Below are 55,236 nucleotides of genomic sequence, written 5' to 3'. Positions count from 1 at the left end.
GGTCTCCGTATCGGAGTCTGATGAGGATGTTAGGTCAGGGCTAACTAGCTGTTTGGTTGGCCCGATCTTTCGAACAGGCACCTTAGGGGGAACTTCCAATGGAATGGAGTTAAAAGGTAGCAACATGTTACGGTGCAAGGTACGACTCTTACCTCTTGACCCTTCATATGTCACCTTATACACAGGGATATCACTGTTGGGGATATTAATCACCACACAGGGTTCCTGCTCCCACCTGTCAGCTAGTTTGTTTTTCCCTTTCAGACCTACCTTCCTGACAAGGACTCGGTCTCCGACCTCTAACTTAGAATCTCGAACCTTCCGGTCATACCGTACTTTATTCTGTTGAGCATTCTTGTTAGCCTCATTCCGAGCAGCTTTATAAGCTACATCCATCCTATTCCGGAGTTTTCCGATATAGGAGCTCGGATTAACTGCACCCTGCTGACCAGGGTCAGTTCCTAAGAAAGCGTCCACCGATAACCTGGGGTGCCACCCAAACATAAGAAAGTGTGGAGAATACCCCGTGGCATCGTTTCGGGTTGCATTATAGGCCTGGACCATTGGTGCTACATAGGATCTCCAATCCTTTTTCTGGGACTCATCTAGGGTAGCTAGCATCCCTATGAGTGTTTTATTGAATCTCTCAGCTGAACCATTTCCCATGGGATGGTATGGAGTTGTTCTAGTTTTCTTAACCCCGGCCACTTTGCAAAGCTGCTTGATAACCTCGCTTTCAAAGTTACGGCCCTGATCACTATGGAGCCTTTCTGGGAAACTATAGTACACTATGAACTTCTCATAGAGTGCTTTAGCTGTGGTGTAGGCTTTCTGGTTTTTACAGGGTATGGCTAGAGCATACCTAGTAAAGTGATCAGTGATTACTAGAACACTTTCTGACCCATCCGATGACCGTTCAAGACTCAGGAAGTCAATACAGACTAACTCCATCGGTCTCGACGTCTGTATAGGCACCAGCTCAGCTGTAGGTTTAGTTGGAGTTTTCCTTCTAATGCAGCGACCACAGGTCTCTACTTTCTTGTTTACATCTTTCTCCATCCCTGGCCAGTAAAAGCGTTGTCTTGCTAACCAAAGTGTTTTTTCTTTCCCCTGATGACCTACATCATCATGAACACCTTTAAGGGCGAGGGAATGATACTGTTTTGGCAGCACCAACTGTTTGGAATCCTGACCGTCAAGAGAAATGGTGCGAAATAGAACACCGTTCTGTAAACTCAATTTGTTCCAAGTTCTGAGTAATTTCTGGACATATGGAGTTTCTTCACTCAGCCGTTTCCCCCTGGGATGAAAACCAGTTCTCTTAAGGGCCAAAACCCTAGCAATATCTGAGTCTAACTTTTGTTGTTTCTTCCAGTCAACTGTAGCAAGTTTATCTGGCAATGCTGTACCCTCATTGGCCAAATGTGGCACAGAAATGTCAGTTATACTTTCCATTAATGGAGCTACAGTGACGGCTGATTGGCATATAGCCTTAACAACATCAGCTCCAACCTGAGATATGCGAGAGAGACCGTCCGCATCGGCGTTATTCTTCCCAGCCCGATATGACAGAGTGAAATTGTAATTGGCTAGAGCGGCAACCCACCTATGACCGGTGGCATCAAGCTTAGCTTTTCCCAACACATAAGTAAGCGGGTTATTGTCCGTCACAACTTCAAATGAATTACCATAGAGATAATCATGAAACTTATCTGTGACCGCCCACTTCAGTGCCAAAAACTCAAGCTTGTGTGCCGGGTAATTCCGCTCACTAGGCCGTAAACCACGACTTGCGTACGCAATAACCCTTTCGCCATCCTCATGTTTCTGATATAGCACAGCACCTAAACCTAGGATGCTAGCATCAGTGTGGAGGATGAATGGCTTAGAGAAATCTGCGTAAGCCAGAACTGGGGGATTCATCAGTTTTTCTTTAAGGGTATCAAAGGCGACCTGCTGGGATTCTCCCCAGACCCATTCTGCCTTTTTCTTAGGCTTTGCCTTTGATTTGACCTTTGGTTTGACCTTGGGTTTGACCTTTGACTTCTTATGTAGGTCATGACCCTGTAAAAGTAAATTCAGTGGCTGTACTATGGCAGCAAAATCTTTAATAAACCGCCTGTAGTACCCACCAAACCCTAAAAACTGACGAAGCTCCTTTACGTTCTGAGGTCGAGGCCAATTTTTGACTGCAGACACCTTTTCAGGGTCTGTAGCTATGCCCTCCTTAGACACTACGTGTCCTAAATATGCCACAGATGTCTTAAAAAACTCACACTTGGAAGGTTTTAGTTTGAGGCCATGTTGTACAAGTCTGGCGAAAACAGATTCCAACCTTGTTAGATGTTCATCAAAGGTACGAGAGAATATGAGGATATCATCGAGAAAAATAAGACATTCTCTTAGATGCATATCCCCCATGCATTTTTCCATCATTCTTTGGAACGTAGCACCAGCACAACAGAGACCAAACCCCATTCTGTTGGTCTCCCAAAAACCAAGATTACCAACAGAAAAGGCAGTTTTCTCTTTATCACGCTCGTCCATCTCGATCTGCCAGTAGCCAGACCTTAAGTCTAACTTTGAGAAGTATTCTGAACCAATCAAAGTATCTACTGTGTCATCGAAACGTGGTAGCATGTATGCATCTTTGCGGGTACGCGAATTGAGCATACGGTAATCAATACAGAATCTTAATGAACCATCCTTCTTGCGTACCAGAACAACGTTAGAAGAATAGGGACTGGTAGACTCCCTGATTACCCCCGCTTCTAGCATTTCCTTAACGTGCTGTCTGACCTCCTCGTACATACCAGGTGGTATCTTACGATACGGCTGTTTGAAAGGCCGTTCATCTAAAAGCTCAATTTTGTGCTTTACGAGGTCAGTACAACCAATATCAAAAGCATTGGTTGAAAATGCATGTTTCCAATTCCCAAGTACCTGATGTGCCCTTTCTAGCTGCTCTGCACTAAGGTTCTCTGTATTTAACTGAATACCAAGCTCCTCCGGCACTGATTTTGTAGACTCAGCAGGTGACAGATTAGATGCTAAATTATCTACAACCTGTACCTGATTAGCAGAACAAATCAATGATTTTGGTTGGATAATGATAGGCTTAGCCGTAACATTACAAATTTTTACTGGGATCTTGGTACTCGACATTTGATGTTTAAGTTTGAGAACTCGTGGGCACACAGTATATTTAAGATTGGAAATGTCAAGGTTGGTTTCAGTGACTATGTTGTCTACTCCCGGATCTAAATCCCTTACCATACCGTTTACCACCGTAGACTCGTATGGGGCTACCCTTAGAGGTTTCTTGTTAAGGGACCTAACACCATATGAACATGAAATACTGTCTACGGCGGTTTTCCATTCAGTAGGGATTGTAAAGAAATCATCCGCTACAGAATCTTTAATAACCCTAATAACATTAGTACCTAACAATACAGGGCACTGCATGTTGTAATCAGTATCGGGTACTACCAAAGCCAAAATGTTAAATTTTGCATTCCGCATAAACGGTATCTGGACCTCGCACTCAATATACCCTAAATAATTCAGGGCGGAACCATTTGCAACAGTAATATCTAGACCTAGGGTACTTAAATCTCTAAGTTCAGGCTTAATCTTCAAACTGTTATAGAAGGTTTGTGATATTGTGGACACTTGGGAACCACTATCAATCAGACATTTGATCTTCTTACCTTCTAAAACTACAGAACCCGTATTGGATACACCTAACAGTCTATCCAATATCCCTGTTTGGCCATTTATGCTACATTCAGCCTCTGATTGGCCTACAGCAGAGACTGTAACTAGTTTGGGTTCTTCTTCTCACCTGACTTTTGACCAGAATTCTTTAAAAACTTTTTTTTCCGACCTTGACCCTGACCTTGACCTTGACCTTGATTAGGACCTTGACCTGACTTTTGACTGTTATGCGGTCTATGGCTATCAAGTTTTTTTAGGATCTCATCAAATTTGGTATCCATTTTATCCTCAAGAAGTTTCAATTTCTTTTCAAACTCTTTGGATAAATCAGCTGTACTTGTCTGCTGTTGATCGGCCTCTACAGAGACAGCATGACTTTGACCTTTTCTCTTATCTTTATGCTGTGAAGTACTATTATCCGAACTACCAGCATTTGAAACCAAATTTAGTTCTTTTTCTACAGTCCTAATCTCTCTTAAGAGCTCCTCATAGCTGGTAACTATGTCATACTTATGACGCGTTTGGCTCTTAAGTTTATCTGAGTGCAGTGAGGTCCAGAACTTATGCCTCAGTAAGTCATTTTTTGCAGCCTTGTGTAATGACCCGTTATCTATAGCAGTCTGTAGTAGACTTTCAAGTCTGCACCCAAAGTTGGTGACCGACTCGTCTGGCTTTTGCTTAGAATTAAAAACTCTTGCATGATCATGCCATGCGTCGACACATCACCGAACAGTGCATCTAATCTGGCTAAAATTTCCCTAGGAGAAGCCTTATCCCCCATGGTCACCAATACTCGGTGGGCTACACCTCTGAGTGACCGCCTTAGGGCTTGAACTAAGGAACTGGATGTAACCTCAGAATCGCTCATTAAGCAGCGAATCTCGTACCTCCAGTCCATATATAAAACATCCCCCTTCATGGGAGGATCCTCCCCTGAGAAAGAGGGTAATTTGGGTACCTGATGAGGACGAGTATAAAAACTAGCCTCATTGAAGGTGTGGTCACCAGGAGCAAGGGAACTTGTCCTTGACCTGGACTGTTTTATAGGTAGGTGTGGATTCACGTCGTCGGGTTTATCTGCAACAGGGACGACCACATAGTTGCCCATCCTCTGAAGCAGTACTATCATCTGCTCCTCTGAGAGATTAATCTCAGCAGACTCTTCAAACTTCACATGCTCACCACCCTTAGCCCTTACAGCTTGATCATCTTTCAAAGGTGGAGGTAAGTTCAATCCCTTGTCTGGCAAATCTGGCTTCTCTGCCATTGTTTACAATAAATGGGAAAATATATAATTAATGTTATAACTACTAAAGCTCACTGGCAATCCTCAAAGATCTTTAAGGTTAGACGCTTCATCCAATACCTAGCCAAAAGCTCGGTTGGATGGACACCGTCCTTGAACAATTCAAAGGCGACGGAACGCTTGCGCCCACGGCATGTATACCTAATGACGTCAAGGTGAAATCTTATAGAAGTGACGCCAACAGCCGCATTAACCTGATTAAGGTAAGTATTTAAAATACCTATCCGTCCCTCCAAAATCTTGTCCTGTCCTACGAACTGGTTTGGATCAGGATGACCCCTGGATTTATTCCATTGCACTATACTATATGGTGGAATTTCGAAAAAAATCAAGGTAACTTGGGGATACAAACTTGCCAAGTTCCTGACCAGGTCTACATTTGTCTGTACATACTTAGTACATTCCTCATCAGATGAGTGCGACAAACATATGAAGTTTCCTGATTTTGTGGTCAAATCACAGGTACCCAACCAGATATACAACACGACCTGTGCATGTTTCCGTACCAAATTTGGCAGTTTCTGTCTCAGACAGTAATGCGCAAAGCTGAACTTACCTCCAGCTTGACACCAGAATTCTAGGTCATGCCCTAAATTCTTTATATATTGACGATACCTACTTAAGTAGAACCCCTTACTGCTAGACAAAAGGACTGGAAACTTGGACAATGCTACTGGAGGGTCAACAGCTTTATCTAAAAACTTGACTAACTTACCTTCACTCATCTGTAATACCAGAAGCCAAGGTATGAATATACACACGTACACTTACCTTACTCACCGGTGATGACAGTTAAGTATGAGGATGCTCTTATGCCAAGTTACGGTCATGATGAAGCACATGAAATGTAGGTGATAAAATCTCTAGATGATGATGATGATAATGATGATAATGACCCCTGGTAAGCTGCAATAATAACACGAAATAAATCAAATGAAAAAACAACGAACAGTGTCCAAAAACATAGCTAAACCACCAAACCTAACCGCACATCTTACACTATATTAGAACAGTCAGTTTATGATTCGGAATGTTTCTCTGGAACGTCCGTAGATTGAGACAGCTGCATATTACACACAAACACATACATCATTAACACGGCTCTTCTATGTCAATCGTCTCCCTAGAGCTACGTGAAACGACAGTCTCCTATTTTCGGATTCCCACAGGGTTGATTCTGTGGTTATTCTGCTCCACCGGAAGTACACAACCACGGCCTTGACCTTCTAACGTGGAACGGAAGTGGAACATCCTATTGTCAGGATTTCTGGTTTCTCCTGGACCGGACTCGTACCGCCAGCTCCGTTAGAGTCTAGCCTTTTAGCTTGTTTGCCCTGGTCTTCAAACGTTGGGCGCCATTTGTAACCGTTGGTGAGGAATTCAAGGAAACACCAGGTTCAGTATATTGGTTCTTTATTATGCATAAAGACCTACAAAACATATAACATGGACGTAGTACATTGACCGGAACAATTACAATATATTTAAGCGACAATAGTACACAACGCGACCACGGTTACAATTATGCAATAGAAATTTACATTTATATAAAATATACATGAAGACAGACTTACCAGGGCTAGCTACAATGTTGTCTGCTCTGTCCAATGGCATGATGGAGAATGAACAGGGAGCGGGGAACAGGAATGATATGTGCAGGGAATAGGACGAAAAGTCCGTGCAACACTCTCATCCAATCGAACCTCTCTCATACGATGACGTTTGAGAAGAGTCCTTGCACGCACGGGACATACATGTAGTTGACACATGCATGTCCCGAGCGCCCAAGGGCTACAGAACAAAGGAACGAAACATTTGCAAATGAAATCATGATGTAGACCATAAAACTGAGAACAGAGAACAGAAAGTGTCTGCGTTTACTTCTTTACCTGAATAGAATCTAAACATGAATTGCATAGAAATGGCAAACAATATGCTTTTACATTAGTATGGTTACCGGCGCTTTCCTGTCGAAGATACAGACTTCGGACGGTTTTTCGTTACAGTTAGACGTGTATTGTACGACTGCAAATCTGCAATCATGATAGAAACAGTTTAGAAGTTAAGGCAGTGATTATTTCCATATTTTTTTAGCATGACCCTAAAAACAAATTTATGTGAACGGTTAAGAAACAAGTGATTTTCAGATATCCGACGCATTATAGTTATAATTTTATAAAGGTAAACGGTTTTAATCCGCACCTACATGTATCTTTTAACATTGCAAAGATATTCAAAATAGAGCTCAAATACACTAACCTTTGGGGTCGGTGATATACATTGTTTATATACATCAAGATAAAAATCATACGTAATTGTGTGTCTCGTTTGTCCCGTTTTTGTCAGTGTAATAAGATTTAAGTAACCTTTAAGCCCCCATGCTTATAAAGAGAGGTATTTCTAGGTAGGCTATTTGGTGCCGTAGATCGTGAGTTCGATGCCCCGTCAGGGCACGAGTCATAAAGTTGTCTTCCTTCGTCAGTTTTGTTACAATGTTATATATATATATATATATTCAATTTCAAATCTATTTAATACATATAACGCACTTTTCATAACGTTTTCAAAATTGATATTCAGATAACATATATTCGCAAAGATTTTTGATATTTCGACTCCATATACTTTAAGGATTGTCACATGTCGGCGTTAAAACAGTGACTTTATGTTGACAAAATATTGCAGATAAATCACTGAACACTATAACAAAGCCTATGCTTGCAAGTAAAACCACGCCTAAAGTACCAATGTACTTAGATGAAGTACGCTCGTCTGATACTGATATCAGTTTCCGGGTAGAACGAGATACCTTAGATGCGTCTATTTTTAAGGAAGATACCAGGTCCTTAATCTTTGATTCAATGGTTATGTATTCCAGGTGGCAGACACAGGTACACACATCTCCAAGAAAGAAGGTTATATTCTGGTTTGTGACTGACTGGTAAGGGCTGAGTGTTGTAGAAGGAATAAAATTTAATGTGTTTATGCTTTCGGCATAGGCACTAGAACTATGGATAGGCGATGTGGAATAAAAAGAACTTTCAATACAGCTTTCGGCTGATGTCACAGTGTAGTTTTCTATCAATGACGTCGCTGTATCATACAAACTAAGAAGTTCAGTGCTAAAATGTGTAGAATAGCTATCAACTGTGCTTTCTATCGACGGCATCAGCATGACGAGATCCTCGGATGACGTAACAGTTGGAATAGGATTCAGTTGTGTTGATTCAAATTGCGTGACGTAGTTTGAAGTCGTTATGTCTGCCGCAGGTGATGGTGATACTGATCCATCTAATGTAGAATAAGTCGACTGGGTTGTGTAATCTATAAAAAAGATAGTTTAGTACGTTACAGAGATATATCAAGTCTATAACTACCAACACATATCCGACACGATAATCTTATCAAACAAAGACCATATTCTTTGTCGTCTCTTATCACTGACGAGTGCTAGAAAGATGAAGGGAACAGTCGTATGGCGCTATCTGATTCAGTTTAGTTCTACTTTATATAACTCTGAATTTGTTGTGAAAATTGTCAATTTCTTGCGTGTCTGTACATCCTTTGATATATAACAAAAAACATATATTCAGCCGTAGATGTGATTTGGACATGGAACAAATACATTAAATGCTGATGGTTTTATATTATATGAAAAGTATATCATTTATTATGATATACAAATAAATAAAGACAAGATAGTCTTTATGGTGGCATGTTCCAACCACTAGTTAAAGAACTGTATGAAAGACACTCTTTTCAATATTGGGACGTAGATACACATGGTCAAGAATGAACTGGGGTTGATAGAAGGAACAAAAATAAGTCAACTATGACTTCACTAACTGTTTTGGGTAGTGAACTGATATAAGCGGTCAGAACACCGACAAAAGCTCGCAAATTAAGTTTTTAATTTCTGTTCATGTACAAAACAAACTTAATGAAATAAAAACGACACACAGGAATTTCAAAAAGCTTGCAAAAACAGCAACTGAAAACAACATTATTACTACAGAAATCCCAAAAAGCTTGCCGAAAGCAACACAAACAAAACAGAAAACTATACAAATGAGTAACACAACAAGACTGAAAAAAAGAAATGGAAAAGATAGAAGACAGGAACAAAATATAACGAGAAAAAAAGAATGCGACAACATATAGAATAATAAATGTATCAGTAAAAATTAAATAAAATAGATAGAAAAACCGAAAAACCAACAGAACTGAGATAGAACACAAACAAAAAATATAAATAGTACAAAGTTAATACCATTCTTAAAACATGAACCTAAAAACCATTGACGAACTATACCTACTCCTAAATATGTATGCTCTTTATAATGACTCCTCACCCTACATTTTGGCAGGAGATCAATGCAGTGGAATATTTTCATAAAACATGCGTTATTTTGTCGTCAATTTTCTATCCGTTTTCAGGGGAAAAAAATCTCTTTTTTCATTTTTGTTAAAACAAAGAAGAAAAAAAAAGAAACACGTGTTTCTTTAAGTTTATGATAAAAATGTATCCTCTTACCCGAACTGTTGCTGCAGACTTTAAGGAATGATGAACCGTTAATGTATGTCGACTGGGATGTTGGCAAGCATGAATATCTCCAGCATTCAAGCCTCTGCGTGTTTAATGTCACACCAAGACAGTGTGTGTATGAAGTGCATGATGATATGCATTCATAGTCTGACCGTACTTGTATCACTTCAAATGAACTACAATTTCCAGCAGTCTGTATCCCTTGATCTTCATAAAATGTTACATCTACAAAATAGTTGTTCCATAACAAGTTAAATCTTTAAGTTTAATTTACTCATCAAAACATAAATTGTCAAGTAATTCATTCAATAACATTATCACGTAAAGAATTATTTCGCAAAGCATCCATCATGTATCAACTGTAGTTATTTTGAATGTTAACATAATATTAAAACAAAATCAGCTTTACCCTCACAGGAGTTGGAGTAGAATGAAGTGGATTCTGGTATGTGTTGCCTATATCTGTATTCACTACAAATCGACAGTCGACATTGTGTCTTTGAGGTATCGTACTGTAAACCTTTACAAGCAGTGTTTTGGGAACACGTGTCCTGACACTGTGGAAGTGAGGATGATGATGACGACAGATAAGCGCAGTCTAGACCTGTCTTTGGACCCTTCGATATATATGTGCAGTTTCTCACCACTGTCAGAAAAAATGTAGTCACAAATGAGAAATATGTACAAAATTTACTCCAGTATCAAAGCATCAAATAGAACTCTCACACAACAAAAGAAAGCTCGTCGTAAACACAAACCACAGACGACTGCTCGCTAATCAGAAGCAGGAGGCTGTGTACAAACCTTCAAATTTACAAACATACAGTATTAACACAACATACCGAATGGAACTCATGATGAACACAAAAAGAAATACACAAAAACATTTACATACAAAGCACACATTCATCAACATTAAATTTCAGATAAAATTCCTAGATCAGTAACAGGGAAATGATATTCTTGTTTCAATATGAGAACCGCATGATGATGGAAACATCACCTCCTCGCGTATGACAAAATGTAACGAGCAACGAAAATGTAAACCACCATATATTTTACAAGGAAATAGTCTCTGGACTCTCTCCATGCTTCCCCTTATCCATCAACTCATACTTTGAATTTAGTAACTTAAACACTTAAAACGTGACATTACTTTTGATGAACTTTCAGTTAAATTTTCTGTCGTCTTCTCGTTGTCAATACTGTATGCCCCTATCATCAATGACGAGTCATAAAAACACGGACGATACAGCTGAAAGGTGCAGTTTAATTAAGTTTTGATTCTACTGTATCTAATACTTGTTTCTTTTGCAAGGGGGTGATATCATGTGTGCATTTTGAATAATCCCTGAATGTTTAGGAAGTAAATTATTAATTGGGAACTATTCCGTATCTAATGAACATCAACTGCTAATATTTATATCCATATTCAACTTTTAATAGCTGCTTACCTTGTTTTGAAGAAAAACGAAGGTTGGTATTAGGTGTATATACAGATTGCTCACAAAAATGCAGGTAACATGTCATACCAGCACTGCGCAAAGTCACCCCTTGGCAGTCCGAGGTGTTTTCACATAAGTGGAAACATTCGTTTTCCTCAAACACCCCCACCATTTCTTCATCAATTGGCGAACACGTCTCACTTAAACTCGTTGTCGGTAGGAAGTCGCATGTAACATCTGTTAATAGAACATTCTGCCGTTAAAGACTATTGCATGAAAACTCTTTACTGGACTACTTTGTAGAAAGACTTTTAAGGATTCGCATTTTTTCAAAAGAAGTCTAATTGTGCATTCCTTGATGGTTACCGATAATATTATTTTCAGGAATTTTAATGACTTTGAAAACGTCGCGTGAGCGTTTTGTTGTGAACAACTAATTGAATTAACCGAGAATACCGTCGTAATAATGCAACAATAATTCAAACGAACGATTGATAAAACGCAAGCAAAATATAAACAAAATATAAATTTGCGTGACGACTCATGAAAAGTAGACCAGGAGAATAAGAATGGGCTCTCATGAAAAAAAGTAATCAACGATACCCAACATAAAAATCAAGGTCAAATCTGGGTTAAGTCACATTTTCAAAATGATAGTTAAGGTAGGGACAACGGAATCACTATCTATATCAATAAGCCTCGAATTCGACTGCCCTCATATCAAAATAGAATATTTCGAAATGTGAACGTGATGTCGACTATGTGTTTTATGTTATTTTTGTGTTTTTTTCCCCCTATGAATTACTAAACTAGCAACCAATATTGCTTATCGTCGTATAAATAGTCCTTAAACAAACAACAGTGTGTTTTTTCCCTAAATCATAAGTATAAATGCTGACGGAAGTACAACTAACGGCAATGTTAACAAAAAGGAAAACATAAAGGTAATACAAGAATTAAATACAAAATATGAAAGCGCAGTTTCAAATTGACAGAAAAATCAAATTATGTAGTACAGACTTGTATAGACTCGTGATAGATATGTTATATACATGAATGGCAGAATTAACATAATTTTATCATTCTTGTTTCTTTGAGATCGTATGAACAGGTACAGCAAAGGGTAGGGATACTCAGAAGTTGGCAATTCGGATACTTTCGTTTCTGCCTTCTTCTTAATATATGTCATGAGTTATAGATAAGCCAATAAGGAAAGTCTATTTAAATGACATCATGAGTGGAAACTTTAATAGGCGTTACGATAGAATCGAAATACTAACCACCCAAAATATTATTTTCGAACAATAGATGCCACACAAACAACCGATTGTACTTAAATATACATGCTATTTGTAAGTAAATCCTAATATGACAACCCAACAAGCGTCATCAGAATACTTAAATCCCATTTTCTTTTATTGGCAGGAGACAGAACTGCCCTTAACATCTCGAGAGGAAGCTCACAAAACCGATGTTAAATCAATATGACCAAGTGAGACATTTGAAAATAAAAGAATATGTGATAAAGAAATGAAAAAAAGGAATAATAACCAAAATGTAGCTGACTTGTTTTTGGTCTTCCTTGTTTCTCGAAAATATAGGAAACAAAATACTATACCTCATTTTGCAGGGCAATATCACATTAGTTGTAACTGTGAGATAAAGTAATTGTATTTGTCACCAATTTGTAAGAAAATTCCCTCTAAAAAAGAAATGTGTATTTAAGTAGTCACAAGGTGAAAAGGATTACTCATATGGGAGACGACAGTTTATATAGAAATATGATACTTACTGTACTGGGTATAGTCTATTTCTGAAAATAATGAATGTCATAATAAGGTACATAAGCATATATATCGGTGTACATGATAAGTATAGGTTATTTCTGAAAACAAAGAATGGTATGATAAGGTACATAAGCATATATATCGGTGTAAATGATAAGTATAGGTTATTTCTGAAAACAAAAAATGGCATGATAAGGTACATAAACATATACCCCATTTTAAATGATTGTCGGTTCCCATGGTATTATTTGATTAATTAAATAGAACCCGTTACTCCTTACTTTAAAAGGTCAGAATTGAAATCTGACTTGTTTAATAAATCATCAAGACGTTATAAAGCACTCACTTTGATAAAAAATGGAAAAACCTACCAAGAATAGAAGTCTCGTTCGGAAGTGTTGGATCTGAAACCATTTAGCAATTAATTTAGATAGGGCAAGTATATATATGTTTCCAATCATCAATGCTGGTATAGCCGTGGTAATATATGAGTGATATTGATACTTACATTGATATGACCACTTAACGGTTAGAAACACGAGTAAAATGTTTTCAACATAAAATCTTCATATATAAAATAAGATTTATTATTGCAGAAATAATGTCATAGTTAGCCATAAGTTGAAGCTTCCAATATTTTTTTCTATATGAAGTAGAGACTATTTCGTCATAGAAATATGTTTACACGGCACATTGAGATTCTCCTTTAAGTGCTTTATACCTATTGAAACCCGAAATTATAAATCAATACGTTAAAGTGTACGACTACTACTACTATGGTTTTTAACAGTACAGATATGAATTTGAATTATACCACATATTGATTGTAACAGGGCATCATTGTCAAAATATTAAAACCATTCCGAAAGGTTTCTTTTACCGATATTTGATAGACAATTTTTCGTTAATCGTGATCTAACATGCTAATTATATTTGAGAAAATAAATCAATAACTGATAAAGGAAAACTATAGGTTGGTTAAGACTTAGTTTAAATATTTTGAATGTAGAGGGGGGATCTTGAAAAAGTCAGAGGGATAAAGAAAATGTCTTCTTTGCAACTCAGATGACATTGAAGACGAATTCATTTTAATATAAAGTTTTATCGCGATCTAAGATGCCAATAAATTAAACCATTATATCATTATGAAAGATCAAGTGTTTTCAAGTTGATTAAGCTCCTTACTTCCTTACTACAAAAAAAAAAAAAAAAAAAATCAAGAAAATTAATGATTTAGGAAAATGTTTGACTCTTAATTAAAAAACATCGTAATTGAATTCTTGAATGTACATTTCAGTATATCATATTAATTAGATGAAAAATTGGTTCTCTTATGTCGGCCTTATTTTCGCACTGAACGGGTAGTGGATATCAATTATGTTATATTGTACGAATCCATATACAATGTACCTTTTCTCTCATCCCTACCGGTATCATACTGGTCTGTCCAGGTAAATACACCCATGCTTGCTGTGTGTGTATTACCTCGCTTCCGGTGTAGGATAGCCACACGCGCGCAATGATACAAAAGTAGGTCGCCGAACCGAAAGTAGATCTATCTATAGAACATTTCAACAATACATTGAATTAAGATATGTAATCAGATAATATTTTTTGTTTTATTTATGATATAAATTATGTAAAAAAAACACGTTCTTTTATTGTTTTTTATTAATAAAATATGGAACTATATTTTCACGCGAAAGGACACACTAGCTTGGCCGACATCAAGTGATTTGGCTTCGCTTGCAATGACAGGGCTGCTGAAACAACGTTAGACTGTGGAAATGAATGGTTTCCTTCGTTTTTAGAACAGCAAACAGAGTTTGCATATATGGGGTATGGTAAATCGATTGGCGCTGTTCTTTTTTTATTATATGCAGTAGAAAAAAAGTTTGGATTGAGAAAAAATGGCGTCTATCTGAGAAAGCTATCGACAGATAGTGCCTATTTTTGCATATTTTTAGGTTGGGGATTGAGAGAAAAATACTCAATCATATGTGGTTCATGTAGGATAGGGAAATTTCACCCTCTGGGTCACAAAATGTGGTAAAACCCTCGGCAGAGCCTCTGGTTTTACCACATTTTGTGACCCCTCGGGTGGAATATCCCTATCCTACATGACCACATATGATAGAGTCTTATAATACTGTATAATACGTAGCATGTACTATATATATTTTGTATGACCACTGTTGAACGCATGCGTAATTGTAGATTTGCAGTATATTGTATGCATGTCAACTCTCCGATGTATTTTGCAGAAGGAATCAATAAACTGATCATATTGTCAGCTGGTCGATTTAGGGACAAGAGCCTCACTTTGAAAATGACATTTCTTATTTTTATACTGACGTTTTCTATATACTTTCCTACCTTTTGATGAGGAAATGGCAGTTGAATTCGATGTCCTCGAATAAAACGTATGTTTGCCATAGCCGGTCATATTCATATAGCTTCCACAAGAGTGAAAATCACATGATAGCCTCTGTCCTACGGAGGAAAATCCTTGGCATTCCACCGTATTTAAACATTCTGCAGCACACTCATTTATATCGAGCCCCAAAACTTCAGAGTTCAAAGGTCTACACTTGCCAACTCTGGACGAGCCGTGACCTGTAAAGCCAGTACCTTTACAGAAAGGAACACCGGTAAGGAAAGAAAAAGAAAATGGGATCATTAAAAAGATCACATCTGTATTTAAGATCAACCATTTTTATAAATATATTCGGTTGTTTGGTACACAAGATCTCGTTTCTGGTAATTGCACTTAGTCTTTACCTACGTAGTCACGTTACCGGTAAGGGGTCAACATTAAGACTTGGTCAATAAATCTGCCCAGGGACCCGATTATCGCATTTTACTGTGTAAATAACAACGATACAAAAGTGCCGTCTGATCGCAAATACGAAAAGATTGTAAACTTTTATACGGTGTACAAAGGTAGCAGTGTACAGTAAAAATGCCAAATTCTGAAAAATATGGCACATGCTTTAGATATGTAAACATTGCCAGTTAACCTTACATATAACCTCTAATAAAGTATATATATTTGAAATCTGTACAACATTTGCAATTTTCATAGAGCTCTGAAGGATAAGTAAACTGATATTTTCTGTGATTTTTAGAGCTGTGAATACCATGGTAACAGCTTAAAAAATTCTCAAAAATTGCAAAATATTATGATATTTGACCCAAAATGGCACAATTCTCTACACAATTTTTTTTCTGAAACCTATTTAAAATTAAATATCTCTATCCCAAAGACAGAATTAATCTTGTTTGGACATATGTTGTAAATTAAGTTTTTCCGCTATCTTACCTTTTCTGTGGGCTTCCATTTTGCGCTGTAGGCGAAACTAAATTTCCTGTGTAAACACACGTTCGGAAAATCCGGATATTTAAAATTCGGAACCAATTTATTGATTTTTGTTTTAATAAATGTGAAGCCTGTATGTACTACTTCATACTGGATATACCAATTATAGTGTACATTTATTTTTTCATTTTTTATACATATCATAATACAGGAGTTATTTGCTTAACAAAAAAATTGCCCATGGCCAGGCTGTCTTACTGTGGTGTGCTACCAAAAGAGGTCCTTATTGCGAATGAACAGTTTTTGACGAATTCAGGCATTTTAACAAAATTGGCAGTTTTTATTATTTTCATCTAAAAATCTTTGTTTTTACACTTGCTTCAACAGCAATGAGTTTGAGTAATGGGGTTAATTAGGGTGATTTTCAGAGTACGTGTTTATGTTGATGCTTCGATTTGGAACGCTTTCGTGATTTCAGTATCGAAAACGCCATAGAAATGGATCTTAACTAAATAAATACATAATCTGCAGATAATTTCCAAAAGCATACAAGTTATCGTGTACACATGTTATCGGTTATGGTTGTTGGTGGATTAATGTCTCGTAATCAACATTCATACATGATATTAGATGATTTTGTTTTGTCTCATATCTCATCATTTTAAACTAGTAAAAACACAAAATGGAGTCTTTGGGTAAAGTAGCAAACACACTACGCGAGACCCGCAAACAATGTGACATCACCGAAATGCAAAGTTGCAATACTGTTCAATAATGTATATTTTACATGAATACACTGATGGACAACAAGAAGGGGCGTAACTTTAACCCAATGCATAGCTCACACATCAACCATACTCCACAAACATCTTTCCGCTATATATACTCGTACCTGTATAGTTTTTGGAGTAGAAAGACATGTCGGCGTCATCAAAATAAGTGGATTCGTTGCATGCTTGTAAAAAGCAATTCCATTTCCGTGAAGGCCTGACAGTGACTCCATGGCAATTGCTGAATCGGAAGCACGCAATCTGACAGTCAAGATGGGTAGAAACTTGAAACATGTCAATCATCGGCCAGTGTAAGCAGGTCGCTCTTGTTCTTGTTCCAGCAGTGAAAAATTGGTTGTAAGGCTCTATTGGAATACATGTGAAATTAAACATCTTATAATAAGTATAATACGTTGTCATTCATAAGAAGCTAAATGAATACTTAAGAGAAATTAATTTGTTTATTTTTATTTAATACATTTCTATTAACTGAGTTCTTTATCAACCTTTACAAGGTTGAGAGAAGATAGTTATTTACTGTTTATGTTTTGATACTACATTCATCATAAGATTTAGATTTCATACCACAGCGCCTTGCATAAAAGGAGGTCAGACTATTGTTAGCTATCATGTATCCGTCAGAACACACATGGAGTTGGCAGATCCGAAGATCCTCTTGAAATGTCATTCCTTGACAGCCTGGTGTGGAATCGCAGATACTCTGACATTTAAGTAAGGTTGAGTTCTGATATACGTCCCCGTTCACGTCATCACTGCAGGACCCTCTCGTGCCGAGGCCAAGATCGTCATAGTAACAATCCGGAGTGAAACGTCTGACTGAATGTAATTTAGACTTGAGAAGATTAAGGTACATTTCAATATTTAATCGCTGCTCTATATAGAATTTGGCTCATGGCAAGTTAACTATACTCAATTAGATATCTGACACAGTATTAAGATATTTTATTTATGATATATCTCATTAACAATGCATTGTACAAAATCAATACAATATTTCATAAATTAAGTAAGATTTATTCTATGACATGATTCCATCCTCATCGATATTGCTCCTTCAACAAATGGCCACTCAAAACTTAGCTAAGTGACTTTGCAGCAATGTTACAAATTTTAGAAGGGACAACAATAGCGATATCCCCCTTTAATTGGGAAGGCTGGAAACCATGCATTTGCAATGGCATTAAACAAATAAATCTTTGATGCTAGATTTGTTTTTATATTATGTGAATCTGTGCTAAATTAAACATAAGATATCTTTAATAAAATATGTATCACACTACTTACTGTATAATGGGGGTTACATTTCATGGGAGTAAAACTCGCGATTGTCCAATCTGAGTTCAGTTTCAGTTATCAAATTTCGTGCAACCACACCACGTAAAAATTCTGCAGTTAACACTTCTATACATTTGCCTGTTTGCTGAATTAAATATATAACTAATGTGGATAACGATACATACCTTTCATATAAGAAAAACGCAACATCCAGTTATCTGAAATATAAGTCTGAGTACATATTAGCGTAACATCACCATGTATGATACATGTATGCAACAAACATTTATTTCAAGGGAGTCTACGCTGTCAGCCCGAACAATCCCCTACATACAAACTAACGTACTCGTTTTCCTGCTATGCTGTTTAGGTAGCACACCACAGAAAGACTGGGTGGCCGTGGGTGTTTTTTTTTTGTTAAGCAAATAACTATATTATGTCATACATAGAAAAGAAAAAAACAATAAATAAATGAATACAAAATTACACTATAATTGGTATATTCATTATGAAGTAGTACATGCAGGCTTCAAATTTGTTAAAATTAAAATAAATAAATTGGTTCCGGATTTTAAATTTCCGGATTTTTCTAAAGTGAGTTTACACAAGAAACTTAGTTTTGCCTACAGCGAAAAATGGAGGCTCATAATCAAAGTAAGATCGCGGAACAACTTAATGTACAACATATGTCAAATCAAGATTAATTCTGTCTTTGGGATAGAGATATTTAATTTCAAATAAGTAGGTTTTAAAAAAACATTGTATAGAGAATTGTGTCTTTTGGGGTCAAATATCATCATTTTTTGCAATTAATTTTTTTTAAGTTGTTACCATGGCATTCACATGTCTGAAAAGATATAGAACAAATTACTTATCCTTCAGAGCTGTATTAAAACTGCAAATAATGTATAGATTGCAATTATATTTACTTTATTATTAGAGGTAATATGTAGGGTTAACTGCCAATGTTTACATATCTAACACATGTGCCATATTTTTCAGAATTGGGTAATTTTACTGTACACTGCTACCTAAATACAATTAACTACATACTTGAGTATTCGTAGTCGTGGAAACCAAATTTTGTTGATGATTTTATTATTCAAAATCGAAAATGTTATAAGGCAAACATTCAACATTCGTATATTGTGTGTATTATATAGGAATGCGAAATATATATATTGTATAAAATATACCGCAAATGTTGTACTGATTGTTTCAATATAAAATGATATAATGGCGAGTAGCTTACCAAAGCATTCACTAATGTAGAATATGTTTGTGCTGTCGGCCTTTGTAGATGTGGTACAGTTAAACATGAAACATGATGCCGCTTTTCCCAGCGTCAAAGCTAAACAGGTATTTCTCTGTGCACATGCTTGGAGGCATTCATCGCTTGACATGTTCAGAATCACAGGTGATGACGTGCAGTTAGCATCCAGACCTTTACCTTCGGCCTCCACGTTGCAGGAATTTCCTTTAACGACAAACTGTGTCATCAGAGTTCGAATCTCCTTGACGCTAGTGTTATTGAAACGGGCCGTGTTTACAGGGTGCATTCACGTGACAAACCCGTCTTTGTAATACATGTACATCATGTAGTGATGGGGAGCCTGAAGCTGGTTCCGAATTCCGAGTTCCTAGTTCCGTTTAAGTAAAACGCAACTCAGAACCTATTCTGAGTTCCGTTTAAGTAAACGGAACTAGGAACCAGTTCCGAGTTCCGTATAAGAAAAAACGGAACTACTATGTATAAGCTTTACGGGACTTTATCCCAGTTCCGAGTTCCGTAAGTAAAACGGAACTACTATGTAGAAGCTTTACGGGTTTTTGTCCCAGTTCCGAGTTCCGTTTAAGAAAAACGGAACTACCATGTAGAAGATTTACGGGACTCGGTCCCAGTTCCGTTTATGTAAAACGAAACTAGGAACCAGTTCCGAGTTTCGTTTAAGAAAAACGGAACTTGGAACTAGTTCGAGTTCCATTAAAAATACTCTATCTATGAACAAGTTCCGAAGTCCGTTTACGATTCTATTATGAAATGAAAGATAATGTCTTGTCATTAGTCGAGGCCTTTCAACAGTTATGAGATAATGCTTATCAAACTATCGGCAGGTGGGTGCTTCCTACATACCAATTTTTCGACCTCTCAGGATTGATATCAATACGAATTGTTGATATAATTTATTCATTAAATGATATCATAAATTAGAATTCATGATATCGTTAAATCATTTAATGATACCATCAATTCGAATAAGTGATATCACAAATTGTACATTAATAATAAAACGGTACTGGGGGAACAGTCTAATCATTGACAGCGAATAACAAAGAAGGCCTTTGTCAACAGCTCCGTATAAATTTCCTGCTACCCTGCGTATTTCTATGTTACCAAATGCCAATGAAACAACTGTTCAATATTATTCAATGAAATTGTAATGTTTTTATTTGTGTTGAATAAAACATCAGTAATACCAATTAAAGATTCGTCATATAGGCATTTCATTTTTTTTTTTTTTCGTTTTTACAAGCTACTTTACGAAGGGGTAACACTAAAGAAATGTACCATAAACGAAAACTGCGCTGTACCATTCTCTCTAAGAGGTTACAACAGTTTTCCGTAATTTTACAACACCAGTCGCGTTGTCATCCTTTTTTCCCAGAAGTTTCATCGCATGCAATTTTACGTGTACGTGTACGTGTAGTTACCCGTACCCGTACACGTATACGTAAGCTATCTTAACCTCTCTATTTTCTTAAACGAAACTCGGAACTGCTTCCAAATTCAGTTTATCTTAAACGGCACTCGAAACTGGTCACAGGTTCCGTTTAACTTAAACGGAACTCGGAACTGAAAACTAAGGACCAAGTCCCTTAAAATGTATACGTGACTGATAACTGCCTTTGCACCCAATGACGCATATAGTTTTTCTTCTTCAAATTCGGGTCTCATATTGAGATAAAATACATAGAATATTTCCTTAAACGGAACTCGGAACTCGGAACCAACTTCAGGCTCCTGTATATGATTTAAAATCGACCTTATCGTGAAACATATAACTAATTTTATCGTCATTTCATATTCATTTCTCTTTAATTTGCTTTTTGTAGAAAAAGAAAAAACAGCAAATAATAGGTCAGTAATAATTAGATGAATATGATAAACATTTTGCGTATATGAAATATAAAGTGAGATATAACTGTATGCTAAACGACAATAACAATATTAAGTACATTATAGTACTAGGTTCAAGGTATACATTATAACCATACCTGAGCAAATTTTCCGGAAATATGTAGAGTGCAACTCATTTGAAGTCTGGAAATAAGGACACTCGTGTAGAGAGCAAATGATATGATCCATTTCCATTGTGAAGCTTTGGCAGTCGGAAGTGGCTTCGCACATTTTGAAACAATTGTGTATGTATCCCGTCAATAAAACGGTGCCGTTTTCAATTATAGGAGGACAGTTCCCTGTTCTCTCACGACTTGGTATAGAATCACAAACACCTTGGAAAAGATCAAACATAACACGATCTCATGTGATGGCAGCTAACTGGAAAATGACCAAGAATAGAACAGTTCGAGAAAAATTTGCTATGTAACCCTACCTGGTCTTGACTACCAAAAACAAACATTGAAGTAATAACATTGATGTTCGATCTAAGCAAACTATTGTTAGTTCATGTAACTGATTGATTTTCATCTGAGTTATATTTCAAGGAACATTTTTACAGGGACATTTTAAGGAATAGTAACAGAGGTGTTTTTTAAGCGAAAAGTAACGCTGGTGGCTTAAAAAAAGAAAACATTTTTACGACGACATCTAAGAAAAAAAATACATAACTCAAGGAAAATAACAGAGATTAAAAAAAAAAAATACAGCATTTGAGGAAAAAGAGCAAAATAAGTCGTATGTAAGGGTATTTTTTTAATGGAAAAGTAGTGGAAGTCAATTGAAGGAGAAAAGTAACAGAGTTGAGATTAAAGAAACATACAGAGGCGTTTTTAATTTGTTTTTAGGATACGTAACAGTAGTGTTATAAGACAATGTAACAATTTAAAGGATAGGTCACATTACTGTATAAAGGAAACGTAGCAGAAACGAAATAAAGAAAATATCAGCGTTGTTTAACGATAAGTAAAAAGAGGCACCACGATGCAAATTTACAGGGTGTTTAAGATATCAGATACATTAATGATATCGGAATACTGTAGCTTGACGGGACTATTATTAGAAACAGAAAGAGAGAAACTAACAAGATCAGACACACTTGATAGACCAGGACATTATACGGAAAACACTTTAAGAAACATTCTGTTCAATCAGTTTTGATATTCACAGTCACCCTTAACCCCGATGTTAATATCGGCTGCACATGACGTGATTGCTACGCTATTTTGATTAACGCCACATAAATGCTTCGCAGTGCATTACGGATGAATCAAACGCAGCGAGGGTTTATTTGACTGAGAATAATTGCATTAGTGTGATGTTGTTTTGGTGTTACGTTGATCATTGTCACGACAAGGCTTTGTACTGTAAATCAATTAGGTTGTGAATCAATCACAGAAATGAATTTGATTTAAAGATGACATTCTTTTTAATGAACATACAGAGAAGATTATGAACATAAAATATTCATTACGAGAAGACAAAGTTAAACATACCTGACAATTAAATGCTTGTTATATTGCATTTATTGTCAACGTGAATGATCTCTGGTTATAGACCAACAGAAGGACCCCCTAGTCGTTTTTAAATCGAGAGAAATAGCTACCATATCCAACAACTCCTCGTTATGTAAGCTCTGTGTGTCACATTACGGTTTACCATATCTCCTTAAGATTTCCTTGGACAATATACCCCTTTATTAAGTGTTCTCACGCGTATGTAGAGCCAAAGAGACGTTCTATGTATTTGTTATTTTATCGGAGTGAAATGATGATTATAGTATAATATAGATAATTGTAGGATGGCAATGCTGTCACTTTCGATTTCTATACATTACTGCTATTTAAACATCTACCTGTTTCAGCCGGTGTATTCCCAACAGCAAATACAAATGTAACCTGAAATAGGAAAGTAGCAACATATTAACAAGTACCCTTATGAAGATCTTTACCACGGTGGACAAACATCATTTATGTGATGAAAAACAATAGCGACATGATACCTGATAACGAAACCGTAATTATAACTAAAAATATTTAAATCGGGACCCCCCGAAAACGTGCAAGCATAATCAGACCAGGTGATCAGAAAGGGTAAGAGTCTACTACTTCACCGACGGCACACGAATACAACTCTAGGTCAAATCCGGGTTAAGTCACACTTTTAATATGATAACTATGATGGCGATTTCGGAACCACTAGACGTATGTAAATAATCCATATTTCAAACAAATTGCAGGACCTCAATGATAAAAAGAAATATTAATTCGTAATTATCTGATAAGAATAAAACAAAGATTGCGTTAATCACCCGAGTTTAATCAAACACATACAATTGTAGTATGTTTCCTGTCATTATGATTTAATGTATCGCATGGACATTCAACACGTATTGTTATACATCTGTCAGAATATGTTCTTGCAGGTAGTAAGAGCAATTTTGAAAATTATCTGCATCTGAGAAATGCTTGACATATATACAAATAATAATATATTAATCCATCGATAGAGAATCTCAAGTAAATGATTAATTTAATGTTACGTTTTCTTATTACCAAACTTAAAATTCATATGAACACGAATATATTGAACACCTAGTGTATCATATCATAAATTCAAATGTACAGATCCTGATGAACTTATCACAATGACCTTTATGGAGCGCTTTTCCATCGTGAAAATACAATATACAACACTACAAGCATACTTTAACTGTATCAAACACCGCGTACCAAGTCAATTCTGTCCACAGGTACAACATCAATATTCAATATTTATTTTATTTGCATAAGTGTGTGTCAGAAAGAATCGAAGACAAAATATTGCTCTCAAATTCTGTATATACTTACCACGAACGCTGTCATCCAATTTGAACGCATCGTGCAGATGTCCAGCTTCAAGCTAAAGGAATCGCGTACCTGGATACAGCTAACAGCACATTTATTCATGAATTATTCCTTTGTAGTGGCATGCGACTTTGGTTCTAGCATTTTAAAGCGTTTTGCACCTTCGAGTGAGATATATTGATTTCTAGTAGAAATACCTCTTAATTTAATGATGTGAAAGAAACATATGTGAGCCTTTCATGTTCTAACAATTAGCTAGACTATAGCCGGATTTGTACTAACACATTAATAGCAACCTCTTTGAGTAGTATTGACCTAATTATCGATAAGAAACGTGTCGCTATTCAGTAACTTATATGCCGTTTAATAAGCAGAGAAAAGACTTCCTAAAATGAATGAGCAGTGGGCTGGTAAACAGTGATACGTCTTACTGAACGTTTATGTTTATGGAATTCTGGAAGGAACATTTTGTATGCTGATATTTTCACCTGCTGTTTCATTATATCATTCCATTGATGTTGGCGTCTGCTTGGTGTTTCCTTGTGTTGCCATTACTTTGAGCTGTGGTGTCATATGCGATCTGAAATATTGTTCTGACTTTGATAATACGATATATGTTTAAAGACTTCCAATTCAGCATCCACTGAGCTGAACTCCAACTTTGATCATTGATAGCAATACTAATTCATAGTTTGATATACCGCTATATTATAGCAACATGGCCGTCTCAACGCAGTTCACAAACTATTATCCGTGTTTTTTGGGCCACTATCTCATCAATCAGTCCATGTCTTTCTTGACGATCCTTAGGGAGCATACGGCCGAATCTGCCATTTCGGCGCTTGCAGCTAACATACGACCTTTCACGCACAGCCCTTCAAACAACTACGTTGACTGGAAGGGAGTAACGCATCTTGTTAAAGGATACAACACAATAAATAAGTAATAAGGCTCTGTTTGTCATTGGACCGAAGAAGACTGTGTGCGGTGTCGAGCTTAAAGAATTTTTTACATGCACATTACTTACCCATATAAAGTGCAGGGAATTATCCGGCTCTGAAAACGTACACGATCAACGTCGCTTTCTCATACTGAACATTCTGCGGAAAATGCTGAACACTAATTTCTTCCATGAAAAACTTGACATCAAACAAGTTACCCACATATTGCAACCATAGTATAACAAAAGTGCTGCCTATAATTACATCGCCACAAAACCCAACAACCCAAGGATAGGTTAACAGTGACAGCGTTTTGATATCAGTATTAGTAATAATATAACAATTTGAAGTTCTTTTATACCGCCATATCACAGAAATATAGTCTCAAAGCAGTTCACAAATGATTATCCTAACTGAGCGTTTAGTAAGAGTAAGCTGCCAATGTCTTTTTTCAGCTCTATTGGGAACATACCGCTGGAGCTGCCATTTCGGCCCTAACAGCTTACGGACAACTTTTCTGGCATTGCCCTACCATGTACTTCTTTACAACTGAGTCGACTGGAACAAAATGGAATAAAGCATCTTATTCAAGGATACATAGTGCCCGTGCCGGGACTCGAACTAGACCACTTTAGCTCTGCTTTTACTCTTGTCTCGAAAAGTACATGATTCGTAACAATTAGGGATTTATTTAGGGAATTATTGTTGTAAACTTAACATTTCTAGATACTGACATCCCTGCTTTTCTGCACTGTGATGTCGTCAAAATGACCACGTGGGTTTTCTTCGCCAAAAAGGGGGATTGATATAAGTTGATATACCTTGTTGCGCAATTGTTGTAAAACAAATAAAGTTACATATATTTGTAGATACATAATTACATTTACTTTCAGGATATACCAGTCGAGGACATTTAGTTTGGTTTCAGGGTTCATTTTATGATTATTGTGGGATATATTCTATTTTCGTGTTTGATACGAGTCTAGGCATTCTAGTATTGCTGATGGTCTTGTTGTCACTCTATACCGGTTCAAATATTGGTACTGGTATGTATTGGAACACACAATATGTTTTATATTTTATTAAATATTCAAACTTTTAAAGATATTTCATTGAAACCCATATGCGATTACTTTTATTTTTCTGGATTTTATCGAATCATAATACGACTACAAATCTGATTTGATAATACAAAGAAGTTTGATAAAGGCTTGGATTAACAACTGGCTAGGTGAGCGAAATAACGCAAGAGTTTTGAAATACTAAAGCAAGATAAGCTAGTATTTCTTTTTTGGAAACAATGCAAAATGTATATAAAGTAATAGTAATCCGACTTGATATGTCAATTCAATGAATGCTTACCTTCCTAACATTTCAGTATAATATGGTAGTTACCCTTGTTGACTAAATGTTTGTGGTGTACAACAGTCCACTACACTGTTGTACTGTTTATATGTCTGTTGACGGTAACGGGTAACAGTTTTTTAATAACTGTTGGTATCAACTCATTATTCTTGAAGAACGTAAACATAACTCACATGCACTGAATCATTGAAAATGTTTAATATTATAATAGTATCAATAAATATACTTTCGATTCATTCAAAACATGAATTCAAAAGAGAAAGTCAATTTCTATTCCAGAGGATTTGGATCCAACACTGACACGATCCTTTGCAGGCCCAAGCTGCCATCATCTGAAGGAAGCCGCCAGGTATGATTTTCCCACTGCTGGGAATGCCGTCGGGAGTCCGCCAGTGTAGATATCGTCCTGATATAACATGGTATCCTGTCGCCCGTACTGAGACCCAGGTTGTGCAATGTCCATGTAGTTCCCGCTATAACCTCCCATTGATAGGTGGCTGGCTACAGCTGTAAAATACAGGCTGATTTGGTCAACAGCACAGTATACAATCTCTATCACATACAATGATTGGTAAATATGGCATGATGTCTTTAGATTGTTTTCATTATAAATAATGCTAAATTAATTGGATCAATTAAGTTGACATAATGGATTTTGAACAACCTAAAGCACAAGCATATACTTTCGTAAAAGTCAATAATCTAAAACAAAGTTTAACCAATACCATCTTACATACATAAACAAATTGTGATAGTGAACATGAGGTGAAAATTCTCAAAATTCTACTATAAGACACTATGAGATAAGCGAAATTCAACCACGACAGAACAGACACGTATTTATGAAGTAGTAGCATGACATATAACTTTTGTTTTAATCTAAAGACTACTTAACACTATTAAAGATAAATTATCATCATAATACAAACCCTGTAAGTTATCATGAGTTGGCCGATAGTGGTAGCTTCGAGAGGATTCGAACCGTGACCTGCTGAAGGCGTCCTGATAGGTTCCACTGGGTATAAATGAGCTTTTATTATAGGTATCATAGGTTGAAGGGAACTTATTATAGCTGTAGGGATAAGTGTCATGAATAGCCGCATGCGTCCGTCCATCAGTCCAGTACGAGCTCATTGGCTGTTGCACATTATTGTTAAACGGTACTGATGCAAAAGCTTGTCCATGTGTATCGCTGAAGGTTGCAATCCTGCTGGTTGCTAGAGACGACGCGCCATTGACGTAATCTCCATAGGAGCCATGGATGCCGTACTGTGGTAGATAGGTGGGTCTGTCGTAAGGCCCCGTGTTAATGGACGGGTAGGGCTTCAGGGGTGATAGTGGCAGGGTGGCATGTGGAACATTGGACCGACAACTGTCCTCCGTTATAGAGAAATGAGACGGTTCCCGGGAATTGGGTATAGGTCTACTGAATGCTGTCATGTTTGAAGGCGTGTAAGCTTCTGGAACATCCGGTTGATTTTCGTCAGCTGCCGTAGTTGTCTCTGCTTCCTCTGAGAAATGTAGAAAATTGAGATTTTGTTCAAGCCAAGTATTGTTAAAAAGGAAAATAATTGGTGGCCTTATCGAAAGTAAATATTTTGTAAATGAGAACGCATCGTACCAACAGCCGAATAGCTGTTAAAATGGAAGATGTATAAAACGTTAACCCGTATTCTGTGATATCTGGATTTAAAAAAGATCATAGCCTGATATTTAGAAATGAAAATCCATTAAGATCAAATACCTGTTGCTTCAAAGTGATCTTCATGAAGTTTTTCCTTTCTGTTGTGGCGATTGTGTTGAGATTTTGTTGATGGTGTTCTAACTTTGGCATTCATGTTTATTTCCTCTGTAAGATACAGATAAATGACAATCTATTAATAATTTCATCAATTAACTTGGCATCAACAGTGGACAACGCATATTACTGATCTGAATCAATATGTATTAAATGTACGTTGACATCAGGCTATGTATAATGAAACATTCTACAATAAATATAAGCATTAGCTTGCTTTGTAACTTTAACTAAGTATTATAAAAAAACGTTTGATTCACATTTGTGTTAAATCTATAATGAACGATATTGTTCGGAAAAAGCAAGATTGTATTGGAAATATAATGGTTTCTATTTATATATAACCTACTTCCAAACCATTTATATCAACATCAATTCGTTAATTAATATATGTGTCTATAATGTGATATAAAGGGCGGAGGCGCTTCCATTGTCAAACAAAATAGGCAATGGTTATTTGTGATGTCATGCGGTAAACCACTTGTCTTACATGTGTATTGGAAAATGATAATTGTTGTTACGGCATTAATTATAATTGATATGATAACTGCCTAGGTCCTCTGGGAGTCTGTGTTTATAACCTATAATTTGCCTTTGTCCAGTTTGCATTCACCAGCCTATAACTTCCAACTAAAAGCAGTTCAATGCTTATATTTACATTTGACAACGATTTTTAAAGACTTTATTCAGCGATTTTGCCCTTAGGATGAATGAACAAATTATTATCGTCAAAGACGGAAAGGCCTTTTCAGCCATCTTTCGTTACCGCCTACGTGACAATTATGAGGTCAAAATAAAGGTTTGGAAATTTTGCACTCGTAGCCTTCAAGTGAGTTTTTTAAAGTTATATATAGGGTCCGCAGTACAAATGTAAATATATGAATATGAACATTACCTGCATTTTTCATATGTCGTTGTACATTTCGTTGAAGTAGATCTTCCTTTGACTGGTCTTGTTGTGTCTCCATCACAAGGAAAACATACTCGTCGAACATCATGTGAACTAGGTGAAAAGCTCCTGTAAGATTTAATTGGTCTGTGTGTGAGATTGCATCCACGAAAAATGAGCCTACCAGTTCTTCTATTGGTTTTATGTACGCTTTACTAGTTTGCACCGTAGCATCAACTTTGCGCAACATTTCTATTTTTATAGAAATAATGGCATACATACAAAGATATAAGCGGACACTACATATAAGTCATCTCAACCCATGTTACAACTGTGATGCATATATACCATTTAAAAATATTTTCAGACACTGGTGTAAATTCTGTCTGATATTGGAAAAAAATCACTTTTGGGGCAAGACATATGTGAATCTTAATTTCTAATAAAAAATCTCACCGAAGCTAGCAGCACTTCTAAGTGTGAGATCACGCATGAACAGAGAACCGAATATTGCCCATTGTAGAAGGAATTTTGACGCCCTCTCACGGAACTTTGTTCCGTTATCCTTTTTAGGCTGAAATAATGAAACAAAACAAAAACCTTTATTAAGATTGTGAGATAAATTGCCTGCAGGGCTCGCTTAATTAAATGTTAAAATCACAGCATGAAGCTAGGCAATATGAAATCTTACAGATATGATTTTCGTGAACATTATGAAATAATGCTGACGTACCTGTAGAACACATTTATCTACTATAGTGTCCATCCACTCTGTGTAGGCCTCTATCGGAGCTTGTTTACTCAGCAAGGCTTGGAATTCCTCATAAACTAAAAACAAACAACCGAATTAAAAAATCATCCAATGATATTACTTATAAATGTAACCCAATGCCGATTACCCTACTTCATGTCGTATATACTAATTAATGTATGATTCACCATAACTATTCCACAAACACACTGCTCTAGATTTAAGCTCGTTCTTTTTAACAGGATAAGAAAGGTAACTTGTGATACACGTTTTAGGAACAGGGGAAGTAACAGACCTTAAACTATTTTATAGAAATGTGTCGGTTCAGGGTAGCTTCCGCTATTATTAACAAGATGTTATAAGTGGTATACAAATATGTACGATTTAATCTGACGGGATATAATGTGATAGAATAGATCTGGTAACTTCTAATATCGTTTAGGTTATCGATTTCTTTCTGGTGTTTCAGAGGGTGTAAAGTTATACGACTATCGTGCAAATAATTTGAAACAGATAGCTGTGTCATGTCTATAGATTCTTTATACGCTAACTTTATTTATAAAGAGAGCTGAAAATTTAAAAGTGCAACAGCCCATCGTTTATTGTGACAGGTAGATATTATAAGAAGACAAAAGCACATACAAGTTTACAAAAAGAAGTCAACCACTTACACTCCATGATGTCATCTTTGAACTGCGATGCGGTCGATGGCTCTATGAAGCCAGCTCTGCAGCAGATCTCTGGGAAGTTGATGTTGGTAACATCATCGATGATCTGATTCACTACATCATGATTGAGAAGAGCCGTCCTCGCCGTCTACAAAAGGCCATTGTTATGTATATATGTTTGTACTTACATAAATCATTCCAAAAATAATAATACAGAGAAAAATAGAACCACTGTGAAGTACTATAAATTGTTAAAAACAAAATAATTAAAATATCTGAACAATGTTCAACATTCACCATTAACAGTGGAAAATTTAAAGTCAACTGGAAAATATCACTCTTGGCATATTTATACAAATAATTTTGTAGCTAATTATGTGGTCGTAAGTACAAACAACAAGAACAGTAGCAACGGTTAAAGCAAAAAGATTGATATTGATGCTTTAGTATCATGTAAATAATCTTTAATTAAGGCACATATTAACGTGGTAATATATGTTACTCACCTGTGCCAGGTGTACAAATGAAGTTTGGCGGGTGATGCTCTGGATAAATCCTTTTACCACTAAAGAATAAATTAGAAAATAGCTTTCAAATAATGTTGAGAAATTGCAAGGGTTAAACGCTATCCTCAAATGTGTAGATATAAAGACAATATACATATTATATTGATCATAGCATAGATAAAGTTAGTATGTTGTTAAATCAGAATATCAAAATTTTCTTTGATTTATAGTGGCATTTACATTACTTTCCTTTCCAAACATTTTGAGTTAAAATACTATCAAAAATGGTTTATAATATTTTTGTTGGTGAAAATGTATCAATTAGATAATTAAAAGGTTATTTTGATTTTTTAATTGTTAAACCTCTGCTGTTGAGTTTATTTAAGATGTTGACATAATTTTGGTAGATTAATTGTTTGTATTAAAGTCATTTCATTGTGAATTATGACCTACATGTATCTATACAGAGGAGTGAAATTATTCAGGACATCCCACTCACCTTCAAGTTTCTTTTGCTTCAGACTTTCCGGAATGTTGTCCAGGGCATTTTCTAGCCAGTGAGGAAGTCGTTTTACAAACATCTTTATCTCTGTCCCCAAGCTGTAAACAAAAATCATATGATATAATTCTGTATCATAATCTTTCTCTAAGTATAAACCTATTATGGTACATGATCAACAGTGGAAATTGCTACGTCATTCAACCCCCCCGTCCCCCACGAATTTAACGATTATTCAATCTAGTACTCTCATTATTGTAACGAACGTTTAAACTCTGTCTTTGTTATATGTCATTACAGTACAGATCGTTAGCGTACATCCGTTATATTAGCAATCACTGGTACTTACCTATCCGGGAGGTCTTGTATTGTAGACGGAATCAATACATCTACCAGGACCTAAGCACAAACAAACACGTTGTTTCATACAAATGATCGTCACTAATTAGATTATATCCCAATACTTTACAAGCAATCTATACACTCGTATCGGTTTGTCCAAACAATAGCTTGTTATGAATGAAGATTAATATCACATGACAGGAAGCACGTGTTTACGATATAATTTTAACATATATGGCGGCTAGTCACAGGGATGGAAACACAGCATATTGATATACCATGTTATAAGATTATATATTTCTAAATAAGAAAGTCTGATTGTTTACAGATTTTTTCTGATCAGTGTTAATATCATCAATTCTAGAGTATCCTTCATTATTCAGTAAAACATCATTAATCATATTGGATGCAAACAGAGTATGTTTCCCTTTGAAATGTTACAGACCAAGATGTGAAATATACATGAATAAAACGACAACTGGCACTATTTAATAGCTATCGTTATTGAAATTATGATCACTAAGCCTCTCTTACATCAATATATAAGAATAACAATATAATAACGACATTATAATTCAAAATTGGAATCAATTAAACGAAGACAAAACTTAAACAGAGACATTAATTTCCATGGAGACTCCAGAAAAAGTACAAAGACCATGTGTTCCTGAAGAGCAAGCGTCTTGTGCTTTACAATACCTACCATTGAATCTAGGTCAAATATGACAACGAAACAATGACATTCTTTGTATTCCTTTACTCCATGTAATACTTAATATAAGACCATGTTACAGCTGTGAGTTGCATGTGCTTTAGAATATGCGGTACGGAAATTTATAATATCAGAAGCATACATTGTCATTGAGCGACATAGTCCAGTTTATTATCGGTGTTCTAAGTATACCTTATATAATATAGAATCACAAAGGCCAACGATATCCACAATCATCTCCGCCTCCAGCAGATGTACGAGGTGCTCAGGCATTCCTTGCCAGAAGTGGAGTAGGAAATTCTGTACCTAAAACACATATGATATAAGGGGTAACATACTGTACCGAAAGGACTTGGAATATAGAAGTACCTTCACGTCAGACCTAATGGCAAGGTATTGGAAACATTAAGTACTTATATACTACATTTATTTGGATTTTGGATATCTTTCAAAAAAAATGTGTTGTTGTTGATCTAACAAATACGAAAATGAAACCCATTTAAGATGCAATATACATTTTTGTCAAATTATCATGAAGACCCCATCCTCATCAAGCAGATTATGTATAATTATTGTTGTTCAATCTGCATTTAACACTGTCAACTTACTTCGTCAAAGTTAGCACTTATCACTGTATCCAGGATCCTTTGACAATGGGTTCGATACATCATTATAAACGTTTGCATCTGTGAAAAGATTATACTAATCAGTGGTGTTAGATAGTTTGAAATAAGTATTTAACAAAACATAAGTCAATGATGAAGATGTTAACTACTATGAAATATTTTAGATATGAAAACAATAGAATAACATAATATAAACTTTATCTGATTTATAGCAATTGCAAATTAAGCCATACTAGCAAATGTCTCACTGCAATGGAGAGAGAAACCTTTGAATTACCCTCATGCATTTGCATGCCAGATTTGAGAATGGAAACCCGGTTGCTAACGAGACAAACAAGTGTCATACCACTACCGCAACTTACCACTCAAAGTAAATGATTCAATTAAAATCAAATTGAATAATAAGTACGTGGATATCTACATAACCCTAATAATGCGACAAGAAATCATTACAATAAATGAAATAAATTAAGTGTGATCGATACCAAACTTGCCATGATAAACTGCTATATAATTACCTTTTCGCGTGTAATATTTTCAGGTAAAATCAAATTGTTTGCATCAGGAAATTCTGGAAGCAGAGTCCCTGTCTTGGAACTCAGTGAATACTTCCGGTTGGAACCCTGTGATACAAATTTCAGCACGATTACATTTCTACGACTTTCATATTTACATAACACTTATGGACGACCTCGAACTAGCTATATGTATTTGACTATCTAATACAATATGGATATTGTCTAGCCTCTATACATGCGAGAATTATACATCAAAATATTCATAAGATATAGATGTCATATTTTAAAGAACGTTTTATGAATGCTTCCATTTATTAAGTATTCCGGATAACTAAAATAAATCAGTGTCGAAAATTTAAAGATTGATAACAGGCAAAATAAAGTAATACAATTAAGGCAAATTCACATTACAATACCACATTTATTGTATAAAAGAAAGAAAAAATAGAAAAATGTTTGAATTTAAAACTTTTTTGCATGCGTTGGGATTTGAACGATTAAAGTTAATATATTGTATCCAAAATGTAAGCATAAACAAATGCAAAACTATATAGAAATATTAAAGATGTTTTCGTTTGAAGCGAAATCACATTGTTTCCAAAGTCTTTATATACGCATGTATTATAGCAAACACAAACAACTTACTAGAATTATAAATATATAATCTGTGTATAGGCCACGGTTTACTTTAACACCATCGAACTCCTTACAGAGATTATACACACTATTTTCTGACTCCTTGTGGTAATATTTTTAGCGGATGAATATTGAGAAGGTTTGACACTTTCGAGCTGAAACGTACACAGCATTCCTCAGTGACTCCGCTGTCACTCCTGTCATAGCTATGTCCATTGCACCCGGCGATCTAGGTCACTTAGATACGATCGTGGCGTTAGTTATAGAATCAGGACAAAGGCGTCCGAAATATTTTGAAGTAATGACAAATAGGTACGTTATTACACCTAGGGGATGATTAAATGCTGCATCGACTATATTGTACTAAGGCTCATGATAAACTTTATAATACCATTGTTCCAATATTTTAAGGCATGCGATATTTAGGATGTTTACTATATCTCTATATTAAATTTTTTTTATTTTATTATCATTATAACATTGCAACTGTCTTTCTGATAGGTTTATCCTATTATAATACGAATGATCATAGTTTTATTATAATTAAGTAAAACCCGCCGTATTTGACCATCAAAGGGATGCAGTAAAAAGTCATATATGACAGGTTTAGGTAACCAATATAGTAAACAGTTTTGGAAGAGAAAAATACGGTTACACATGAGAGGGAGTGGCTTACTGCATATGGTCACCAAGGCATGTTTGATTGTATTTTCTCACTAAAACTTTAGAGGGGTAGCCAATATCTACTGCATTCATGACGCAATGAGAAGACTTCAGCATTGCAAAAATGGCAAACTGACAAAAATTAAGGTATATCGATAAAGCTGCCTTTCGAAATCATGATGATACATGTTCTTGTGTGTATGTAGTGCAATCCCTCTGATTACATCAGCAGGGGTATTTATATGAATGTGTCTTCATTTCGATAGAGTAGATGCGATAAAGACAATAGATTACGTATGCAGGAAATATGTGGTATTTTAGTATGTCTAGAATACCTAAACTAACAATGCCTTCTTGAACAGCAACGCCCCGGCCACTGAACGGGATGCGTCATCTTGATCAATGGCCCCAGCTGGGCCGAATACTCGGGTGCCTCAGTAGTGAATCAACTTCAAACACAGCTGACAACTATGATTTTAAAGTACCCTTGGCCGTCCCTCTTTAATTGTCACACTTAGTGGAAAAACAAGAGGATGTTCACAAGCGATAAAAGTAAAAGAGGTCATCAACGATCACCTTGTTTACGACGGTGGAAAATGTACATGGGAATGTTTCCGTTACTGACTTAGACAAAGATAAGGGGTTTGATAAACTAGATAGGAATACATTGTATTTATACAGAGATTAAAAGAAAGTTGACAATCATAAATTTATTTCACATTTGATATGCGACACTACGATTTATGTATACACCAGCATTAATCGTATTGTGACCTTAATATAATTTTATGGTGACACACCCGTCGCAATTACAATGCGAGAATTCAACCAAAATATTATTTCTTGAAATAAAAGGTTGGTTTATGAAAATAACTATAAATACAACATGCTATCGGTTATTGTATAAAACTGCTGTTTCATTTTAAGGTGAGCGGCATATTTAAAAGTATTTACATTTTACATAAGAATTACACATTCAGATCAAAACCCTGTTTCATATACAACGAGCCTGTGTGATTAATAAGTTTGTATGAAAAATAATGTAATTTTTTCTTCATCACTGACGTCATCAATCTATTAATAACTTAAAATATTACGTTAACGTATATTTGGTAGAATGGCCCTACAGTGTTCAACATTTACGTTTAAACAGCTACGCTAGATATACATATTTGTCTATGTATGCTTAACAAATTATCATATAAAATTGCTATAAATTAACAATTGACCATATTGAAACGTAGATGAATCCCAGGGTTTTATTTTTAAAAATAATCACGTGTGTTAATTATGCGCCTTTACGCTCAATCGTAAATATGTGAATGACGCCACATTTTACTCTTGAACCGACTAAAAAGTGCTGACAAATTATACACCTTTTCCACGCCTAATGAAATTTTAAGTAAATGTATCACGTTTGAAACAAGTTAAAAGTGTATGATTGAAACACATTTACGAATAAACATTTTAACTGTTACATATACCTTTGTTTCGCGTGAAAAGATACCATTACATAAACCTAACATTTAAAGTTTGAATAGGTTCAAATAAATTCAAAAGGCTAGTAAAGTATACATTGTTGCTATGAATGATTAATTAGTGTATAAACCCTACACATTTGCGTTTGAAAATATAGTGTATAATTATTACACTTTGACGTAATAACAATTTTATATACAGATTAAATAGGGTAAAATTGATAAAATTTATGTATACTGTGATGTTTGAACATATAACGTTAAACGGCTTTTCTTCCACACTTGAGTATATAAAAAGGTGAATAATTGCTATTGAAAAAAAATTGCATAATTACTACACATTCACGCTCGAACAGATTAAATAGTATGTTGATATAAATGTATAGTCAGACATCTCTACAACGTTACACCTTTACGTTTGAACAGATTAAACGCACGGCAGCGAATACTCCATGATCGATATCTACCCGGGTTTCCGAGCTATGCCCCCACTCCGGCTCTCTGTTCCGCGCGTTATGTTTGCCTAACTGCTATATCCGTTCCACCAATTTATCATATTCATCGACATAAGGGGCCTTATTTAAACAGAAAAATAGTTGTTTCTCTTAGGGATGCTACAATGACCAAGCGTTGGACGCGTTTGTCTAAGCCTCTAATACAGAAGATAGATGAATCCTTTTAAAAAGTGAAAACCACAATACCTCTGTCTTTATCTTGATCCCAGAAAATCTGCAAAACGTAGGAAAATAGAGATCAAATAAGATACGAGTTTATAAAGCATTTATCATGTCATAAACGGCAAGGATTCACACGGTAGGATGGAAAATAAATTATCTCATTGCCTTTATATATATATACATTTCTTAGATAAATATTTGCAAATGTAGTTTGATATCTTTCTTAAGTGGTATAGGTATAATTAATTATAATCACAGGTAAGTTTGTACTCTATTATTAATATTTTTGTGATTAAGTACAGCAACGCCAGGGGAATAAATATCACGGAATAAACAAACAGATTCATATAAATTATCAGAATATATTGAGAGTCTAGAGAAAACAGTTCGAAGCAAATGCATTTATAAAGGTGATACATGTTTATAGCGATAACATATTTTGACAAGAACCAAATTAAAGGGAAATCAAAGACACAAGATATATTTGTAATCAATGAAACACTGTCTGATATAATACAAATGTGTCTCCTTACCGAGTCAGTTTATTGATTTTAAAAAGATTTTAAAATATTTATAAAGGTATCGAAAAATCTGTTATCATATATTCTATTTTGATATCGCCTGATACCTTTGACGTCGGAACAAAATTAGGATATGTCTATTAAATGTACAGGGAGGAAATCTAATGAAGGGTAGTATTGACAAGTGGAGCCCACACACCGAGTCTTACTTGTCACCTATTACTCTAATAAACAGGCCTCATGAGAGGTTTGTAAATTAATACACACATCTGCCTGATCTTCAAATCCAGAAACGATATAGGCGTATGTTGTGTTTGCCAATATCTTAACACGTTTGGTATCGATTTTACGGTAATTACGAAATTTGTTTTCCATGTATCATCCTTGTTTTGGACAATCTGTCACTATTCATTGACGTGATATCAGCCCACCGTGAGACCTTAAGCGGACGGTTTTGCCAGAATTTGTCGAAAGCTTTTAACCCTGTTTCATGCATGCACACACTGAGATTGCCGATATCCAAACCAAATACGCTCGAAACATCACAGGTAGACGGACAAACAAAGAGAGATTAGGTTCGTCCTAGCACCACAGCACGGACATGTCCACATCATTTTGGCGATACATGGAGTACTTTATATGAACACACATTAAAATTTCGAATAAGATGTGAAGTATACAATTCACAAAGTCAATCTGTAGCAATTTCTTTGATTTGCGGACTTGCATATTTATTTGCGATAACTATATTTTTCATGATTAAAACAAGAAGAAGAAGAAGAAGAAGAAGAAGAAGAAGAAGAAGAAGAAGAAGAAGAAAAAGAAGAAGAAGAAGAAAAAAAAGAAGATGAAGAAGAAGAAGCTACTTTTCTTTCTGCCTTATATGTGTTATGTACATATTTCCAAATTAATATATAGCATCATAAATGTTATATATATGCTTTTCCCTTTAAGACGGTGTTGGTATTAATTACCATTACAACATATCAGATTGTTATATACATAGCTAAGCCATCAATCTAATACATCAGTCTGTTGAGTGTAAATACACTTAAGATGGTAGCAAGTGCTAGAAAGTGTTTATATCAGGGTTCAACTCACTTCGAACGGTTTATGGAAGTATTGCAGTGGCCACATTCTCAGACATTATAGCATTAACTAGGGAGAGCGGTGTTTTAGCACTAAACTTGTACACATAATATACTGAGTGTTACTGGATAACTTGCTGGGGTGTTAGTTACCTTGTGAGACCTTTGCCCGAGTAGACTGAATGGTAGTAGATCGAGCTTTCCTTGATTCCGATACCATAGTAGTGATACCTAGATCGAAGAATATACACAAGCTGTGTTAGGACGTGCTATTGGAAGGCTCCCATTGACAACCAAACATATCAGGGTTGTATATTTTATAACACAGTCCGCACACTAATTGTACATTAATCTACTCATGTTGCCAAGAATGAAACCCGTTATATATATAAGCCAGAGTTATGGATATACTTCTATGTTCGTCATTAGGTATTTCTATTTATTATAATTCTTACAACGATGGATACAATTCCTTTAGATTCCAAACTTTTTTACTTAACATTTTCCTTTTTTTTATCAGTTGTATTTTGAGCAATGTTTAACTATTTTATCATTAAGAAACCATCCGATTGAAACAATCTGAATAGTACATTAATTCATGTATGTATCTATTAAGTATAATTGATGTAGTGAAGTTGAGTGCTGAAGAATGCCGATACACATCAGAATAGTATAAGATAATCCTATTTTCCTGATATCATTGTCATTCCTAGGCCGAAAACCGTACGGATACAATATAAACCTTCACCTACACCAATAAACAGAGGAACTTACAATGAATGACTTCGTCATTTTTCAACACTCAACTCCACAACTACAACATTTACAACATCAATTATAAACTATATATACAATAAATACTTACATTAGCAAATGATGACATATAATAAGAAATTTTGTATAAATTCAGTATCATTCAGTATCAAGAATAACGGACATATTACTTTATGACAAACTTACTTTGATTGGCCACGGGTCCCTAGCCTTCTCGTTGTTAGTTTAGGAAATTTCTGACGGATTATCTGTAATAAACAAAAGAGTATTCTGGTAATTGTCAATGTTGTCCAATAAGAAATAACGCATATGAAGTATAATTTACATAGCTGACTATATTGAGGTACCCCAAATCAAATGGCTAAGCTTCTCATTTTCTTTTGTAATTACCCGGTAGTCATTCCATGACATAAGTGTGTTCAATTAATGCTATATTACTAATTAACAATAAACACATGATAGCAGATTTCTGGAGAATTAAATACATGAAGAAGCCCATACAAATAGTTTGGAGGATAAGAACAAGTGGAAATTAAAAAAAAAGACATGAAAGATGGTGAAATAAATAAAAGATGTATTGTTACCTTGCCAAATGTGGCCGCTCCGGCTGGTGTGAATTTCATCTTTTTGCAAAAGTCCAAATAATGTGTATATAGAACACATCTTGGTAAACATACTCCTTCTGCTCTCTCGTAGTTCTCCGTCAACCTGTATATCAGTTATCACATTATTAAACATATCCATGCTTATTCAGTTAAACATTTGTGTAATTGTTATTGTATAATACCCTTTTTCAGTTTTCAGTTTTTCGTGGTGAGCTTGACCAGGAAAAAAGTGTGCGATATTGTAGCAAAATTGCAAATTATATTGATATAACATATATACAAAAAGATGTACTAAGTACTATTACTATCAACATATGTTCACTTTATGAATACGCAAAAACAATACACAGATTTTAAATGTTAGGTATTGACAAGGTACCGCAATGAATTCTGGGAGATTTAACTGCCTTGATATATTCAGCTATATAATGTAATAAACAGAATATTTAACAGTATCTGCAGTAATACCAACTATGTTTCAGTCGTGTGGCTGATATTTTGATATTTTTCACTCGGGTTACGCACTCGTGAAAAATAACAATATATTTACCACACTCATGAAATATATTTGGTATTACTGAAGACATTGTTATATATCCTCTATCAATTATTATTTTGTGGTTAAATTGTTGTTAGATACGTAGAAATAACTACGTTTCCTGCATCACTAAGTCAGTCCACCATCTCCCTCCGACATGTTACATTTCATTTTTATTTTCTTGACTTCCCTTCTAAAATACCGTCCCATATATGTAATTAGAATTTCGTAGAAGGACGGAACAGCTACATAATGTACAGTATCGAATTGCCTAATTAATATTTCGAAGTAATACTAACTTAATATTTCCATGTTTATAAGTTATAAATATATATTTATATATATATATAAACACAGAGACGTGCCTTTATTTATAAATATATGTTTCCCGCACGACTCGGTATGTTGGATATTCATTCGAATCAGTAAATTTCATTTTATTCTTATTTTTACTGAAAGCTTTTGCCAGATTTTTCTTTATCATTTCAAATTATAATTTAAATAAAACAACATTCAAGACACGAACATAAATATGATATTTCAGATCAAAATGACAGTTAGATAAAATATTTAAAAGCAAAAAATATAGTTTTGCTTAAACGTGTATTTACATTAAATAAATATAAAATCAATTTTGATGACAAGTGTCTTATGGAAACGTTTGAGGAATTACAAGCATTCTTTATTCATATACACAACAGGAACATGATGATTAAAATTCTCAATAAACGCATTGTTTTTCGTGCCGCAAAGATAAATTTGCGATTAAAATACTTATTACATTAGCGATCACCGTATCCTTATATAACATTTTATCGTTACGAATGCACCATGTACGCAGCTATATATATTAGCGCACGTTCCACATTAAAATAGATAGTTATCAATAAGTTATCTTTAGCTATGTAAGTATTACTGGATATAGCTACTTAATTATATCTTCCTCGTAACCGTTTCTGCTTGTGTTGCTTCATAATCAAATATTGTATGTTGAGAAGAGTGAACAGTAGGATTAACAAAAGACAAAAAGTAAATTACACCTTTCCAAATCAATAAGTAATATATACAATATATATAGCAATTAAACCCGCATAACGAATACAAATTTAAATCATCTTTCACTCAAATAATTGTTTTATCAAGTATCTAAGAGTTTAAGCTACCTAAAATTCCACCTTTTTATTCTTGTTTGATACCATGTATCAAAGGACACCAAAGATATAAGCACTTTTCAAAACAAACTTATAATTAGATTCAGTAGACTGCATAATACAGCTGTTTCGTCCTTCTAGAACATTTAAGTGATATCAAGGGCCTAACTACTTGATACCTACGACGTACAATAGAAATAAATGCCAACATCTAGATGTGTAAAGTCTCCATAATTCAATTTTCATTATTTCTAGTATAGCATTGTAAAAGAACAACAAGTACATGTTTATAATTCTGAGTCGTGAACACACAGAAAGTCACTTTGAATGCGAAAATAAAGTATATATATTTTTTTCCAGAAAATAACACAAAACCAGAAACGTAATGCCACTTTCCCTTAATAAATGAAATGGTCAAAATGATTATTTCAACTGACTAAATAAATGTCATGATATTAAGCGTTAATCAGACATAAATGACCATTTTGTAAGAATATGAAACTGATATTAGTATGATATCAAATATTCATATGATTTAATTTGATAATCAAATATCTAGTTTCACTATATTTTGCGTGGATTTATTTTTTAATGTATATTTATGGTTATTACCACAATAGCCCCCTTTACTAATATATAACATGCCAAAGGAAATAACCCACGGCAGTTAACTCTGCAATGATTTAAATAAATAGTCCTTTAATCATATATGCTGGCATGTTATATGGCAAATTTTGTGTTCTTTTTTACAATTTATTTTCTTGTTTGATACATTATTGTGTTTTGAGCATTTCAAAGTAAACATTTGTATCAAATTAGCTATTGTCTAAAATATCACGTAACAAGTGATTGCGCCATTTTCACACTGGCAAATAATATATACACACTTTGTAGTTTGCGTTTTAATAATAAATATTTATTTATTTTGTTTTTAATTTCGAATAAAAATTTGATCATTGGACTGTTAACAATTTGATCGTGTGTCATATAATGCTCACGTACTTAGTATTGCATTTATCATGAAACACCTGCATAATTAAACGACAAAGTGATTTTAATATACAAATTGCTGACACGAACTGAGAGTAGCGGCCAATGTGACGCACGTTTCAACTATAAGAAGGATTACGAAAACTTGGGGAAGTGACAGATTTGCCTCTTGAGATTGGACGAGGCCAAGCAATATCTCAAAAGGAGATGATATTTGACAAACGCAATGTGTAAATACCACCCTCCATCTGTCAATATATTACAAACTTCAACGGATGTGTACAAATGAATTCCATTGTCATTTGAAGTTTGTTTTAAAATTATAATAACAAAATATTTCTGCATTCATAAATTAGACATTTCTTTTAAAAATAAGAGGCAAGTTTACCTTAGCATAATACAGGCAAAGTAATTAAAAATACCGTATCAATACAAATGTAATTTTGAAGGGCAATTGAACAGAAAAATAGGGGAGAAGCATCAGTGTATATTTTTCAAATTGATATCCATTAAGGACAAAATGCACACGTCTATCAATTTAAATAGATTGATTCAATCAAATGCATTGACTACTCAATATTTATGTTTGTATGTAGTTCACGATTTCAAAACACGTCTTTTATAAAAAAAAAATAAATAAATAAATATTATAACATGAAAACCGATTATCGTGCCTAAAATAATGCAAAATATAAAAGAAATACTTTAAATTGTGTTAAGCAACCATTTATTTCATTATCACGCACACAGCCGTATCTGTCAGTCTATAACGATAATGATAGCTTACCATTTTAATGTCGACGCTACTTGCGATTGTTTCTGAGAATTTTGCTCACTTGATGGTTTCTCGAACTCTTTTCCATCCCGTGAATCTTCTATCCAATCTTCAATATAAAACAAAATATTTAATTTATCGTAAACAAACTGAAATGGTTTTCTCAACATAAAACAAAAAGTAAAGCTACAAAATAAGTCAAATTCAACAAAAACTATTTATATTTCGACATCAAAAACTAAAATGAACATAAATCGTATTGATTAGTTAAATGCAATGAATAATGCTTGCATGAAAGATGCTTCTACCCACACAGGAGATTGCAATAACGATTTATTTACCAATACAAAGTCAACTGATAGAAAAAAGAGAGACTGTTGATTTCTTCGCCATCAACAACAAAATACAATTTTCCTTCTCATTAAACAATGTTTGAAATATTAAATAGCTCTATACAATTCCTCTTCCTGATCACGTAGATTATTATTTGATGTTATGACGACGCCCTAGATTATCACTTTATGTTTTGACGGCATCCTAAATTATTACTTTTATGTTATGGCGGCACCCTAAATGATCATTTGTATGTTATTTGGACACCCTGAATTATCATTTTTATGTAATAAAGACACTCTGAATTATCATTGTTATGTTATAACGACACCACGAAATAATATTAGATGCTGTGACGACACCCTGAATTATTATTTGATGTTATGATGACACACTGAATTATTATTATTATGTTATGACGACACCCTGAATTGATATTTTTTATGTTATGACGACACCCTGAATTGATATTTTTTATGTTATGATGACACACTGAATTATTATTATTATGTTATGATGACACCCTGAATTTTTTTTTGATATTAAGTCGACCCTCGGTTTATAATAGGTTGTTATAGTGACAACCTTAATAATCATTTGATATTATGACGACCCCGAGTCTATTATATGTTGTTATGACGACACCCCGAATTATATTAGATGCTACGCCGACATCCTGAATTATTATTTTTATGTTATGACGACACCCTGAAGTATTATTTTTATTTATGTTATGACAACACCCTGAATTATTATTTGATGTTATGACGACCCCCCCAGTTGATCATATGATGTTATGGCGACCCCTTGGATTATAATTTGATGGTATGACCACCTCCTGAATTATTATCCGATGGCATGCCGACCCCAGTGTTTTTATAACAATATATAGCGACACCATGAATACTTAATTGATATTATGACGACCCCTAAATTATCATTCGATGTTATTGCGACCACCTGAATAATTATGACGTTATGACGTGTTATGGTAGCCTCCTTAATTATTATTTATTGTGGTGACGACCATTTGGATTTTAATGTAATGCTTTGATGATTCCCTGGATTGGTACATGTATTTGGTGTGATCACGACCCCCTGGATTATTATCTATTGTTATGACGACCACCTGAATTTTCATTCAATAGAGTGACGACCCCCTGACGTACTATTTGACGTTACGACGACCCCTCCCTTTGATAATCATTGGATGTTATAACGAACATCTGAATTATTCAATTTGATTATATCTATTTGTATTTGATATCATAACGACGACCTAGATTATTATTCACGCTAATGTATTTGCTGTAACGAGGGATTCAGGGTCTATTATTCACTCTCGTTTATTCACTGTAACGAGGGATCTAGAGTTCATTATTCAATCTAGCGTGCTTACTGTAACGAGGGATCTAGAGTCTATTATTAACAGGTGGATCCGGAGTTTATTATTCACTCTCGTATATTCACTGTTACGAGGGATCTAGAGTCTATTATTCACTCTCGATTTCTCGTTGTAAAGAGGGATCCAGAGACTATTATTAACAGGGGGATCTAGAGTCTACTATTCAATCTCGTATATTCACTGTAACGTGGGATCCAGAGACTATTATTAACAGGGGGATTTGGAGTCTATTTCGCTATTTCGCTGTTCGCTGTGACGAGGGATACAGTCTATTATTCACTCTCGTGTACTCACGGTAAAGAGTGATCCGGGGTATATTTATGACTTTAGTGTAAAAATCATTATAAGGAAGCGTTCATCTAGTCTTTTTCCCCCTTTAATTTTTAAACCCGAATGATCGATGGAATAATTTGATAATTTTCTGTCGATAAACTAATCTTTTTTAATTTAAAAATAAGTCTATCGGACTAGTCCCTTGCATTTATTTTGCGTGTCATTTTCTGCTGATATCTTATATTGTGTTTCAGGCTTAGGCTTGTCATTACTCGATTAGTGTATCGTTCAATATCCGCATTTTATATTGATAATACAATTGATCGCTAGTCAAACAAAGGAGTCAATTGGAAAACCTATAACGTTACAAACGGCCCAAGCATTGATCCGTTGTTAAGGAATGGTTGATTTTGCTCTCTAAAAGATAAACCGTTGTCCTTGGATACATTTACTTTTGTAGCCATATTGTAGCTATCATTGTCAGTAGATTTAACATTTGTAAAATATTTTCGTGATAAAAATGTACCTATCATGCACAATACACTGGTAGAGGGACGTGACTATTTGAAAGCAAAGTAATGTTAGACAGGTATTTCTTAATCAATGGTAATCAACAGTAGTAATTTTAATTTTAAATTAATTTGAATTTGAAGTTATTGTAAAATATTGAAAGTCACAAGCATATTCTGAGAACACTGACGTCATTGATCTAAATATTGTCAAAATACGGTCATACCTTGTACAGAGGTATATAATGTGCATCTAAATATGGTCATATCATGTACTGAGGGATATACCATCTATCTAAATATGGTGATATCATGTACTGAGGAATACACTATCAATCTAAATATGGTTTTACCATGTACTGAGGAATATACTATCTATCTAATAATGGTCATACCATGAACTGAGGAATATACTCTCGATCTAAATATGATTTTACTATGTACTGAGGAATATACTATCTATCTAAATATGGTCATACCATGTACTGAGGAATATACTATCTATCTAAATATGGTCAAACCATGTACTGAGGGATATACCATATATTTAAATATGATTTTACCATGTACTGAGGAATATACTATCTATCTAAATATGGTCATACCATGTACTGAGGGATATACTATCTATCTAAATATGGTCATACCATGTACTGAGGAATACACTATCAATCTAAATATGGTTTTACCATGTACTGAGGAATATACTATCTATCTAATAATGGTCATACCATGAACTGAGGACTATACTCTCGATCTAAATATGATTTTACCATGTACTGAGGAATATACTATCTATCTAAATATGGTCATACCATGTACTGAGGAATATAATATCTATCTAAATATGGTCAAACCATGTACTGAGGGATATACCATATATTTAATTATGATTTTACCATGTTCTGAGGAATATACTATCTATCTAAATATGGTCATACCATGTACTGAGGGATATACTATCTATCTAAATATGGTCATACCATGTACTGAGGGATATACTATCTATCTAAATATGGTCATACCATGTACTGAGGGATATACTATCTATCTAAATATGGTCATACCATGTACTGAGGGATATACTATCTATATGAATATGGTCTTACCATGTACTGCGGAATATACGATCTATCTAAATATGGTTTTAACATGTACTGAGGAATATATTATCTATCTAATAATGATCATACCATATACTGAGGAATACACTATCTATCTTAATGTGGTCATATCATGTACTGATTGGTATTCCATCGAGAGCTAGAAGCGGTAAAAGTGTATTTTAAATGTATTACACAGATGTGTGATGTTGAAAATAATTATGAAGATTAGTGCATGGATACGAATAAACCAACTGAATTCAGATTTAACATATGTATATATAAGTGTACGTATTTTATAATGCACTGCTTTATACAAATAATTATATATTGTTTTTTAAAGGTTAATTCCGTGTAATATTTGTATTAACAAAACAAATAAATAGATGAATACATAATTTATATAAATTTCTTTGTTTTTGTCATGACAAAGACATTCTCATTGTCACAAAAATGATAAAGCGCCAAATTTTCGACTTTAAATTAATATGTTATAAAATTCATATTTCAAAGGTGCTGCGTGGATTAGCTTGAAGAAATGCGATTAGAGCATAGTATAACAGTTTGAAATAAAACTTAATACGCATGCGCAATTGTCACTCTGACAACATTAACGTATCAATGTATGTACGTTGATAGATGCAAAGGTGTATGGAGGCGTTATTGGTAGTTCAGATGAATATTTTCTTACTTCAACGTCGTCGTATACAATACACATACATTATAACGTTGATGTTTATGTGTTGTTATTTGTAACTCACAATTTTACATACAGTTTATAATATGATAATAATTATAATGTCTACTATGACATACATTTTCATTGAATCATATCATTCATTTGGTATCGCTTTCAGTCTAACAACATCAATCTGTCAAGGCGGGAACAGACAAACAACAATGGAAAATGTCAAATAAAATACAGTTAACATAAATTTTGGAGAATTATTCCAGTTGAGGAGAGTGTGATGGAGACTTCCCTCCCGTTGGCTGATACAGACGTCATATGGTGTCCTAGTCAACAGGAGAACGAGGACGACTCACGGCACTAACGGTGCGCATCTTATCGGCGGATACCTACCCAAATATTTCCTTTACTCCGCTGATAATGTTAAAATTAACGGCTTTCCCTCCGATATCATATATAATGATGGTTCGCGGACAAACTATCTCTTTAATATTGGACGGCAGCTATCGTCGATCTCACCTAGTTTACATAACGAGCCCATTGTTAACACACAGAAGCCTGCCGAGTTGTTTGACTTTAGGGAACTGTGTGGACAAAGCGGAGGGGGTGATTAGATAGACAGATTTACATACATTACAATCACTATACCTTATTGTAGCCAGGGTGGTAAATGGTGTCAATCATAAACCGCTGATAAGAAGATGTAATTAAAACAGATTAGACGCTTACACATGTCTTCTTCACAATATCCCATTCAAGTTAAAGTTCTTACGGAGCTAGAATATACATACAAACCGTTAAAAATCAAACTATGTTCATTCGTCCCTTCCTAGGTATCAATATCAACACTGTATAACCTTAGCATCACTGTGGAAGCATAGGTGAACGAAAGAGCTTTACGGTGTTGTTTGATCCATGTTTTCGCTCTTACTGTATTCCGTATTGTATTGAAAATTTGTTATGTTGTATTGGTCTTTTAACAATCCTCCTTAATATACAATAGATATTGAGTTCATGGACTTAAAAAAATAGTCAAGCATATAGAAAAAGTTTAGATGCCCCAGATTAAGATAGTGTTTATCTATTTAGATGTTTTAAATGAAAAAAATATACATCTATCTTAGGACCGTACAACCCACTTTAATATACAATAAATAATATGTTCATGGACTTAACTAATAGTCAAGCATATATACAGAGTTTAACTTCTCAAGATTAAGATGGTTTTTTTTTTTAAAAGCAAAACACCCACTACACATTTATCTAAGGATTGTATAAGATGCACAGGTGACAAGCCCTTTAAACTGATTTAGTGATAGATACATTAAATTCCGGATAATAATTATAAAACTGCATCGTCATTATCTAAACAATATCCCCACCCTACCCCCTGTAGATCGTGGATTTGGTAAATAATAAACACATTGTCACTACAACATGATTCATAGAAGATTCGTAATGTCTGGAAACCGCTGTAGAATTGTGTATGCACGAATTTTTAGGGAAACAATGACAATGATATCACTTTATGTATTACATCAGAATGATATTCTAATTTGTCAAAAGGTCAAGAACAATTTGTTTTCCCCTTGTATTTAGGATTACCTCTGTATTAGTTGTCTGTGGGTAGAGCTTTCCTATTACATTTTACCTATAGATCAGGAAAATAGATATTCACAAATAAAATGTCATATTATACATGTATATGCCAAATATACAAAGTATTCGATACAGTCGATACTATTAAAACTGAATCATCACATGAATGAAAACGATTACTAACACAAATGACGAAGTAAGACAATGGCTCGTGCCCTGACTGGGTGTCGAACTCACGATCTACGGCATCTAATCTCTAACTAGAAATACCCACAGCTTATACCACTGCGTCACATCCACGGTCTTAATCAAGAATAGGGATGTGACGCAGTGGTATAAGCTGCGTGTATTTTATTATCATACTTATATACTTTTGCTTCTTGTATATAGAAAAAAATATGTAAATAACGTGATGCCATTACTTTATTTCGTGTGAATCGGAATTTGTATTTGATTTGTTTTATTTAAGTATTAAGGACAAATCCCACATGGACTCTGTCTGGTCCGAATTTGTTTTTATTTCTAATTAATAATTTGAAATAGAATAATAAAATAGTTGTAACATTGACAGTTCATAAACGTGATGCATAAATCGCTCAAGATTTCCTTTATTCGATATTTTTTGTGTTTTTTTTTCTGGGTTTTTTTTCATGTTCTACGGTATCGTTGCAACAAAGATTATAAAAGTGTCACTCTAGGTACACACATAAAAAGTATTATTACAACCATAAGTAAGGACAAAACACGACAATAGGAGCAGTTGATAAATTATGATTACTTGTAAATATGACACACAGACACTACCCCTGATTCATTGAGTGGCAAATATCTCACCTGATACTCACAACAAGTACAGATTTCTTGCAATAAGGAGTAGTAAGTATATACAACGGTTATAGACGTGTAGATATGGATCTTAAGTTGTTATTTTCTACCTAATATTGTCAATACCGTGTTGACACTTCTGATGTGTGACGAATTAGTTAATGTAACAGCAATGCTTTAGAACACTAAGAATAAAACATTACTTGCTATGAACTATTATTTAAACCTATTGAGTTAATATCTTTTTCCTCTGGTAATGATATAAACTATTATTTTAACCTGTGATGTTACACTGCATGAAAACCCGCGTTTAATGAAATAGTTATTATCAGTAAACTTCATTAAACTTTTTAAGTTTGAGTTTAATATCGGGTTAATGAAAATTAAACTCTGAATTTACGAAAAGCTTTATATTTTTGCAAACTCCAGATTTAAGCACCAGTAAATGCCAAGTAAACTTCATTCATGGTACAATCCTAAGTTTATGAACATGTTTTCACACAAGACACAACACGTCAACATATTTTCACCAAATGACTAAACACGTCGTTAAAGAACAACATATTTTCACAAGGTGACAAAACACATTAACATATTTTCTTCGTGTGACAAAACACGTCTTTCAACAAAGGATACTGTGCACTATGTCTGCAAGAATATATGACACATAATTATAAAGTAATAGATACTTTCAACGACCTTATGCTTTAAATGACTTTAATACAACCTAAATATTTAAAACTCTTATATTAATTAATATCTCATTCCTCTGGTAATGATATAAACTATTATTTTAACTCGTGAAGTTAATATATTATTCCTCTGGTAATGATATTAACTGCTATTTTAACTCGTGAAGTTAATATCTTATTCCTCTGGTAATGATATTAACTGTTATTTTAACCTGTGGTGTTCATATCTTATTTCTATGGTAATGTTATAAACTGTTATTTTAACCTGTGATGCTAATATATTATTTCTCTGACAGGTTTGGATTATACGTGAATTGCTGGGAAGATTCAACTTAGGATATCCAAAGATTATGAAGACTTGTGTTATTAACTGTACCATAGTTTTGTCAATCGCGTTTAAGGTAAAATATTGGCAATTGGCATCAGGAACAACGCAATTTAGCTATAGGTCAAAATCTTTGATGAAAAGTTCGTTTTGCTTGAAAGGTAATCCATTGATCTCTGCGAGCATTTCCCAATTTAATCAATTATGAAATTTAAAAGACCACTATTTTTTCAATTCTTGTATATGTACTTTAAAATGTTACCGAGAACACCGACAATAAGTACACATTGAAAATTCTTCCTTCATGTCAAAATTTTAGTTACAGCTTAGTGGAAAACAATACCACATATGACAAGAAATGATCATGTCACTGCTTTTTATTGGCTGCATCTCTCCGCTACTATCTGCTAACCCGTCTCCCCAGTGTGCCATTATGTCTGATTGTGTTATACTATCTCTGTATTATCTTATTACCTTTGTACAACGATAATCGACACTCATGTGTTTTTTTTAATCATGGTCAACGATTGTGAGTTTTTAATGTATCGATTTAGCGTGTACGGTTTTATGCTGATAATAATTTATGGAGAATGTTAAACGTTCAAACGAAATAATATCATATTAAATGCGCAAATGTGACAGAATAACTGTTATAAACTCAAGTACAGTCATTTTATTTAATTTATTGACGACAAATTAGAATATATGTCACCGGTGTTGACCCTGATTGATCCTTAATATTAAAATAATATCAAGAATACAAATGAAAACCCCATACATATGCATATCCGATCAGGACACGAAACCCTGTGGTGAGAGGCGGGTGCGATGTCCAAACGACCGCCGACATCCCTGTATTTTTATATTTTAATATATTAATTCCCTGAGTATACATCAGTTCTTGTTTATTTAACTTCCAAAAAGTTGAAGAATATAAGCTTTATTACATAGAACATTTTTTCTTATTTAAAAGATGGTTACTAGTAGTTGAAATATCATCGAACAACCATCCTGATGTCAACTTTAAATGATTTTGGATACCACTTTAAGACGTAATGGACAACAAAAGTGTTATCGTAAAAGTACCGTATTGTGGAAGTGTTATATTTTAACATAACTATATGACCATAATATTCAAACACATATTTTCTAAGTATTTCACAAATAATTATTCTTTGTATATAAACATGATTATATAACATAAATCGATACTAGAATGAAATATAAAAATTATTCGTAGTTGATACAGGCATAAATGGAATATAAAACGCTAAATTATTCGTAGTTTGATATAGTCATAAATGGAATTTTAAAACGCTAAATTATTCGTTGTTTGATACAGGCATACATGAAATTATAAAACGCTAAATTATTATATATTAACATAAATGTAAAACACTAAAATGGATTAGTAATATATTCAAACATTATAATTTATAATTCCTAAAATATTGATAACAAACATTTATTTAAAAGAGAAAGTACGGATAATTAATGTAGCTTTATTATAATATCAGCCAGAATACCTTTTGTTACCCATCTATTTTTTTTTATCATACTTACCTAACTTGACATGTTTGCATACATAAATTGTAGGATTTACAAAACCACTAGATCAAACAAACACTACATACTTAAGCTGACATTTTCAAACATTACCGTGAATTGTTTTCTGGATGATAATGCAAATTTGATTGTGGTAAAGTAGTATGGTGTCAGTAATATATATTTATACATAAGATTATGTATATGGTCGTCCTTTATTTCGAAAAAACTGATATTCGTTTTCGTTATTTCCTGAGTAAATAATGTAATGTTTCAGTGTATTGACATTTTATGGGTATACTTTTGACATGTAAAAATGAATAATCCAAAAATGTGTTGGGATAAATACTTCAATCGCAGACAAAAATTGAACAAGGGTACTTGTTTTAAAAATTATTGTTTAAATTGACTTGGAAATTTACCATAAATTGCATAAAAGGGCACCTGGAAACCAGAAACATAAGTAATACATGCATATGAATATTAAAAAAGGAGAATTATACAGAAAGACAGTACAAATTAGCCATCTCCCAATACCAATTAAGAACTAGAAGCAGGCTAGTTATGAATGAGATCAATACCTGATATTTCTGGAAGTTCTATTTCATTTTTCTCTGGTGATATTCGTTGGCCCTGTGTTTGACCTGACGTCCGAGTTTCCAGTGGTGTTAATGTAGGATTCAGAGAGACCTGGCAGGTTCGGTCCTCCCTGGTGCTATGCCACAAAGGCGTGGTATAGTGGTACCCGTGGGGTTGGCCGTGTCCCGGAGGGACATCGTATAGTCCGTCTGAAAGCCCGTGGGCCAGGGTCATAGTCTCCATCATGTTGTTCGGTATGCGTCTACACTGCCTCCGCAACTTTTATCAACTCATCAAGTGGACACAAAGCAGAGTTTCAATCTATGTTTTTATGCATTTGTTAAGAAAACTTCCTGGTTTAAATGTGGAAAGAGCAATTAAAAAATAGAAAGATCAAGACTTATTTCCCAAAATGCCGAGTTTATGAAATATCGCAATCTGTATTAACACTCCATTATTAATCCCGTTATTACAAACACGTCGATGAATCAGACATAATGTTGTACTTTACTCGAGAGCAGCTGTCAACAGCAAATATGGCTCGTCTACTGAACCTGGAGGTTCGATCCTTGATTTATCTGCTGTAAAGATAGGTCGTGGTTTGTCAAGTCTTATCACTCGATCTAACTCCGAATAAGGGTTATCGAGAGTCCTTTCCTCCTCTCGAGATGTCACATATCGCTTCTCTGTAGCTTCAAAGTAAACTTAATGTCCTACGGTGTGTGAAGTATTCCAACACAGAATACGTGGACGTGTTCGGGTGTTTTCTTATTTCATAGGCTAAACATATATCAGAAATAGACTATGTCAATATTTGCTATAAACAGTGATAGGAGGATGGCCCACCCTTTGTGCATTGTTAACCAATTACGTGTGTTAGTGCAAACCTAGGTTAATCCCCCCGGGTTTATTGACATACAGACGTGGGCACTTCACAGTCACCACTGATAAACACGGGGGTCTTTGGGGAAGCCACATGTCCATAGAGAGGGAAACTTTAATGTTGAGGGCTGTATTGTAGATGAAGGGAGTTCCTTCCAAGAGCCAGTTGCGGATCAACTGCTATTGTGCCTAATACATACATCTAGTGATCTACTCATCACACCAGTTAAAGCAAATAACTAATCAACTTTGTCAGAATTAACTTATTGTAATATAGTTACTAAAAATCAATAAAATCCCATATTTCGTTATAGAATGTTTCGTTGTCTGGTAGTAAACATGTTGGTTTCGTTGTCACACCATTATATTGAGAACGTAACATTATCTGATGTGACGTACGCAGAATTGTATTTACCTTCAGGAATACCTGTGTGTATTCTCCCTCTACATTTTTTAAAGTGTCTCCTTGTCGATATATTTTTTTTCATATTTTGACCTGATTTTATTGATTTTTGTTACGTTTTCATACACGTAACGATATTCTGTTGTTATTTTTACTTTAGTTTAATTCGAGGTGACATGGACGTCGGTCGAACCGGAAACATTAGCATTCGAGTTGGGTTCGACACTTAAAGTCGGCGTCTTTATGTTTTTTTTTTTTTTTAAATATTGTGAATGACGAATAGACAGTACATTCTAAACCAAGTTACATCCGACATGTATGATTATGCCAGAGATAGCCACGAGTTATTTAAAA

General features: G+C 34.6%; 3 protein-coding genes across 5 annotated transcripts; all 3 read right to left on the bottom strand.

Annotated features, from left to right (window-relative positions):
- Window positions 1-5,599: 5,599 nt before the first annotated feature.
- On the bottom strand, window positions 5,600-18,607 carry LOC117335524. 3 transcript variants are annotated; one of them, XR_004534442.1, is made up of 10 exons: window positions 17,476-18,607; window positions 17,013-17,255; window positions 15,178-15,432; window positions 13,173-13,205; window positions 12,807-12,827; window positions 11,024-11,251; window positions 9,979-10,215; window positions 9,558-9,794; window positions 6,112-8,347; window positions 5,600-5,929 (listed from the first exon to the last, which is right to left on the bottom strand). XR_004534442.1 is itself a non-coding variant. In XM_033895565.1 (10 exons), exons 1-10 carry the CDS (start codon window positions 18,394-18,396, stop codon window positions 7,650-7,652), a joined length of 2,229 nt encoding a protein of 742 aa, XP_033751456.1. In that variant the 5' UTR covers window positions 18,397-18,607; the 3' UTR covers window positions 5,600-7,649. The 3 variants fall into 3 exon arrangements, 2 of the variants coding, with proteins under 2 accessions (XP_033751456.1, XP_033751455.1); XM_033895565.1 differs by having other exon boundaries at window positions 5,600-8,347; window positions 17,476-17,727; window positions 18,372-18,607; XM_033895564.1 differs by having other exon boundaries at window positions 5,600-8,347.
- A 107-nt stretch (window positions 18,608-18,714) lies between these two features.
- On the bottom strand, window positions 18,715-24,319 carry LOC117336730. Its single transcript, XM_033897344.1, has 4 exons — window positions 24,214-24,319; window positions 23,220-23,262; window positions 21,463-21,699; window positions 18,715-19,663 (listed from the first exon to the last, which is right to left on the bottom strand). The coding sequence occupies exons 1-4, from the start codon at window positions 24,310-24,312 to the stop codon at window positions 19,218-19,220; spliced, it is 825 nt and encodes a 274-aa protein (XP_033753235.1). The 5' UTR covers window positions 24,313-24,319; the 3' UTR covers window positions 18,715-19,217.
- A 2,379-nt stretch (window positions 24,320-26,698) lies between these two features.
- On the bottom strand, window positions 26,699-54,340 carry LOC117336370 (DNA-binding protein RFX6-like). Its single transcript, XM_033896876.1, has 19 exons — window positions 53,600-54,340; window positions 43,734-43,830; window positions 40,247-40,370; window positions 39,849-39,910; window positions 39,042-39,119; window positions 37,304-37,331; window positions 33,826-33,930; window positions 33,290-33,367; window positions 32,874-32,987; window positions 31,977-32,026; window positions 31,628-31,728; window positions 31,129-31,187; window positions 30,626-30,770; window positions 29,937-30,031; window positions 29,660-29,777; window positions 29,210-29,332; window positions 28,261-28,365; window positions 27,446-28,027; window positions 26,699-27,023 (listed from the first exon to the last, which is right to left on the bottom strand). Exons 1-19 carry the CDS (start codon window positions 53,841-53,843, stop codon window positions 26,845-26,847), a joined length of 2,487 nt encoding a protein of 828 aa, XP_033752767.1. The 5' UTR covers window positions 53,844-54,340; the 3' UTR covers window positions 26,699-26,844.
- Window positions 54,341-55,236: the final 896 nt, after the last annotated feature.

Source organism: Pecten maximus, chromosome 10 (genome assembly GCF_902652985.1).
Source record: "Pecten maximus chromosome 10, xPecMax1.1, whole genome shotgun sequence".
Taxonomy (NCBI): Eukaryota; Metazoa; Mollusca; class Bivalvia; order Pectinida; family Pectinidae; genus Pecten; species Pecten maximus.
The sequence above is the reverse complement of the archived record's forward strand: the minus strand, read 5'-3'. Positions and strand labels throughout refer to the sequence as shown.

Coding starts and splice junctions, on each gene's coding strand:
- LOC117336730 (XM_033897344.1), bottom strand. CDS start 24,312: ATGAATAAATGTGCTGTTAGCTGTATCCAGGTACGCGATTCCTTTAGC. Junction 23,263..24,213: donor ATTGGATGACAGCGTTCGTG/GTAAGTATATAC, acceptor TTCCTATTTCAG/GTTACATTTGTATTTGCTGT. Junction 21,700..23,219: donor GAATACACCGGCTGAAACAG/GTAGATGTTTAA, acceptor ATCTTTTCCAAG/GTGTTTGTGATTCTATACCA.
- LOC117336370 (XM_033896876.1), bottom strand. CDS start 53,843: ATGATGGAGACTATGACCCTGGCCCACGGGCTTTCAGACGGACTATAC. Junction 30,032..30,625: donor CAAAGATGACATCATGGAGT/GTAAGTGGTTGA, acceptor GTTTGTTTTTAG/TTTATGAGGAATTCCAAGCC. Junction 27,024..27,445: donor AACTCATGATAACTTACAGG/GTTTGTATTATG, acceptor TGTATTTTACAG/CTGTAGCCAGCCACCTATCA.
- LOC117335524 (XM_033895564.1), bottom strand. CDS start 17,764: ATGTACCTTAATCTTCTCAAGTCTAAATTACATTCAGTCAGACGTTTC. Junction 15,433..17,012: donor CTACTCCAAAAACTATACAG/GTACGAGTATAT, acceptor CTTTCTGTAAAG/GTACTGGCTTTACAGGTCAC. Junction 8,348..9,557: donor AGTCTGCAGCAACAGTTCGG/GTAAGAGGATAC, acceptor TCTTTTTTATAG/ATTACACAACCCAGTCGACT.